This window comes from Arvicola amphibius, chromosome 1 (genome assembly GCF_903992535.2).
Source record: "Arvicola amphibius chromosome 1, mArvAmp1.2, whole genome shotgun sequence".
Lineage (NCBI taxonomy): Eukaryota > Metazoa > Chordata > Mammalia > Rodentia > Cricetidae > Arvicola > Arvicola amphibius.
The window spans coordinates 145,648,815-145,720,477 of record NC_052047.1 but is presented as its reverse complement, the minus strand read 5'-3'; the positions used below and the strand labels follow the sequence as shown (position 1 = coordinate 145,720,477).

The following is a 71,663-nucleotide window of genomic DNA, read 5'->3' as shown; positions in this document are numbered from 1 at the left end:
TGCTTGTTCCTTGTGTAGGAGTCTGATGTAAACAAACAGCTAGAGTTACCTCATCCTTCTAGAGAACTTTGGCACATGGTCCAGCCAGTTGTACAACTGCATTTAGCTCATTTACCTTAACGTAAGTTTTCCCCATGTAACTTTGTCTCTCAATGTTCTCCACAAAGGTGTACAGTCCTCCTGGCTGGTGTTCCGGGTCGTGGACAACTGCTAAGTTTTATCATGGCCTTGGGTGGGCTCTCTTCTGAGGTGCTCTGTTGTTCTCGTCAACCATATGTCAGTTCAAAGCAGAAACAGAGAGATCGGCACCCTCAAACCCTTAAAAACAGTTTGGGTGACCTCAGAAAGGGGACTAATCAGCCATAGGCCATCCAACTCGTTCGTCTTCTTGTCACTCTAGACATTGTTTTGGGGACTCAGAACTGAAGCAGCCAGACCAAAACCTCCGTTGCATCAATTAACCTCTCTTTCTCACCAGCTCAGATCAGCTTAGACATCCTTCAGGACCAGCTCCTTGCCTGCTGCAGCACTCCACAATTAAAAAGGACCAGGTCTCACCTCTGCTGAGGATTGGATCCAATGCTGCTTTTGGGCCAACAAATCCTACTGATTTGAAATGGGGCTCAAAGATTCAGGGACCAGGAAAATTCCTCCTGGTTCCCTCCCACTCTGGTTCCTCTCCAAGATCACTCCTTTCCTCCTTATTATCCTTGTACCCACGTTCTCACCCTGTCTTTTAAATGTTTTACTTACTGAATTTCCCTTATACCCAAATAAAATGTTCAGCAAATTTGCCCAATGGTTTTCGCCCTACAACAGCTCCATTTATTACCAATACAACTACAAAAAGACCTTTTAGATGCTGCGAGAAACTGACTAAAAGAGACCTTCATCCCTTTCACCCCAGGCCAGCTACAGTTCTTTACAGCACTCCTCTATTTTCCCCCATTCCCTTCCTTTGATGCTTTGCACCTCCCTGCTGCTTCTGCTCACTCATTTTGGTACAACAGTCCTGGCAACAGGACCAGACACTGTCACACTGAAGCAGCGGGACAGACACTGTCACCCTGAGCCAACAGAACAGACACTGTCACCCTGAATCAGAAGGATAGACACTGTCACCCTGAGTCAGCAGGACAGACTGTCACCCTGAATCAACAGGACCAGTCACTGTCACCCTCAGTCAACAGAACAGACACTGTCACCCTGAATCAACAGGACCAGTCACTGTCACCTGGAGTCAATTCTATGCCCACTTTCTCTCACTAGCCTACTTTGTTTCTCCAGCCTTTGCTCCTCCCCATTCCTCAACATTCCCCCGAAAATGGTTTTACTCTGTAACCAAATCTTCCACGTGTAGCCCTCTAATAATTATTTCCCATGTCTCTTCAGGAATATTGCATGGCAAATGCCTGATCGATCACAGCCAATCAAGTTAAGACTACATGACCAAAAGACCCCCTCTTCAGTGGAGCCAGGACTAACCCCTCCAACAAAGACCTTTCTCAGCAGGAAACAACTATAAGACCCTTGCTCTGCATTTCTTCTATCCTCTCAGAGTTAGGAATGATAGCTTCCCACTGAAAGACTATACTTCCCTGCTTCCCTTATGGGAAGGGGCCTCAGCCCATCTTCCCCTGTAGGTATTTTAGCCAAACCCAAACATGGGCAACACAGATGCCCCCTTGTCATGAGCAAATATGGTCCTGTCTAAGGTTAGACCACGCCTCTCATTCTGCCTTCTGTCTCTACAGCTACTCTTTGAGAATCTGACAAGGCTCAAATGAAAACCTAACTAAATTAGTTCCATAAAAATCATTAAATTAATTTTGACCCATGATTGAATTAGAACTTCCAACAATTTCTGAAAATATTTCTGCCATTTTTAAAACTATGAATTTATTTGGAGTCTGGCAAGCATAAAAATCAAAATATAGATCAACCCTTAAATAATGTTGAAGACTCTGTGTCCAGCAGTCTCAAACCTTCAGCGAGGTTTAATTCTTTATGTAAATGTAAACAAGTCCATTTATCTCATTAGTGTGCAAATTTCCTTTTATTTTAACAAATGTTAAATATAAGGAGTCCTGTAAAAATTATTGGGCAAAATAAGTCATGAATGGAAGCCCTGTCCTCTGTGGTGCAAGATGCTAATATCTGTCTCTTGCTTGAAGACTGATCTAGACAAGATGTCTGGCTGTGTTCATACAGCAGTCAGTGTGATAGCTCTGGGGAAATGGTTACAGCCACACAGGAAGGTGCAGGACATCTTGTCCCCGCTAGGAGACTGAAGTGTGGATGTCACAAGGAATATGAGCCCTGCTGTAAGAACCAATCTTTCTGTCTGACCTGAGAATGTCATTTACTCTCTCTGCTTCTGTTTTCCCACCCCCACCCCATCGCACCCCCACAGAGATTCCACTGTCCTCTAGTGACAACACATGGTGAGCAGGGCTGCATGGAATGCTCGGTACTCTCCTGAACCAATACCTGGGGCTTGTGCCTACTAAGAATCAGAGTTAACGCTGGACCAGTGAGATCACATGACCAGGACATCCAAGTGGCCCTCACTAGGTTGTACAGGGGATCTTGGTGAGGTGAGTTAGGGCATCTTGCTATTATTTATATTGATGATTTCTGGGATGTCTTTGGCCCCAGTACCTCCCAGGGAGTAGCTTCCCTCTTTCTCAGCTGCAGAGCTCTGGAAGAAATCACAAGTCTAATGTGCAAACTCACCACAGAGACAGGGCTGGCGGCAAAGCAGGGACCTGGAGGTGACTGGATTTTAATTGGCTTTCGTGCAAGCACAGCACAGATTGGATGTATCTGATATGGGTGACTTCTGTGCAATTAAGCAATCGATGCTGGAGACGATGCATTTGCCTCTGAGTTTAATTTGCTCTTTTGTGCAATGTGTGTAGCTCCACCAGCCTGCAAGGGATAGCTCCAAGCAGGAAAAGGCAGCCACCAGCAGCTCGTGTGTCTCTTTTTCTTCCTCTTCCCTAGCCTTCTCCTCTGACACACACAGCTGGACACTCAGAGTCCCAACATCAGGCTGGAGGTCCAAGTCTCACCTGAGGGAAGATATCCATCTTCAGTCTCCCTATACAGTCTCTCTTGGTGACAGGACCACCCAAACTCACTGCGTCAGTTCTTTTTGTCAGCTTGACAAACTAAAGACACTTGGGAAGAGGGAACATCGGCTGAGCAACTGCCTCCATCAGATTAGCCTATCTGTAGGATGTTTTCTTGATTGCTTACTGATGGAGGATTGTCTACTCCATGATGGGTGATGCCACCCCAGGCAGGTGGTTCTGGGTTGTATATCTAGGCAGAGCAAGGCATGAGGAGCAAGTCAACTAGCAGCATTCCTCCATGGTTTCTGTTTCAGTTCCCACCTCCAGGGTCCTGCTTGAATTCCAGCCCTGACTTCCCTCCGTGACAGAATGTGGCCTGAGAGTTGTGAAAACAAACCCTATCCTTCCCAAGTTGCTGTTGGTCAACGTTTATTATAGTAACAGATGCAAAACATCTTTCCAAATTCCAAAAATTACATGTGAACTTGAACTATCCTATTGAATGCTTTGCGTCTTTGTCCTGAATATGGCTTAGTCTGTCAGACCCTGAACAGGTACAAGAGCAGAAATCATTTGTGTCTGGGTGGTTGGTTTCTGTTTGTTTTCATTTTGGGTAAAACAAGGTCTTGCTATGAAGCCCAGGCTGGTCTCCAACTCACTACGTAGTCTAGCTGTCCTCACACTCAGGACAATCCTGGCTCAGTCTCCCAAGTGCTGGGATTACAGGTAAGAGCCACTATACCCTGTGTGTTTTTCTCTGTTTTGACCTGCACTTTTGTCATGTTCAGCAGGTCTGAGTTATAGCCCAGAAAGGGCTATGGGACAGCAGGTGTTTGTGGCCACTGAGATCTTGTCCCATTCACTAGCTCCCTGGCTGTTCCCTTATTGAAGTCTAGAGATGCTGTAGGAAGAGATAGGAGTTCTCTTTACATTAGAAGGCCCAGAATGGAAAATTTAAGCCCTCTGCATCCTCTACCTGGTCACCTCTTAACCCCCAACCTCTGCCTTTGCAGCCACACTCTGAATGTTCTCCCACCTCTTCTAATCTCCTCTCTAAGCATCTTCCCATGGGTACCAGTGACTTCTGACTCTGCCCTCCCCCAGGGATGCAGAGACTTGGGTTTTCTGAGTTGAGAGATAGATGCTGATTATAGACAGATACCATTAGCTCAGCCAAGTGTATACGTCACATAGCATCAGGAAATGTGTGAGCAGACATTGTACCAGTTGCCCAATGTCAACCTGCTGTGGTTTAGATGGGAAAGTTGTCCACAGGCTCCTGTATGCTAACATTTGATCCTTGATGGTGGCATTGTTTGGGAAGGTTGTGGAGTCTTTGGAACATTGTCCTAACCTGGTGGGTCCTTTGAGGCAGATCTTGGAAGGTTATACACATTTCTGGTTCCAGCCTGACCTCTGCTTCCTGATGGGCCATCACAGTGTCACAATGGGACTCTACCATACATTTGGGCCACTGCTACCCTAGAGCCTATGGTGATTGGTTTTAATTGCCTACCTGACACAGTCTAGAATCACCTGGGGAAAGAAGTCTCAGTGAGGAATTGGTTAGATCAGGTTGACCATTGGGCATATCTGTGGGGGATTGTCTTGATCGTTGACATGAGAAGACTCAGCCCATGGTGGGCTGCATCATTCCCTGGGCAGAGAGGATCATGGAACTATATGAATGGAGAAAGTGAGCTGGGCGTGCATGCCCTTATTCTTTCTCTGCGCTTGACTGTAGATGTAACTAGCTGCTTCAAGTTCCTGCCTCAATTTCCCCTCAGAGATGGATTTTTAACCTGGAATTATGAACTGAAAAAAAATCCACTATTGTTTTTTTTCGGGCTCACAGCAGTAGGAATGAAACAAGGACAGTGCTACTTATTTTTTTTTTGACAATGCCACTTCTAGGTGCCTTCCCTGCCACATTAGACCGGAAACTCCTGAAGCCATGAGCTGAAATCAACCCTCTCCACTTACATGATTTCTGTCAGGTATTTTATCACACAGGGAAAAGAAACTACCATGCTCCCAGTCCTTATGTCAGGGTCAGTACCAGTGCTCCGGCAAAGGTTCCCCTGCTCTCTCTTATACTTATCATAAGGAAGGCTACCACTGCACACAACCGGAGCTCAGTCTTAAGAGGTGAGAACTGGGATGCCAGAGCCAAGACCAGAGGCTAGAGAGCCAGGGTGAGGCCAATTCCAAGAGAGCAGAGGAGCCGTGTGAAGAGACTGCAACTCAGGGCTCAGTTCAGTTCCCAGGCATGAGGTCTAGGGCTTAGGGATATATATCAGGGACTGTCGAGAGAACCTGAGTTGGCACAGGACACACCAAGACCAAGTTCTCAGCACAAAGGAGATTTATTTGCCCCAGAGGGACAAAGGGCAGGGGATAAGAGACAAAGGCAGGAGACAGAAGATGAGGGAGAAGGGGAAGGGGGCAAGGGAGAAGGGGAAGGGGTTTTTGCCCCAGAGGAATAAACCATTGCCTCTGGATAGAGAGGAAACAGAAGTGGCCCATGTGCAAATGGTAAAGAGAAACCCTGCATTAGATGAAGTGTTTAATTCTGATTGGGGATGTTAATTAGGGCAATCACAAGGGGTCTTTTGACTGTGGACTTCAATACTTTGATAGCTGGACCTTAGTGGTCAACCTCAGGAGGAGGAAGTGTCCGGATAAGGGACTAGACCTTGGTGGCTCGCTTTAGGAATGTAAGCTAATGGTTTTTAGCAGGGGGAAAAGGAAAAGGTGAAGGACAAACCTATCAGTGTCCTGTTTGTGGTGTTCAGGTCTGAGTCCATCAGCTGTGATTCGCTGTGGCTCAAATGTGCCCCCCCAAAGTTCATATGTCATAAAATTCATCTTCAAGGTCATATGCTGATAGCATTTGGAGATGTAGGGTTGCGGGGGGGGGGAACCTGTGACCATGGGGCCTCCTTCCCATGAGCCCACTTGCACTTCATACACACTTGGCTTCATAATGATGTATTTTTAAGCCCTGGGAACACTTGTGAGAAATCTAAGTTCAAAACAGCCACAAATGGCCAAAGGAACATTGCATCTATAAATACCATGACATTTGTGACAGAGGCAGATACATTTATAGACTGAACACGCATTGCGGAGGGACGTGTTTCTCAGGAAACTTCAAGCTCTAGGTGTTTTGTTGAAGCTGTGATGAGTGGGGCACCCAGAATTCAGTGAGCATCTGAAACTTTCCCTGGGTGCTCACTTCTCTCCCCTCATGAGGAAGGTGCTCTCCCTCCCTATTACCTAGAGCCCAGGCTCCTGATGGGTGGCAGGTGGGATTCTCACCTGGGTTGGGAGCTGCATGGTGAGATGTGGACTGAGAACCACACCGGGACCTCCATCTGCCCGTCTCTCTTCCCAGTGCTTCATATTCCTGGTCCCAGCACCTTTGTCCCAGGTGGGGTCAGAACTGCAGGGAGAAGACATCCTGGCTGGGAGGCCCATGAGCTCTTAACCCCTTTGAGCTAATTCTCCATCCAGGCAGCTGACAGTTCATGGGTGACTTCCCACCTAATGTCTATCCTAATATTAATTTCTGTTCATTTGGTCTGATTCCCCTCAACTTCATAACCCTAAATAGCTCAAGCCACTGACTGGGTTCTAGAATAGGTGGTCCCAGAACAGCCTGCAGATGTCAGAATCCAGATGTGCTTCAGTCTTTTGTGTAAGATGGCCTGATATTGGCATAGGCACAGCCTCCTGTGTGCCTTCAATCCTCCCTGGGGTAGTTACAATGTGAACAGTCTGGTCTGTTCGGAACTGTGGTCATGAAGGGTCTGTAGTGCTTGGAACTGTTACTTTTCGTCTGTGATTGCCTATATGTGAACACAGAGGACCTAGAGGAACAGGGGACCAGGCAGCTGTTTTGTCTCTTAGGTAGGATGCAATAAACAGTGCCAAAGGTGGAGAAACTGAAGCCTGGAATTGCCAGGAACTGGCCCAGGGCCTACAGGCAGGCTGCATTTGACCAGACTCCGAAGGGCAAAGTGAAAGATGAGCTAATGCCCTGTTGGAATGTGGACAGAGTGTGTGGACTCCCGCAGCTCTGACCAGGGCCACCGGTCACATCATTGACTCAGAACAGTCAGTTCTACCATATAGCACCTGATACTCTGCAGCAGGAATCTCTCAGAAACCTCATTGACAGGAAGGGTTGTGTTCTAAGCCCCCACTGCTGCCCTACAGGCTTCCGGATCCACCATCCAAGGCCTCCCCAGAGCCACCTTAGAATATCCCGGGGGGGTGGGGGGAGGAAGAGGAAGAGGGAGAAGGAGGAGGAGTGGAAGAGGAAGAAGAAGGAAGAAGAAGGAGGAAGAGGAAGAGGAGGAGGAGGAGGAGGAAGAGGAGGAGGAGGAAGAGGAGGAGGAGGAAGAGGAGGAGGAGGAGGAGGAAGAGGAGGAGGAGGAGGAGGAAGAGGAGGAGGAGGAGGAAGAGGAGGAGGAGGAAGAGGAGGAGGAGGAAGAGGAGGAGGAAGAGGGGAAGAGGAAAAAGAAGGAAGAAGAAGAAGAGGAGGAGGAAGAGGAAGAGGAAAAAGAAGAAAGAGGAGGAAGAGGAAGAGGAGGAGGAAGGGAAGTGATGAGGGAGGAGCCCTTAGTAACCTTTGGAGACTTGAAGCCACCGAAAGGGTGCTTATCTAAGGCTGCCATGTCACAGCAAAGTCTGCCTTGAGGGTCCCTGAACTCACTTTTGGTGTGGTGTTTGAATAAACGTTCCCCACAGACTCATGAACTTAACTACTTGGTCCCCAGTTCATGGCCTTGTTTGGGAAGGTTATGGAGCCTTTGGGAGGTGGAGTCTTTTTGGAGGAGGTCTGTTACTGTGGGAGGGGTGACTGGAGGGTTTATAGCCTCACACACACCCCTCCCCTTATCCCTCCTCCCTGCATCTGGATGATAATGTAAACCAGCCAGCTCCCTGCTTCTGCCTTCTAGAACCAGAAGTCAAAATAACCTTTTTTTTTCTATCTAGAGTGGCTTTTGGTCCTGGTGTCTTGCCTAAGTAACAGTAAAGTAACACTTGGGGACATCTTAGCTTCTGAGAGTCTCAGAGGAAGTAAATCTTCCTCAGCACCTCTCCTAGGCCCCATGTGCAGGCCTATATTAAAATAGCTTTAATCAAGTCAGCTTTGTTTCCTAATGGCCTTTCATGAAATATTTTTCAGTCTAAGCCATAAATCCTGCTTTGGCCTGAGTTGAGGTCATTCAAAGCTTAAAGAATTCCTCAGGCTGCTGAGGGTGACCACATGGGACTGTGTTTCTGTCCCCTCACTGTTGACAGAGTACTTTGGAAACTTGGTGTCAGGGCCTGGAGTCTGACCCGGCATGCTGGTTCACCTCTGTCACCACAACCCTGTCTAGTCCAGACTTGAGAACTGGGGTGACGGCAGATCTTAGCAATCCAGGGGGCTTGGTTAGGACTCTGGGGTGATTCTCAGACAGAGTCAGGGCACAGCCACCTCCTGATCCTTCTGATCCTTCTGTCTTGATGTAAGGGACTAAGGCAACAAAGTGGAACTCAGTTCACGGAGTGCTAGCCTGCACAAAGCATGGGGATCCATACCCACAACCACATAAGCCAGGGATGGTGGTGTACACCTGTAATCCTAACGGAGATGGAAGCAGGGGATGGCTACATAGAGTTAGAAGCTAGTCTGGGATACATGAGAGCCACCTTAAAAGACAAAATAAAATAAAGGCCACAAGGCATATGGCTTCTAACCCAATGACTGGCTCCCGTAAGTACTGAGTATAACGGGCCATGCTTCCAATGGGCCCTGGGTATAGGGGGGCAGGCATGGTGGCACTGGACATAGAGTTGGGAGTGATGTCAGATCTGGGACTGGGCCCTATGTCCTGAAGGAGTCACCTCAACTTCCCTTCATTTGTGAAATAGCCCTCCCCTGAGGTCTGCTGAAAGCCTTCCTGGCAGGATGGATCCGGACTCCTGGGGGAGGGCAGGGCCAGCAGAGAGGGATGGTGCCACCTGCTGAGCCCAGGGAAGACCCAGGCACCACAGGGGTCCTCTTCTGTTCCCTGCACCTCCTTCCCATTAGCCAGCCTTCTGCAGCATTGCACCCTCCCACCGCTACCCCTTCCTGTGACCTACTTCATCTGGGCTTCTGCAGGGAGAGGCATCAGTCAGGGACAGGAGCCTGGAAGTCTCTCAAAAAGTGACACAAGCAGGGAGCACAAGCCCCCCCCCCATCCCACCCTTCTAGCCCCCGCTACGGGGACCCACTGCTTCCTTTCCAAGACAGCCCAACTAATGGCCAATGTAAATCAAAGTTACCAGAAAAAAGAAAAGTCGCAGGTGAGTTTAAGATTCTAGAGACCCAATGATCAAAGCTCACATTAAAATGTTGCAGACCAGAGCCAGGCTACCTTGAGCTATTTTTAGTCCCTTCGAAGCCATCCACCGCCCACCGTGTCCACCCTAACAACCTTGTGATTATTGAAACCTCTGAAATGTCTCCTCAGCAGACCACTGACTTCCACTGACCCCAAAGCTAAGGATGCTGTCAAATAGCATCCGAGGCCTGTAGCAGAGAGCGCCCCACTTTGCTGTAACCGACTGATGCTAACTAAAATCGCTTCTTGGGGGAGACATAGGCAACAGCTACCACTTTCTCTAAGGTCCTAACAACTAACCTCATTTACAGGGGTGTGGGTGCTCCCCCACCAATGAGCTGCATCTGGAAAGCCTTTACCCCCAGCAGGGGCGTTGGCTTCCCTGCAACTGCCGAGAGGGAGTGCCAGCCCCTAGTCTACTTCAGCCTGTATCTCTGGTAATTAGGGCAGATGTGCATACTGTAGGTGGTAGGAGCAGTTGCTACATGGGTGAGGGCCCCTTGTCCCTCTCCGCACTCTATGGGGAGCAAATGGTCAACCTCTCAGCTGGGATGATCAGCCTTGGCTCTGGGTTCCCTCCAGAGTGAGAGCTTTTTGGGTACTGCCACCAGTCTGGAAGCTAAGGTCGGGACAGGAAGGGGTGGTCCCTGGGGCCACCCCGATCACTTCACCCAGGGACTATAACAGTATCCGTCAGCCCTTGTGGGTGGCCACAACAGAACTGCAGGCTGTGTAGGCCTGTGGCCTCCCTCTGGCTGCGCCTAGACACAGCCACGTGTCCGCTCCTCAGACACTGACTATCTTCTAGGGTCTGGTACTAGGGGAAAAAATGTTGGGGTTGTAAGTCCAGACTCCAGCTGGGTTCTCACCTCCTGTTCTTGTCAATGCAGCCTAAGGTGGGGCAGTCCTGGCCTGGGGCTTCTGGTCCAGAGCCTAAAATCCACTATCTATAGACACAGAACAGGCAGCTAGCATTGTGGACAGGTGTTGGGAAACTCTGCTGGGCATTAGCTTCAGCCAGTTGTCCTCTGGGGGCAAAGCTATTCTGCCACCCTGAAAGTCCTGAGCCAAGGCCTCGGCCTTGGAAGGCCTGGCTGTCCTATGTGACCTAGGCACAGCTTTAACTGAGCCAGTGCTCTGGCCTGGTAGAGAGCAGGGACCTGAGGCAGGAAGCAGAAAAACCACTTTGCAGCTGCCCCCTGAGAATGGCACAGTGAGCCAAGTGACTGGATCACCCTCGAAGTAGCCACCTAGGCCTCAGGAAGGGAGGTTGACTTTAACCAAGACAAGAAGGCAATCGCAACAGAGCCTGGAGTTTGGATGACTGTCCCAGAAACCTCTGGGCTCCAATGTGGCTATCTTCACACCATACACAGCCGAAGAAGGTCAGCCCCAGGATGATAATGAGATTGGCCATTCTAACGACCTACTAGGCTTGATCAGAAAGCAAAGTTGTGCGGGGAACCCCACTGAACAGTTTCCCCAACCCAGGCAGAGTTCCAGAAGACTGGTAGGGGGTGGGATTATCTAGGATGGTTCTCAAGATCATCTGTAAAGGAAGCAACTGGATTCATAAATGAGAGAGAACATTCTAGACAAGGCATTGTCCAGGTGCACGGTGCAGAAATAGCCCCACCCGACAAAAACCTCTTTCAGCCTGGCCATCTTCTCCTCCTCTGTGGCGCAGTCATTTTTCCCATGTTTTTGGAAGCAAGGGTGAACCTGTCAATAATTACAGCTGAGTGTCGGGCTTCTCCTGTCCGGCATGTGTGGGACCCTGGGTTCTGTCCCATAGCACTGCAACATAAATAAATAAAAGGACACCCAAGCAACAGGTGTAAGGCAGGATAGTCCTAGCAGATGGGGACATATGGCTGCTGGCTTATCTGTGTAATCAACAAAGTCCTGGGAGACTCTTATTTGAGAAAGATCCCTGTTACCTGGAGCAGTCTATGCCAGATCCCAGGGAGACTCTTATATGAGAAAGGTCCTGTTGCCTGGAACAGTCTGTGCCAGACTCCAGGGAGACTCTTATGTGAGAAAGGTCCTGTTGCCTGTAGCAGGCCATGCCAGACTCCAGAATTTGCCATCACAGATGTCGATGCTGCCATCTGTAACTGATTCTCCCCACAGTGTCACCTGACCATGAGCCCTGCCATTGAGCTCTGCCCCCATCACACACACAGAGGAAGGAACTGCCCCACAATCAACCATGGAGCTAGTTTGCAGAAAGGGGTATCTGGGGAGGGAAGGATGGAGCTTTAGGCTGGTGCCCCATTTGGGATTTTATTGATAAAGTGTCTCACACAATAGCCTGGACATGTCTGGAACACACTATGATGCCCAGCTGTCCTGAACTTTCAGCAGTCCTCCTGCTTAAGCCTCCTGAGTGCTAGTTTGCAGCTGTGAGTCACCATGTGTGGTTGTAAGGTAGGAAAATCTAAAATGTTTCTGTTTTGCTCACATGGACTCTGTTTTTCTTTTGCCTCAGATTAATGAAATCTGAATAATGGGCTGCATGGGTTGGGTGATTCCTGCCATGCCCAGGACCTACCATGGTCTTCTTTGAACAATATAAGGATCCTCATCTGTCCAATTCTCTACTGAGGACTTAGGAGCAAACTTCAAAGGGCAGGTACCTATGGAAGCTCTGTGGGAACAGGCAGACGACAGCAGCATGTTGAAGTGCTTGCTGCTGTTAATCTCCTTTCTGTCAAGAGGGAAGGTGTGGCTAGGGAGATGGGCTAGTGGGTTAAAAACTTGCCATGCAAACATGAGGGTCACAGTTCGATCCCCAGAACCCAAATTAAAAAAAAATCCAGGCCAGGCAGTGGTAGGGCATACCTTTAATCCTAGCACTTGGGAGGCAGAAACAGGCAGATCTCAGTGAGTTCCAAGCCAGCCTGGTCTAAAACGTGAGTTTCAAGACAGTTCCTGTCTCAAAAAACCAAAGCCAAAGCAAGCAAACAAGCAAACAAAACCTCAACAACAACAAAATCCAATCACAATGGCTGCAACTTATGATCCCAACCCTGGGGAGGCAAAGGCAGGCAGGGCCAGTGTACAGCCTGCTCAAAAACCAAGGTGGATGACATCTAAAAATACCTAAATTTGAGTTAGCCCCCAACACACACACACACACACACACACACACACACACAGAGAGAGAGAGAGAGAGAGAGAGAGAGAGAGAGAGAGATGTTCAGAGAGCAGAACACACCACTGCTTATTTAAGATTTTTGCAGAAGGGGCCAGAGAGATGGTTCAGCAGTTTAGAAATCTTGCTGCTATTGCAAAAGACCTGGGTGCCATTACCAGTGCCTACATTCAACAACTCACAGCTGCCCACCATCCCAGGCCCCCTACACTCTCACATGGCTCTCTCTCTCTCTCTCTCTCTCTCTCTCTCTCTCTCTCTCTCTCTCTCACACACACACACACACACACACACACACAATACAAGCACATAATATAAATTTTTAAAAGATTTTACAAAAGCTAGCTAGAGGTGGTACAACAAACCTACAATCCCAGTATTCTGAAGCTAAAGCAAGGACAACAAAAACAGATTTTGCATAAAAGGTTTTGCTATGGGAAGGGCTGCCAGTTAAAACACAGCAGGAACAGTTGTGTGGGCCTCTCAGATAAGTAACAGGTTCTTCTTTTTAAGCCTGAGTTTGTCCTGTGCAGTACGGGGACATGCTCAGACTAGGGAGCGTTGGGCTCCTGTCATTGTTCACTGGCCTCATGTGGCCACCAGGCCCCAGGTCTGCTCTGGGCAACTGTGATACGGTTGTTCCTGAGGATATGTGAACAAATGTCTATTGGCCCAGATGAGGGTGCATGACAGACCAAAGAAAGGATCTCACCCATGTCTTATTTGCTGAGCTGGCTTACCCGGGCTTATTCACAGACTTAAGATGCCTTGACTTAAAGGCATCCCTGAACACTCCCCCCCCCCCCCGGGTGACAACTGGAGTTCTTTGTACAACTTGCAGGCAGTTCCACCAGAGAGTGTCCACTCCCCAGCACTCTTTGTTGCCCTTAAAATCTGTGCAGAGCCTTGTGAATCTCAAGCATTTCTTGTGCCATGAGCCTCACTCCCTCCTGTCCAGAGGAGAAAGCTTCTACCTAAAGTAAGTAGCTACACCACAGCATCTGCTTCCTGAATGGGTTTGATTCTCTCTGGGAGCTCTGCTGGCCCTGAGTGGGTCTTTTGCAGGCATCTATGAGAGCGGGTTTCATCTGCTCCAGAGATGCAGTGGATGGACCATTTCTGCAGCGGATGGACCATTTCTATAGCTGTCAAAAGCACTCACACAGCCATGTTCCAGAATGCCCAGTGTCTCAATAACCAAATCAAAAGCGTCCTCACGCACTCAATCACCCAGATCCTGGCAGCAGGAAAGGCGAACACCTACCTGGATCATTATGGGTCATTTTCCTGTTCTGAAGAGCAGGTTCACTGTCCCTGCTGTAGCTCAAACCACCAGCTCAGCCCATTATGTGCTTTGCTGCAGTCAAATCATTTTCCAAGAGGAAAGGCATTCGCTTGACAAGTTTACCAACCCCTCCCACACTCAGAAAATACCAGAGTTTCTTATCAGTTCTGAGTGGAAGGAGAAAGCTTCCCAAATCCTGTCATTCAGAACCCCTTGACCCAGGAAGTGGGAGGAGGGTGAGGCCAGCAAGCACAGGGGATAGTTTAGGAACCTGAGACTCCACTTGGCTTGCACAGTGCTTACATCCCTCTCCTAACAATGTGCTTGGCAACCTGCTAGCAGCCTCCTCTCCCACCTGCATCTTGCTGTGTGTAAACTCCCCATAGCAACACCTGGAGGCTTGCTTTCTCCTGTGTGTGTACCACCAAGAACCTGGGAATGCCTGGCCCAGACCTCAACCAGAAGAGGGCAGCTGCCATGAGGAATTTTCATAGCTATGAGGAAAAGCAGGGCCCCAGTGCCTGTGATCAAACTTCTGCCCCCCTGGGCCACCTCCCAGGCTGGTGACTGGCAGAGACTCTGACCATGACTTTCCCATCAACGAGCTTCTAGACCCAAACTCTGTTTCCCATGCTCCTCGGGAGCCTCACAGTAGCTCTCTGAGCTTCCTTAAATGAAAAGCCTAGCTGGATAGTTGTCCCCCAGGGTGTTATGTTAATTGTGGTCATTGTTCATGCCCTCTGTCCCAAATGGTTGTTTTATTTAGGATTTCATAAAATATGTAGATGTTTGTTCCAAAAATGGCTTCCTGCTAAGACCGATCAGATTGTCCAGGGACCAGGTTGTAGAGAAGGCCATGAGCTGTCTGCTGCTGCCTGCACTAGAATGTTCTTCTGAGGCCGTGGTCCCCACTCTTCAGCCAGTCTATTCAAGAGGTTTGCAGGTACAGCCAGATGCTGGGCTCCAGCTGTGTGCCTTCCAGGAGCCCTTGTCAGAATAGCCAAGGTCTTTTATAAGGAATTCTGCAGGGTTGGTGGGAAATCTGACCAGAGAGCTACTTTACAGGGGTCTTGAAGAACCCCAGCCTCACCTGGCCACTCACAGATGTACAGAGAGATTCACATCCCGTCCCACAGCTGCTGTCCTAATCTTTCCACCTCAACTGGCTCCAGCCTGTTCGTGGGCCCTTCATCAGCTCCTATCACCCACACCAGCAGGCACAGAAAGCACTCTCCAGGCAGGTTGTTCCCTTACATGGCATCCCTGAACCCCTTTCCATGAGTTGCCAGGATCCAGAACCTCCACACCTGGAGGAACCAGCCAGGAAGCTGGGATGAGCTGTCCTATTCACCTGGTAAACATGCGCCAACCCTTCTTCACTGGGCACATCTGCGCAGTGAGTACTTGGAGGCTGTGAGGTGAGGGAGGAACAAGTAACCTGCTAATCACTGAGAAATGAGTTCCAGAAATATCTGTGAGTCACTAGCTCTAGGGACAGAGACTGTGTGGTGGGAAGGGTCCCCCCCCCCAGGGGCTAAGGCCCCAAGTTTCTTGGGGTAGGAAGTTCTCAGTCTGGGAAGGAAGGACTGGGGTGTGGGGAAAGAGTGCTGAGGGTCGGGGTGGGGGAAGACTGAGAATGTTGGGGGAAAGGACTCAGATCTGGTGAGGGAAGACTAGGGTGTGGGGGGAAGGCTAGAGATGTGGAGGGGGATGATTGGAGGTCTGGGTTTGTACAGGTCTCTTAGTGAGTCCGCTCACATTCAGATCTGGAGTGTGTTCATTCAGAAAGCAGGTCCGGGAACTGTAGGGGATGGTACAGCAGAGGCTCAGGATATGATCCCCACACTCATATGTTAGAAATAACCCCAGGTGTACAGTGGGAAGGACAGGAGGACAACAGAGGTCACAGGATCATTGGTCACAGGAGAAGGCTACCTGTCACCAGAGAGGGCCTCCTCATGCAACTCCACCCCTGCTTCTTCCTTTGCCCCTCTCTCAGCCAGTCACAGTCTGCTATTTATTTGGGGGCGGGGTTGTTTGCTTTTGTATTGCTTTGAGATGGAGTCTAATGTAGCCCAGGCTGGCCTCAAACTCACTATTTTGCTATTGTGGGTCACTATACATGGAGGTCCCTGGGGCTTTCCAAGAGTACCCCTCAGGCTACCCCCCAGCTATTTCCTGAGGGTTGGTCACTCTAGAGTGCACATGCCTTCTAGGCAGGAGGAAGGCAGGCAGGCTGGCTCAGACTACCCTTTACAGCCACTTCCCCAGAAGCTCCTCCCAGTAGCATCCCCTAGTCTAGGGCTATCTCCCTGCTCATAGCAGTGCAGAGGCAGCTGCTAAGTATTACAGACTTTTAGTTGATCTTTATCATGGATGAGAGAGAGAAAGAGAGAGACAGAGAGAGAAAGAGAAAGAGAGAGAGAATACTTATGTATACTTATATATTGTATTATTATATGTATGTATTTTCCCTGAACCCAGGAGACAGTGACCACCCCCAAACAGCTGCAGAAATGAATATTCCTATGCCTCCATCTCCCAGCTCCCACGCCATGCCATGCTGCCCTGTCCATGCCTTCTGGGAGCTTACTTGCTCAGTGCTGGCCACTGAGGCTGACAGCTATTAAAAGGCACAGCAGGACTCTCCACAGTCAGAGCTTCCAAGTCCAGGCTCTTGAGCTGCCACTGTCACAGGGGTGAGGTGGGGGGACAGCAGCAGGCACTGCCCTGTTCCCCACCGAGCTTGAGTTTCATGAAGTGTGACTTTTGTCTGGACACTCACCTTCGGGAATAAATTATTGCATCCAGAACTTCCTCAGAGAGGATGGAGAAAGCTGAGAGAAAAATGTGTGAAGAAGAACAAGTGAGAACATGGAAGGCATGGGAGGGCTCACTCAGGGTCTAGAACTTTCCATGCTGACATCTCAGCCCTCTCCACAGCACACACAGGGAATGGGCTCCATGCCCATTGCACAGAAAGAGTAGAGGCCAGGGGTGTGTAGGATTGCTGAGCTCAGAGTTAGACCTTTCCTGATTCTGCCACACCAAACTAACAGGAAGTTGCAGCTCCCAGGACCACAGTGGGTGCACCAGAAATATGAACCCATAGACACCTGGCCAGAAGATCACGTATCTGAGATCTCGGCCGCATACCAGAAGTCACGGTCATAAACATTCTCTGTATCAGCATCTTCCCCGGTCCAGGAGAAACAGATCATTGCCTTTGTTATTGAGGAGTTGAGGCTGAAGATGTAGCTCAATCCATAGAGTACTTGCCTAGGACTCCATAAACAGTCCATGGGGCCACACGTCCTCTGTAAGCCCAACACTCAGAAAGCTGAGGCAGGAGGATTGAGTTTAAGGTTATTTCTGGTTACACAGCAAGCCTGGGGATACTTGAAATTCTGTCTTAACAAACAAGAGCTGGTGTGTGTGTGTGTGTGTGTGTGTGTGTGTGTGTGTATCACGCGTGCGTGTGCATGTGTGTCTTAATCTACCCATAGTTATGCCTTCCCTCACGTCCCACAGTTTCAGCACATTGGACAGGTTTCCCCAGAGCCAGACCCATCAAGTTCACACTAGCCATTTTTCTTGTATCCTTTCTTCTGGGATTCCCCTTCCCCACACCTCCACCCACCCACACCCACATCTACTTGCTTCCATCTGGTTCTTTCTAAGTCTGAGGACCTGGCTGTATACTGGGTGGAGGAGCAAGACCCTGACATGGGGTGGTCCCCATGTCTCAGTATGCAGCTCCTTTGGCCACCGTGAGAGCATCACCTCACCCCTGCCACAACCTTTCCCCTTTGCACCGTTTGTTCCCAGAGCTCAGCTCTGGCGCAAACAAACACATTTCTGAATCTCTTCAAATAATATCAAGTTTCATTCAGCCATGGTTTCCCATTTCCTTCAGCCTTGCTGCATACACTTGCCCCCTTCTCTCTCTGCCACCTGCCTGTGTGCACCCCACTCCACCCCTGCCCGCTACTTTCCCTGTTGCCCTTACTGCGGAGGCGACTCTGATGCTTCCCTGGGTCTCACCTGGTGCCTCCCTTTGGAGTGGCTCCTCCCACCCACCCCACCACCTCACCCCTAGGGTGGTTTTCCTATTACTGCACACCCTAGTATGGTTTTAAATTCCTCCCCCTCTGTCAGAATAAGACAGAGTAAGACCTGTCACAGTCCAAGTAGCTCCCTCTTGATTTTCCATCCAAGCCAGCATTTGATAAATACGTCATGAAGGAAGATGGGCGTCCTCCTGGGGTGTCTCTGTGCTTAAACTAGAGAACCAACCTCCATTCTCGTGGGTTTTTATTGGCCAATGTCAACTCTGTAAGCATACCCAAAAAAAGCCAGGTCTCTCAGGGAATGCCCATGGCAAGGAGAAACAGTCACTCTGAGTGACAGACCTGAGGACCTCCCAATTTTCAGACATTTATTGCTTGTCTTTAGCAAAAGACTGTACCTTACTCTGAGGTGTTATTGACCAAGCATTCATAAGGAGTTTCACTTGTTTCTACCAGAATTTCTCCCAAACAGCGTCTTGTTTTATGTGTCAAACCAGGACACAACCCTCCCTCTTCAGCTAAGTGAGAGCTATACTTGCAAACAGGGTCATTCTTCAGGTCAGCCCCAGCATCCCGCCCTGAGGCTGCTGACACTACTCCTCTGTCTTTAAAGACAATTTAGCCAGTTCTTTTTCTGCTCAATGAGTTTGAAGCACTTAAGAGAAGATCCCAGGCTGGGAGTTACTGTCTTAGCTCATGACTTCAAGGGTTTCAAACTGCAATATCAGGGACTTTTCTATTTTTATGGCCCACTTCTCAAAATAAGTGGGAGCTGAGTCCCCAGCCCACATCACTCACCCACAACTAGGGCCTCAGGTCAGAGGCAGCACCAGATTCTGCATGCAGTATGTGTGACTTGACCCCAGACATTTTGCTTGTGAAGGATCAAGACAATTCAGCAATCACTGGGTCCACAGGGCCAGACTCGGGTAAAGAACACAAGCAGGGACTTAGAAGAACGGCACTGAGTCAGCTTTTATGAAAAAAATCTTTGAATAAGGACTGGAAAGATGGCTTTGTGATCACCACCACTGGCTGCACTTGCAGAGGAGCCAGGCTTAGTTCCCAATACCCACTCAGTGGCTTGCAGCCATCAGGGACTCCATTTCCAGAGACCTGATGCCCCCTTCAGGGATTCATGGGTACTGGGCATGCACATGATACACATACATACAAGCAGATAAAACACTTGTACACAGAAAATAAAAGTGAATCTTTTTCAGGAAGAAAGGAAGGAAGGAAGGGATGAGGGTGGGAGGGAGGAAGGAAGGTAGGTTGTTGAATAAAATACAAAATACAGAATTGTATTAGGAACTAACAGGCATGTTGTAAGAACATGGAGCCCCTTATGCCCTGGTGTCAACATGATGTTTCTCTCTTGACTCCAGAATGCCTCATTTCTGTCATCTGAGGCTTCCAAGTAATTCCCCCAAGATGTCATCTCAGAATCAAAGAGCAGCTTGATGCTGTAGGCAACCAAGTGGTGCTTAGATAGTCACTGGAGATGTGACAGGGGACTCCCAGTTTGGCTAAGGGCTCAGACTGGTTGGCCTGTGTGAGGCCTGTGTGAGGTTTCTCTAAAGAGCAGAACTGGTAGAATGCACGTATATTATAAAGGGATTGATTAGATAAAAGTTTATATGATATGTTCTGGGGAGTCTAACCATGGCCATCTGCATGTTGGGGTGCTGAGAGCATGATAGCTGCCCAGTCCATGAGGCTGGATTCCTCAAGAGTCCCATTCTGGTGCTGAAGACCCCCATCCTCAACAGAACTGCTGCACTGGGTCCATGCTGGAAGGCTGAGGAAGTCGGAAGTCGGAGGCTATGCTGCCAAAGAAGGCATCAGGATTGAAAGACATTCTCTCTCAGGAATGATAGTAGCTACTATCTGGACTACCCACTGAAAGGTGTTCACTCTGAGAGTCAGCAAGTCTTCTCCCTCCATTAGTCCTGTCTAAAAACATTTTCTTGGATCCACCCAGAGGTGTGTCTCCTAGGTGACTCCAGAAACCCACCCCCATGTTGACAGTCAAGATTCACTATTGCGGTCCACCAAGGGTGTATCTAACCCTGGAGGTCCTGGATGCACTGAGGACACAAGGGAGCTTGAGCAATGGAATGATCAATCCAGCCACTGCCTACCACATGCCTGGGCGTCTGGATCCCACAACAGGCCATCACAGGTGGACACTGTGTCCTGACACCCCACTCCATGTGACCAGAGCCTGGGGACCAACAGTTCTGACCATGGCAGTCAGGGTAGCAGAAGAAGCAGAATGAGCAGGGTAACTCAAAACCACCTGTAATTCTAGTTCCAGGAGGCCTGATGCCTTCTTCTGGCCCATGTGGGCACTACACACATGTGGTACCTAAACATACATGCAGGTAAACACCCATGTACATAAAATAAAACAATTTTTGATTATTAAGGAAAATAAGGCAAGCCACAGACTACAATAAAATAATCGTGAAATATATACCCAACAAGAGATTTCTGTCATCTCCTGTGAAGATTTTCATGACTTTGTACTAAAAAGAAGACCCATGCTGGGGTTAATCTTAACTTTTGATTGGTCAGGATCTGAGATGGACTAAAGACACATCTCTGGGCGAGTCTGGGAGGGTAGGCCTTGGAAGAATTAACTGAGGCAAGAAACTTCTTCCCCAGAATGGGCAGCAGCTTCCTGCTGTGTTCCAGAAAGCTTAGAGGTCCCAGAGAAATTAGGTCTCACTTGCTGGCCTTGTACCTCTGCACTGAGTGTGTTTGACATGCTGCTGGTGCTACTGTCCTCTTTGGCTTCAGATTCCATCATGGATTAAAGGCCACCAGCTCTCTAGGAATCCTCCAGGCCTTCAGCACCAGACTGGGGTTGCAGAGGTGTCCAGCCTCATGACTGAGCGGACACCAGGTTCTCAGCTTCTTCAGCTTGCAGTAGCCCCTGTTGTGTGAGCCAGCTTAGGGAGTCCCCCTTTATAGCATATATTCATTGTACCTGCTCCATTTCTCTGGAAACTCCTGATATAGGACCCAAGTAATGATAGCAGGGCCCCAAGGAAACACAAACATCCATGGACAGCAGGTTGACCCTTGTTGCTTCTCTGAGCATCCTTTGATTCCAATTGGCACCTGTCTTGCTTAATCAACCACCTTGCCCCCACTCATCCTCTGTCCACAGAGTCCATGGGTTCTCTCTGTTTTCTGTACCCTGAGGGCCATCAAGAGCTCTGCCTTCCACCAACAGTGAGACCATCATGTTCCTGTAACACAAACAGTTCAACTGGAAAAAGACCCAGCCAGAGTCAGACAAGGATAATTAATTGCCTTCCTTGAGAACAGGAATGAGATACCAACTTTTACCTGACTGGACATGATCTGAGTGGTCAGAGTCCCTGAGTGAATAGTGAGAAGCTTGCCGTGCCCCAGAGTGAGCCTGCTGAGAATGAATGAGACAAAGAGAGAACCAAAGTCACGAGGGCAGCTAGACAACTCCCTAAGGTGTAACTGAGTACCTAGATCAGCCTAGCCTGAAGCCTGGTGCTGGGCTGCAGAAAAGAGCCACACATTCTTGCCTTCTCTTTGTTCATGTGCCATGTGCCATTTTTAGAGCCACTCCAGGTAGAAAGGGCACCAACAGACTAAAGAAAGGGTCCCATCTAAGTCTAGATACATGAGTCAAAGAGTTTTACTGGGGTTAAACTCAGGAGCAATGGCAAATCAAAGCAGCTACATCAACGAGGAGTCCTGGTGGGTGGCTTATGGGTATCTATCTCACAAAGAAGTACTACCTGCACCCATTAGTGACTTAACTCAGGTAATCTCAAGGTGGAAGGGACCTTGTGAGGCTGTCATAGGGCTCCGGATACTTGTGAGCACCCTGCACCCACATCCATGAAGGTAATGTAAACGTCACCAATCTCATGACGGTCTAGTGTGGAGCATCACAGCTACTGAGACGCGAGGTGGCTGGAGTCACATCCAACTAGAAGAACAGCATTTTGTGTATGCATCTTTGCAACGTGGCTTCACAGAACTCCCTACTGAGGGACCAAGTCTGTTTCTTATGTACATTAACCTATCATTTATCTTTCATCTGCCTGTCATTTTCTATCCACACATCATCTGCATGTCCATCCAGCTATCCACACATTATCTATGGGATCTGTCTTGCTATGCATCCTTAAATTAACTTAAATTAGCTTACTCAAGGCAAGCATCCCCAGGAACATAACAAGCAAGCAAAAATGTCTTAGCTTTGCCTTGGGTGCCATCTCTCATGGTGCCTGACCTTTTGTCTTCTGCCACTGACTCAGACTTGCTTCCCAGTACCTTCTGGAAGCTTCTTCCCATTGACTGATGACACATGCAGACTCAGAAGAGTTATGTGCCTGCTCTGGACCAGGGCCTCCCAGAGTGACCCACTTCCTCTCCAATTCTGGAACAAGTCGTATTCACCAATTAATCTTGGTGCTTGCTGGTACCTCATCCTCTCCTGGCCCCACGGAGGAGGGCAGCGTGGGAATCTTCCAGTCTTGCAATCTGCAGCTCTTGCAGAGTGGTGAGGGTAGGGTCAGCCTCCAGGCTGAGACATCATGGCAGAAAATGGGCCTGGGGTGCTTGAGGTCAGGCATCTACTTCCCTCTCAGAGGCACCCCCCTGAACTGGGACAGAGGGTTCTTCCCAAGACCCACAGTATCTAGGAATCAAAAGAAGGACTCCCTCAGGAACTGCAAGGCCTTCCAGCAGCCATCTCCTTTGAATCTGGATGATGAGGAGAGGCAGGAGGTAGCTGACAGGATTGGGACTGGGCTGTTCAGAGATACCCACCCAAGAAGGCAGGGTCTAGGAGCAAATAACTGGAGGCTCCCAGGGTCACCATGACCACCACCTGTCTCCTGTACCTCCTCTAGGTCCCCGCCTTTCAGGGTCAGAACATCCCTTTGGGTCTGGTCTCCAGTGATGTTTATAGCAATATCTCAGGACCAGGGGCCTGTGTGGTGGGCCAGGCAGAAAATGACCCCTGGCTACCAGGAGAACACAGGGGCTGCAGGCAGCTTTCAGTGTGAGACTCCAGAAATGGCTGGCAGTTGGACTCACCAAGAAGGCTTCCTTCAGGCACCCAAAATTCAGCCACGCATAGAATCACATTCTACTCTTGTGGGTCAGAATCACATTCCTTAGGAGAGCTGGGAACAAATGATTGGTTCCGGGGCTCATCCTGCCCCACTCTCCTTCAGAGCCCAGTTGCCCTGCAGTCTCTCTCCATGCTCTCACCTGGGACTTGCGACTGCTCTCCTCCAGTCCACAGGACTGTCTGCTCTGAGGTGCCACAACACTTAGTTGGGAACATTTATCTCCAAGTTGGTACTCAGCCCTTAGCCATAGAGTAGAAGGAGCCCTCTCTCAGAGTCCTGGATAGGAGCTGAAAGGGAGAGCTGGAACCACAACCCACAGTCCTTGATCTGTTGGAAGGAAAATCCCCATGCCAAACCCAGAGGCTTGCACCCTGACCATTTGGGAGGGGCAGCCAGCCCAATAGTGAACAGACAGCCCTGATTTTTACAGGGGACCTTCCCTGGAGCTGAAAATCCTATATTACCCTCAGGATGTCATGGTAACGTGTGATCAGCGGACAAGGGGGAAGACTTAGGACCTGCAGGTACAAATTCCCCTTGGGGAGCCTGCTCCCCCATTTCTGCCTGCAGTAATAATGACTATGACCCTTTGGTATGTGGTGGGATGGGATGGACCAGTGGGCACAGCATGTTTTGCCTGTTGTCTCACTACGGTGACACAGTTGGCAAGCAGGATTTGACACCACTGATGTTACCTCCACCAGTATCACCATCTTTACAGCTCTCATAACTCACCCAAGAGAAGAGGCTGTCACTGCAAACCCTATAAAATGTCCAGAGCATGTGGCTCCTTTTGCTCCTGACCCAGAATTTGGATGGATAGCTGGGGTGTATAAGAAAGCAGACTGAGCAAGCCTTGAGGAGCAAGCCAGTAAGCAGCACTCCTCCACGGTCTCTGCTTCAGTTTCTGCCTCCAGGTTCCTGTCCTGACTTTCCTCAATGACAGACTGTTATGGGGATGTGTAAGCTAAATAAACCCTTTCCTCCCCAACTTGTTTTTGGTCATGGTCTTTATAACAGCATTAGAAAGCAAACTAGGACAGCATCTCTTTATTTATCCACCTATATATGCATTCATCCCTCCATCTACTCATTCATTCACGCATCAATTAGGTCTACTCATCTGTGCATCCACTCATCTGACTAAACACGCATCCACCTATCCATCCATTCATCCATCCATCTACCCATCCATTCATCCACCTACCACTCATCTGTCTATCTACCAGTCTATCCAATCTGTTGGTTCTCAGTTCTAACTCTATTGAACCCTATGCCTGTCAATCATCCACCACTTATGCTTGCCCTCAGCTCCTCCAAGTTCTAAGATGCTCTTGAAAAGTCGTGCCCCGTTACAGACCCCCTACGGATAGCCTGGCCTCTACCACAGGCTCAGCAGCAGTGCCTGCCCTTCCTTCTGGACAAAGGCGCTGACCCATGCAAACACACTGCTGCAGACACTCTGTCATGTAACTTGAGTCCTAAGTCCTGGAACCAGATCCTCACTGCTCCCCAGCTGACTTCAGGGGCCTCTCCCACATTCTGTTCTAGACAATAGTCCCGCTCCTAGGTTTTCTGTGGAAAATAGACCGGCTTCCATCAGCCCCAGGGGCCCATAGATCCAAGGGAGATGCTGGCCAGTCTGCGACTGGACTGCCACTGGCATTTTCCAGAAAAGGCTTCTGTGGTAGTGGAGACAGATCACCCTTTTGTTATCAGGTTCAGGAGTGATGGCAATCAGCAAAAGGCACTTTGACGTCCTGCTCTCTGGAACCCAGGCTTGCACAGCCGCCTGCACCTTTCCAGTCTCCCTTCCTGTGGGGATGTCTGCGGCCAGCTTTCCTTGTCAGAGGCAGGCTGGTGGGAATCAGTGCTAAGGTGAGGTTGGCCCGAGATTCAGAGGCAAAAACACCAGGTGCTCAGTTCTGAGGGCTAAGCTGGTGGGCATCAAGCATAAAGGTTGGGGGTGCCTTGCTGTGGGCATGTGGGGTGCCGTGCATTGAGAATACTGAGGTAAGGACTCAGACATTGGAGGGTAAAAGACAGAAGAAAACAGTGTCTTCAGAAGCAGCTATTTTTATTATGTTCTTCAAAAGTCCTGACGTGGGCATGGGGCACACAGTTTGAATCCACCACTCCATGGCAAAGGCAAGCAGAACGCTGATTTCAGGGCCAGCCTCTACTACACAGCAAAGTCAAACCAGTTTGGGCTACACAAGTCCCTGACTCAAAAAACTAAAACCAGCAACAAAGTCAAAAGATGAAAGCAGGAGGACCCCCCAGATTCTGAGTGGCCTGGGTTGGTGTCATGGTGAAAACCTAGACCCTATATCTGTGTGGTCTCAGGTGAGTTGCTTGATGTCTCTGGGCCTTGGTAGAAATAAGGCATTTGCATAATATATTACAAAAATATTGACATAGATTTTAAAAGATGATACATGAGTCCTCAGAACAGTGCCTGGCACAAAACGGGCTATTAGGGAACGCGGGCTGCTGCTTCACATAAGTTTTGACTTCGTAAGTAATAATTACATCGCTGCCTCAAGCCATGCAAGATTTTACTTCTCTCTCATGAAAAGTAATTCAGCATAGAGGCATTCAGGATGAGACTGGTGTCGCCCTGTCTCCTGAACCCAAGTCTATCTCCTTCTCCTTGGTCCTGGCATCCGTTTCCACCTTGATACTTGAAGTTCCCAAAACACCCGCCATGGCATCTGTATTCTAGGTCAGAGGGGAAAGAAGGGGGAGTGGATGAGAAGGGTGCGCCTTTCAGATGAGGCCCTCGGCTTTTTAAACACAAGTTGCTGGGGGTGAAACTGTCATCAAACAAGACGCAGGCCTGTGTGGCCGTCACCGCAATCTGTTCTCTTCCCCACCCCACCCCCACTCTGTCTGCACTCAGCAAGCTCTCCTCTGATATCTAACTCTGTACTCTACAAATCCTTCTGCTGGTGCCCTCAGTCATCACTGCCCCCCTCTCTTACTGCCCTTGGTGCCCCTGCTCCCTTGTGGCCTAGGGCCTCACCCTATCCTTTGGCCGGCAGCTTCCTGGGCAGAAGCTGGTCAAGCGTTTGCATCTTGCAGCAAGGATATCTAGGAGATATTTTTTCTCAGCTGAGTCCATTGCCACCCCAGCATTCGCCAGGTGTCCTCACTGAAGATATCAGGTGAGTGGAGGGCGGGGGAGGCAGATCTCTGCCCCACGCGGATTTGGGGTGCATTCAAGTCCCTTCCACACCCTGCCCTAAGAAGTCTTTGTTTTCCCTACACTTAGGCTTCCCAGCCTATTCCCCAGCTCCTGGACAGGGGATGAGACTGACATCAGGGGCTAGCCTGCCCTGTAACCCATCCTGTGGGAGCAGACCTTCCTATAGTGGAGCTCTGAAGTATACATGGTTGGTTGTGACCCTGGTGATCTTACCCCACAAGATGCCAGACCCACTCCCTCCCTCCCCTAGTCATGACAAGTAAGATTGTCTGAAGACACTGCCCACTAACCCCTGGGCAGGGGCAAGGTCACCCCTGAGGGAGCAGTTGCTAGGAAGCTGGCTCAGGCTGCACCCTGCACTCATACACACCTGAGACTTCCTTCCTGACACAGGGTGCTCACATCCCTCTGTCCACAGGAGAAAAGAGAAAAAGCTTCCAGCCAAGTGGCTTCCTGGAAACTACTTACCAGGACCAGTAGTTGGAACAATGCCAGAACAACACAGGGGTCAAAAGTTGGCGAGATGGCTAAGAGACCTGGGACGGGGAAGAAAGGCCTTTCTACAGCCCAGAAAGGGGCCACCAGGGGGCGCCATGGCTCCAGGGACTAACTGGGTGGCTAGAGTGGCATGGGGCATAGGATGACAGATTCGGGAAAGAGTAGAGAGATCCCTTCCCAGCCTGGCACAGCCCCAGGACTCCTGGGCATGTCCTAGCACATATCCTGAGTGTTTGTCATCCAGATGCAACCAGGGGTCCCCAAGACCCCTGCCCTGCCTTTGAGTACTAACCAGGCTTCTGGAGGGGTTTGAATTGGCAGCCACCCCTCCCCCTTGATCCTACCAATCGGCTTGCCCTACTGCCTGAAGGAGGAGCCTCCTGGGCCTGAGCTAAGCCCCTTCCATGCGGTAAGATGTGTGTTTTCTTAGGGCCACAGGGGCAGTGGCACCCTGCCCCGGTCCCTCTTCAGCCATCATTCGGTCTGCCGCACTCAGAAGCGTGGCTCTGCCAATGGAGGCAGGCTGGAGAGAGACGGATGTGTATTCCCTTTCTCCATAATCAGCTTGTTTTTCTTCTAAAGCAAAGAACAGTCAGAGGCCTGCAGGTCCCCTGGAGGCCCCCTCACAGCTGTGGAAGCCAGCTTTACAGACTCAGGCTGGACTGTCCCCTGAGAGGGGAACAGCTGGACATTCTGGTCTAGCTGGCAACTCTGAAGCTTCCCCATAGACAGAGGGGGACAGATGGTGGCCCTCCACTCATCCCTCTCCTGGCTCCCACAGGCCCTTAGCTGTGCAGAGGTGCGTGGCTGCAGATGGCCATGGCAGGAGGCGCTCTGTCTGCCTCCTCCAAAGCCTGAGTGGCTCTGCACCGTCCTGGAGACCCTGGGCCCAGACTCACGGAGGGGTGTGGTCTGGAGATCTGAAAGGCTTAGTCCCTAGCTCCAGCATTGCCGACCCTTGGGCCGAGTTCTATTGAGTTCTGACCCAAGTAAGAGTGGGCAGGGGGTTGAGGGAATGGATTCTAACCCATGTGCTTCAGGATGAGCTGAGTCACAGGTGGGGGGAGCAAGCAGTCATGTCATCAAGCCTCTATGCCTGTGACTACTCTAACAGCAGTAACAGCTGGGAACAAGTCACAGCACAATTCTGGTGTGGCCCTCAGTCTCAGTGGGGCAGCCTCACCATCCCCCACTCACTAGTGAGGCCAAAAGATGGAGGCTAAAGGATGAGCCATCATGGCCTGGCTCCAATAGAGCAATCTACCCTGGGAACCCTGGGTAAAGTGCCTGGACTCTTACCTATAAGCCTTCTGCAGAGGGGATGCTCAGGGTGGAGAGCATAGAAGAAGCTGTTACATGGGACCTCAGGGGTCTGTGTCTGCTTGCCTTGGAACTGTGATCAGCTGCATCCCCAATGGGTCCTTGTCCTAGTTTGGCTTCTGTTGTTGTTACTAAACACTATGATCAAAAGCAACTTTGAGAAGAAAGGCTCTATTTGGCTTATGGGTTGTGGTACATGGTAGAAGGAGACCAAGGCAGGAGTCCGGAGGTAGGAACTGAAGCAGAGGCCATGGAGGAATGCTGCTTACTGGTTTGATTCAAGGCTCACACTGAGCTAACTTTCACATTAGTCCAGACCCAGCTGGCCAGATATGACACCATCCACAGTAGGCCAGGCTCTTCTATATTAATCAACAACAACAACAACAACAAAGCTCCATGATGATGTGGAATTTCCCTCAGTATGCCGTAAATATGTTTTATTACCACTGGTTAATAAAACTGCTTCAGCCTATGGCAGGGCAGAATAAAACCAGGCGGGAAATCCGAACAGAGAGAGAGAGAGAGAGAGAGAGAGAGAGAGGAGAGAGAGAGAGAGAGAGAGAGAGAGAGAGAGAGAGAGAGAGAGAGAGAAGACACGTGTGCACAAAGGGACAGTGAGAAGAGAGAGAGGGAAGAAAAAGAATTCAGGATGACTCCGAGAATCTCGGAGAATCTCCGAGAGAGAATGTGGAGTCAAGGAGATGCCATGTAGCTGCCAAAGGAGACACCCCGGAACCTTACTGGTAAGCCACAGCCTCGTGGTAATACACAGATTAATATAAAAAGGGTTAATTTAAGATGTAAGAGTTACTTAATAAGACGCCTGATAGGCTACTTAATAAGAGCTAATAGGCTAAACAGTATCATAATTAATATAGTTTCTGTGTGATTATTTGGGTCTGGGCAGCTGGGAACAAATGAGCAGCCTCTGTTTACATCACAGACATAGCCACAAGCCAATCTGATGGAGGTAATTCCTCAACTGAAGTCCCCTCTTCTCAGTGTGTCAGGCTGACAACCACGCTTAGCTACCACAGTCCCCACCCTCAGATCTGCACTCAGAAATTCTTGTTTAAGGGAAGGGGCTCTAGGCTGCTCCCCCTACTGTGGTGGAGCAAAGTTCTTTCACAAAAACCCACACTTGCACTGTGAAAGTGGTATTAACCCATCTCCGACCATCCTTTCCCAAACCAAACACAACAGATGACATCTAGGCCTAGTTGTTGGTGGCTAAAGGTCACAGGGACATCATTGACAGCAGGACACAGGCTTAGAAGACAAGCCTATCATCCTCACTTGTACAGAGAGGCCCAGGAGTCAGCAAGGCTGATGTCCATTCAGGTCCCTGAAGCCACTGCTTCTCATTAATGTCATCTGTACTTTTTAAAGTCTTTGTGTGCATGTATGTGTGTGTGCGTGCATGTGTGGGTATGTGTATCTGTATGTCTGTCTTCATGAGTGTGTGTGTGTCTTCATGAGTATGTGTATCTATAATCTGCTCTGGGGGGGTGTCTTAGTTTGTGCCTGTTGCTGTGAAGATTCACCATGACCACAGCAGCTCTTCCAAAGGAAAGCATTTCATCGGGGCTGACTTCCAGTTCAGAGGTTTAGCCCATTGTCATGATGCCAGGAAACATGCAGGCAGAGGCAGATATGGTTCTGGAGAGATAGCTGAGAGTTCTACATCTTGCTCCACAGTCAGCAGGAGACTGTGTACTACACTGGGTGTAGCTTGAGCATGTTTGAGACCTCAAAGCCCACCTCCACAGTGACACACCTACTCCACCAAGGACACACCTCCTAATAGAGCCACTCCCGAAGGGCCAAGCATTCAAACATATGAGTCAATGGGAGCCATTCCTATACAAACCACCATCGGAGGCAGAGACCGGAAGACCCCTAGAACTTTTATGTCAGTCTGGACAGCCGTCTTAGAAAATAAGAGAGGCTGAGGAAGGCACCTGACACCAACCTCTAGCCTACAGACATGCACATTTATCTACCTGTGCATGTACACACTTGCATGCACACACAAAAAACACTTCAAGATAAGAGGCTGGGGAGAGGGTTCAGCGGTTAACACGAGCTGCTCTTCCAGAGGAGCCAGGTTTAGTTCCCAGCATGGTGGCTCACAGCATCCATAACCCCAGTTCCAGGGGATCCTCACATTCTTTTCTGGTCTCAGTGGGCACTGCATGCACATGGGGCATAGATACATAAACAAATCCAGGCAAAAACTCATATGCAGAAAAATAAAAATAAATATTTGAGAAGGAATTTCTGGATGAGTCACAGTGAAGTCAAGCTAATGAATTTATTGAGTGTCTAGACAGAAAAAAGATAGTGCACACACCAACATGGGTGCAGGCTTCTTGAAAGAACCCTGATTAGTGTGGTTACAAAGGCTATTGTATGTGTTCCTGTTTTCCTGTGTCTTATCCCTGTAAGGATGCAATCTACAAGGTTTAAAGATTAAGACAAGCTTAATATTTAAGTAAAATTTTAATATTAAGTAAAAACATATGCACTGGTCTTCTTATTTTTCCTAAGGATTCATAAATGGGATTGCAAGCATCAAACTAAAGGTTAGGAGTATCCTGGCTGGAGGCAAGCATCTGCTGTTTTGACCACCCTTGTCTGAGTTGGTTTTAGGAAAACACACATTATTCTGCAGGCAGTTCTGCCCTATCAGCTGAGTTCTTGTGTCATGACTCTCAGTCAGCAGGAAAGGCAGGCTGGTCCTGGGACAAAGGGTTCCTCCCTTCCCGTGTCTCCTCCACTTCTATCCTGCCTCAGGTCCAGGAAAGCAGCTAGCTACCCAGACACCAGCATGGCAGGCGGTGGGATCCACTGCAGGGTTAAAGACAAGGACAGATAGGAATTCTCATCGGTAAGGGTCCCTAAAGTCACAGTTGTCCTGTGACCTGTCACCAAGCATGCAGTTAGTTCATGGACCCTTGCTGAGACAAGCTGTTGTCTTCTGCTGACTTCAGAGGAAGGCCAAGGCATGGAGTGCGAGGGTTGTGAAGTTGCTGAATCGAACTGTGCTCTTAGAATGTTCTCCTGTCCTAAAAAGTGTGATGAAAGCACCAGATGGCCCAGGCATCACCCTGCTGGCACTAGGCTTGTAGGTCATGCCTGTCTTTCTGCTTTGCCTTCTTGTCTCCCACCCTCCAGCTTGCCCCAACCCACTTCCAAACTGTCTGTGGAATGAAGGGTCTCAAAAATACAGAGTGTGGTTGTTAATATTGTCAACTGGAAAAGATCTAGAACCCATGAAGACAAACCTCTGGACATATCCCTGGGAAATTTTCTAGATTAGGTTAACTGAGGACTTAGGTGAGAAGACCCATATGGAATGTGAGTAGTACCATCCTTTGGGCTGATGAATAGAAAGGAGAAAATTGGGGGTAAAGTGATGGCTCAACAGGTAAGAATACTAGCTGCACTTCCAGAGGACCCTGGTTCAATTCCCAGTAGTCAAATGATGGATTACAACTGTTTACTCCAGTTCCATGGGATCCAATGCCCTCTTCTGACCTCCTCAGGTACCGTATGCAGACATGGTGTATAACATGAAGAAAAACACCTGTGCAGATAAAGGATGGTTTGTCTTGTCTATGTTGTGTTAGTTATGTGGGGTAAACAGATATGTTTATGCTCACATCTCCCAAGAGCTACATACTAGAAGACCAGACCAATAAATGTCTGAGCAGCACCTAGAGAAGAGAGAAGAAGCCAGAGCCCGTGCCATGACCATGCTAGCGGTGGCTGAAGAGTTGGGTTCTCAAAGTCCCAAGAGTTCACCTTGCAACTCTTAGGAGGACAGCAAGAGTCACTGCCTTCTCATAGCCACACCTCCCCACATGGTCACTAAAGTTCCAAACAGCTTCCTGATAAGATCTAAACTCAGGAGAGGGCTGGGATCTCCAGCTCCAGCATGATCAGAATGTTTTACACTTAGGGGGTGTGCAGGGACGTTCATAGTGTAAGGGAGCATACCACCCCAGCACCACCCCAGCAGATGCCACTGACCGAGGGGCAAGGCCTTAGGTTCTGCAGAGAACCCCAACCTATCTAGCATACCCCAGTGTAATGGAGCTGTCTCTGCCTGAGGACACCTAGTATGATAATTGGTTCTGATTGTCACCTTATCAGTTTTACCTGGAAAGATGATCTCAGTGAGGGGTTGTCATGATCAGGCTGAACTGTGGACCTGTCCTGTGGGAAACTGTCTTTGTTGTGTTAACTGACATGGGAAGCCCCAGCCCAGAAGTAGGGGACACTATCCTCTGGGTTTGGGTCCTGAACTATGTAAGAGTGAGGATGGTAACTGAGACTCACGGCAGTTCTGTTCCCTCTCTTGGTGGATGTCATGTGACCAGCTGCTTTTAGTGCCAGCCTCCTCAACTTCCCTTCATTGATACATTGTAACCCAGAACTGAAAGTCAAACAAACCCTTCTCAATGTTGCTTTTTATCAGGGTACTTTATCGCTGTAGCCTAGACCACCAAGGGCCCCACGACAGTGTTAGGGTGCAAGCTTGGGCTTGGGATGGAATGGGATGGGATAGGATGGAGGCTCAGGTCCAGTCCCCAGCTTCCAGCATATCTTCCTTCATGTCCTTGAGTCTCTGACCTTGGACATTTGTCAAGGACAGGCTCTTTCCTAGGCCCATCCCTCTTTAAATGCCAAACATGAGCCTTTCCCTCCTTATCTCCCTCCGCCCCTCCTTCAAGGCAGGCTTACCACCCAGGGGCATGGATTGGCAAGCTGAGAGGTGATCCCTGCCATGCCCACCAAGATGCTTCTGAGACCTTCATCAGCCTTGCCCTCAGGGCAGAGAGGGACCTGGCAACTAGTGTTAGGGTGACATCTACTGGTCAGCTCTAGAATTGAGGGGTGCCAGCCCAAACTGGCAACGAGGATTTATAATCTAGGTTTCTCAAGGTGCAGAGGCTCTGGGAACTAAATTCTTGGGTCTTGGTTCCTCCCCAGAAGCACCAAATCGGGCCAAGGCATTTCTAACAAGTCCCATGGGAGATCCGATGCTGCAAGTCTGAGAGCCCCAATGGCACAGAGCCCATCTCTGCAGAGATGTAAATATTTATAGGGAGAACCAGGCATGGTCAGAACACCCAGAGTGTGGCAAGGGAGCACATGGACAGGGTCCTGCTTCTGGGACTTGGGGTTCAGTAGGAAGGTCTGCTGGTATGTGATGCCTCTGGGACACGGGGTTCAGTAAGAAGGTCTGCTGGTGTGTTGCTAGTGACGTTCCCCTAACGTGACGTCACAGTTCTGTCAGACAGTTCCCACCTGAGGTTTGGCAGTGCTGGTCCTGAGCTCCACAGAAAGAGTAAGTTTAGGGCCCAGTCATTGACATTTGTACTCTGTGGACTGTACCCATCCACCCAGAACCAGGCAGAACCACTGTGGAGTGTGAACTCTCAAGGTAGTGCTGTAGTCCCCTCATGGCTTTCCGAAATGGCTTATGAAGGAGCAAGCAATAAGTGGCTCCCTAACACAATCAAGATTCAAGGGGCCTCTGTGTCAGCCAAAAGGATGTGTGTTTGTCTAGGTTATGGGATGTCTGACTGTTGTCAAGGTTACAGGCATCTGATGAGCAGGTGTTATTAGTAGGTAGCTGCTTTGTTTACTGAAGACCCAGGAAGGCAGGTGTCCCTTTGATAACACAGACAGACAGAACAGTGGCCATCACCTCTTCAAATCTCTAAGCTGTCAGACTGGCTGGCATCTACCAACAAGTCTGCCTTAGAAGCCCCTGCAGTCTCAAGTGGAATCACCACTGTGCAGGAGCTGCAATGGGGACAAGCTTCCCATGGCCTCATGATACAGCATGAGAGCCTCAGGCATACTCAGCCATGCTCTGGGCAGCCACTCTGTTGGCCCCTGTCTTAGAGATGCTTCTGTGTCCTGGTGACCACCTTGTGGTCCCTGCTCTCAGATCTCACGGTGGATCACTTCACAGTAAGAAACTCAAGGACTCAGAGGGAAAGTGGAGCAGTTTATTTTTTATTTTTTTCTAACTTTCTCTTTATTCTTTGTGTCTTTTACATCATGTATCGCCATCCATTCGTTTTCTGCCCCTTCATATCCACCCTCTGCTCTTACAACCTCTCCCTGCAAAATAAAATTTAAGAGAAAAAAGAAAAATTAGTATCATGGAAGCTGTATGCGTGTGACACAATGAGTCACACAGTAAAGTCTTGGTCTGAAGCTCTGGTTTCTGCTACACTCTTGATGCTGGACCCTCACTGGAACTCCTCTTGGTTATGCTGCTGTTGTCCTGTGTCATGGAGGTCCTGCAGTTTTGGGTCTGCAGGACCGGTCCCTTCCCGTGCTCCAGAAGACCAAAGATGGGGTGGATGTTGGGGTGGACTAACTCATAACTCTGGTTTTGTAGACCTAAGTAGTTGCAGGGTTGGTCAGCCCACCAGCTTTCCCTTGTCCTCACCACCAGGGTGCACTCTCCTGCATTGCCCTAGCTAGTTCACCCTGGTATCATGAGCAAGGTACAGGGCAAGCTCTTCTGCTTTCAATTTCTCAGGGTCAGCTCTCTCCCACACTTACAGCTTTAGGGACAGCTCTATTGTGACTGTGCTGCTCAGGCATGGTGTAGGGGCTGCTCTCCTGAGTGCTGCAGCTGGTGAGGGGCAGGGACAGCTCTCTTGCTCTTATGACCTCAGGGTCAGCTCTCCCACCTGCCTCAGGGAGTTGATGGACAGGGGGTTGGGGTGGGGGAGGGCATCTCTCCCACCCATGCCACCACATGACAGATGAGTAATGGGGACAGCTCTCGCAGGCTCATTAACTTCAGTGCTAGCTCACCCACACCTCCACTAACGGAAATGGCTTTATTGTGCTGCCCAAGAGAGCTGCAGGGTCCACTTTCCTGAGTGCTGCAGTTGGTAAGGGGGAGAGTCAGCTCCTTCACTCACCACAGGTGGCAGGGTCAAGCAGGGGCAGAATCTTTCCCTCACCCTCATCACCCATGGCAGACGAGGGGCGGGAGGGATGTGGCCAGCTATCCCACTCTGACACCCTCAGGGCAACCTCACCCACTCCTCTGCCAGCAGAGTCAGCTCTACTGTCAGCCCAGGGACAGGGTTTGCTTTCCTGAGAGCTGCAGTTGGTAAGCAGGAGGGATAGCTCCTTATCTGTGGTAGGTGGTGGGGGGGTAAGAAGTCTCCCCCTGACCCACATAAGAAACAAGATACAGCGTAGAGCATCATATTTTTCATTTTTTTAGCCTTGCAGAGTTGGGCATCAGCGTAAAGGTGGAAAAAGCTGGTGCATGCTGCTGTTAGCACAAAACGGTTTTAAATTCCTAATCGCACTTTTCTGCGCCCAAATTCCTCACTGGCTGAGTTCTCCAGGGAGCCACAGTCTCCATCCTGTTGGTTCAGGACACAGAGTTCTTAGCTAATTTAAGTCCTGGGACTCAAGATTCTCCCCCTTTTTATCCGTGGACCCAGTCACATAGTAGACTGCTTGTGACTTCAATCTTAGCATGAATTGAGAGCCTAGACAAGCAGGTGACAGCTGCCAGCTAGGAAGGACAGGGGCCTAGTGCCCCCTGCTTATCTGTGTCTGTGGTGAGCTATAAATACATCTTACACTGGAACTGGACCAAAATGATTTGTGTCTTACAGCCTGGGGTTGCCTTCCTTTATGTATCTTATGTATTCTGTTTTCAGTTCCCAGTGCTCCCACTCACTCATTCCAAGACATCATGCTGACCTTTATGTTGACTTGTACAGCCTGATCTAGTCAACCTTGGCTGCAGTTCCTGCCTCTAACGTGAGACCCGATGAAATGGAACTCACAGCAATCCCATGAAGACCACATCACCGGAAGGACTGGGGCTCCTTGTGCAGTGTGCACTGTCCCTCCCAGCCTCTGTGCCACCTAACTCCTCTCCTTCCTGTCCTCTTGGGGCTGGTGTGGGGCTTCATGTGACTTGTGTCTATTAATATACACCCCTACATCCTCTGTTGCCAGTGAGACCCAGAAGACAACTCCTAAGTTCAGCCACTAGTATTTGGATGTCCCAAATCTATATGTTAATGGTATTTGGAGGCTTTGCAAGGTGACTGGGGTTAAATGAAGTCATAATAGGAACTCTTGATGGCATTAATGGCTTTGATAAGAGGAAGAGATGCAAACTTGTATGTTGCTATCTCCACCCACAATGTTCTGCACTGTGTTTTAATGAGGCACAAGACCCTCATAGAGGCTGATGTTATGTTCTTGAACCTGTGAGCTAAATAAACCCCTGTTTATAAATTACCAGGTATCTATTTTTTTGTTAGAGCAATGGAAAATGTAGAAAAACTCACAATGAGTGACAAGCTAAAGATGGTATCTGCTTTACCAGAAGGTCCCAAGTGAGGGGGATGACCCCTACTTTAGGACGCAAGCAGCAGGGTGATAAACTACACTTTGTGGCATTGGGAGCTGGGGATGATTGTTATGCAGCATCACTGAGTTATCCTGACCAAAACACAGGAAGAACCAGCACATGCTCCTATGATGCCCCAATTCCAAAACCTGAATTACCACCATGAGACCAACACCAATGCAAAAACAAAGAGCCTTGATTCATAAGTTGATTTGGGTCCCTCTATCCATCAGAAGGCAGCAGCAGCAACGACAGCAGCAGCAACGACAGCAGCAGCAACGACATCAGCAGCAATGACGACCATAGCAGGAACCAGGCAGGAGAGACCCAGAGCAGAGGGAAACAGGGGTTTATATAGGTGCAGAGGCTCGAGGAACGCCAAGCCTCAGGGCTTGTCATTGGCTGACCCCTAGTGGCGTGATGGGGAATTCCAGACTTCCAGGTTTGAGATTGGCTGCCCTGCAATGAAGTAAGGGGGCTTTCTAGGCCTGAGGGGAATTCCCAACTGCCAGTAGCTGCCTGAGGCTGTGATTGGACTGTTTTCCCTGCTCAGGGATTGGCTGGCTTCGAGTCAAGGGCAGGAATGGCTCTGTTTCTGGGACCAAACTGTGTTTCTTTTTCTGGTTCTTTCCATCTTTTTAACTCTAACTTTGGGGCCAAGGCAAATATCTTTGGAATGTCCCGAATCTAGGGACTTCGTATGTTCTTTTGGTCCTAGTTTCAGGGTCCGGGGGCTTTCCTCTGGCTCTAGGTTTGGGGACAAAATGTTTCTTCCCCTGGCTCTGGTCCTGTTTTCAGGTTGTTTCTTTCCCTGGGTCAAAGCTTGGAGCCCAGCCATTCAGGGACTGTGTGGGGGCTGCTGATCAGAGGTTTTTCTGGGGCTTGGGTCTCTCACTGTGGTGGGAGCCACCCAGACACCAGGCAAAGTCAGCCCTGTTGCATGCTTTTATTGTCTTCAGGAGAAAGGGGGCATTGCTGTAAGCTTGTTCTAACTGTGGTCTGCTCAGTAAGGCTCAGCCTGGGCATGGTGATGTTGGTTCAGATGATGCAACCTGAAAGCCACTGGTCAAAGGTTTCTTCTACACATGACGGAAGAGCCAATTTCCCTATACTCATGACTTGTGACCCACATTTCCTTGAACAAAGGGAGAGAGCACAAGATGGAGGCACCTACCCAGGCACCGTACTTGGCATATGGAGAGGAGGCCACCTAGAGGAAGGAGAAGGAAATTCACATCAAAACACCACTCTGGACTGATCAGAACGCTATTCAGTAAACACACCTGCCCTAATACTGATGATTTTAGTTCAGTCCCTAGGACCTGCATGGTAGAAAATGGACTCCGTCAAGGGTCCTCTGACCTCCACAAATGTGCTGTAGCATGTGTGCACACATATATGCACACATGCGCACACACACATAATAAATAAGGATAAAAAACTATTCTTGGGGCTGGTGGGTGGTTCAGTGTATAAAGACTCACCTCACCAAGTCTGTACCTTGGTTCAAATCCTGGGACCCATATACTAGGAGAAAAAAATGACTTCCACCGGTGTCCTCTGACCTCAACAGCACTCTGTGATATATGCACACACAGACACAAGAGGACAACAAGTGCAATTTAAACTTTTTGTTTAGAAAATATTCCCTTGGAGGCTAGAACAAGGGCTGAGTGGTTAAAAGCACCTGCCGCTTTTCCAAAGGACCCTATTAGGTTCCCAGCACCCACATGGCAACTTACAACCATCTCTAACTCCAGTTCCAGGGATCCGACACCCTTTTCTGGCCTCATAAATACAGTGCACATACATACATGAAGGCAGACACTCCCACACATAAAATAAAAACAAACCTTTTAAAAAGATATTCATTGAAAAAAGTAACTGCTCTGATTGGGACCCACAATGTCCACACCTGGAAGAACTTTGTGGCAGTCATCTCTCCCCAGTGGAAAAGACAACTTTTTAATTGGGAGGGTGCTGAAGGTTTGGTGGCACACCTTGTGATCCCGGCACTCAGGTGGCAGAGGCAGGAGGATCTAGAACAGGCTGGTCTACACAGCAAGTTCCAGGCCAGCCGGGACTGCATAGTGAGATCTGTTCCAGAAGAAAGACTGGGGGGATGGACTCAGGCATGAGAATCTGAGTTCAGATCTTCAGAACTCATGTATAGAGTGGACAAGGCCTCTGTGTCCTCATGCATACACACATGAATTCATATAAAACACAAAAGGAACCTACATGCTCTTCCTGGCTTCCTGTGCCCCACCATCCCCTCTGGAGTATCCACTCTGATGCCACCTTCTGAGAGATGACCTGTGTTCAGCACCCCAATCCTGTCACTCTCCACCCTACAGACTGCAGCCCCTCCCCATCTGTCCCTCCTGCTGTACTAGCTCAGCTTGTTGCCAGTGCCCCCCCCCCACAACAAGGATGCAAATGCTAGGTTTTGCTATTGGTGCATCCTCAAATGGAGAGAACAGAACCTGGGGACTCTAGAACTGCGCGTGGGTTAATCCCTGAGGCTGCTGGTGAGGTTCGGGCCAGTACCTTCACACAGAGGTCTGGAGAGACCAGCTTTGATATCTCTCTCTGCAGCCGGAGTCTTAGACCTGAGAAGGCACCAGTGCCACCAGACAGAATGATATGACCAAAAAGAGTCCTCCAGTGGGAGTGGTCGCAGGACGTGATGCTCTGCTGGGCCTGCATGTGGATGCCTGGGTTGCTTCTCCCTGGGGAACATTGCACAAGAGGGCTTTGGGATCAAAGGTTCCCATTTTTAGTATTGTGGGGAGGGATACCTCCCAGGTTCTGGATGGCTCCAAGTGCCACTGAGCACCTTGAGGACTTCAAGAAGGTCACAAGCCTGGCCTGCCAGCATCATCATTGACAAGAGTTGACATCCCATGCCTCAGATGAGGTTGGCATCACCTGTTTTGTGGGTGTCTGTAGGGCAGTGTCCCAACTCAGTCAGCCTTGGAAAGTGTCACCAAGTAACTGCTTTCACTTGTCATTTGTTGCATAAGCAAGCAACCAACAGCAGCCTTGAATGATGGGTGTGGAGAACTATCACAATGGAGTGTCTTTGGTGTGCCTGGAAGAGGGCTCTGCTGCCGTCAGGAGCCTGAGGCTGCATTCCGCCCTGGGACTGCAGAGCCTGGCCTCTGTGGAGTACTTTAATGACTTCCCCACACTGGCATGTACTATGCCTTTCAGACTGTGTGCTCTACCATGCCTACAATCCCACACCTTGAGAAACCGAGGCAGGAGGGTTGCCACAAGTTTCAGACAAGCCTGGGCTACATAATGAGTTTCAGACTAGCCTGGACTACAGAGCAAACATCTGTCTCAAAAAGCGAAAGCAGAGAAAGGCTGCTTGTGTGAACTGTATGGTGGGGAAGACAGAGCTAAGCCCTGCCAGCCATGGCGTATGTCCTGTGGGGAAGGGGCAGATGACCTTAAGCCTTTTATCTTAGGAAGTGTTGACTTTCCATGTCATCCCTGAACTCTCATTTTCCCTTTCCATGGATATTTCATAGTTCATCATTTTTTTTGTTTGTTGAAACAGTGACTCACTGTATAGCCCATGCTGACTATGAACTCATGGTCATCCTCCTGCTTCTGCATCCCAGTGCTAGGTGACAGGTGTGCACCACGAGAGATAAGGTGATTCTGAGAGTTAATACTGAAGGACCTAGAACCTCCATGGAGACAGGCATCTGGGTGTGCCTGAGTGAGTATCTAGATTTGTTTAACTGAGGTGGGAAGACCCACTCTGAATGTGGGTGGCACCATCCCATAGGCTGGGGTCCTGTGTGATATAAAGAAGGAAGAGAGCTGAGCACCAGCGTTCTCTAAGTGGAGACTGCACGCTTGTTTCCAGACACCCTGACCTGAATAATCACACAAAAACCTATAATTACAACACTGTTTGGCCAATGGCTTAGGCATATTCCAAGCTAGCTCTAACATCTTAAATTAATCCATTTCTATTAATCCACGTGTCACCACACGCTGTGGCCTACAGGTAAGTTTCCAGTGTCTTTCTCCTTTGGCAGCTACATGGTGTCTCTTTGATTCCATCTACATTCTCTCTATATCTCTGTTCAGATTTCCCATCTGGCTTTATTCTGCCCTGCCAAAGGCCAAAGAAGCTTCTTTATTAACCAATGGTAATGGCATACAGAGAGGAATCCCACATCAATGTTCCTCTTTCTACATCCTGCCTGTAGATGTAGTGCGACCAGCTGCCTCACGCTCCTGTTAGATGGTAACTTTGAACTGGATGCGTATAAATTCTTTTCTTAAGCTGCTTTTGCCAGGAATATTTTTCATAGCAGCAAGAAAACCAACTAACACAGTAGTCAACCCAACACTTATTAAAAACCCTCTGGAGCCAGGTGGTGGTGGGACACACTTTTAATCCCAGCACTCGGGAGGCAGAGGCAGGTGGATCTCTGTGAATTCCAGGCCATCCTGGTCTACAGTGTGAGTCTCAGAACAGCGAGGGCTACACAGTGAAACCCTGTGTCTAATGATAATAATAATAATAATAATAATAATCCCTCTGGCATTTAGATGATTAAAGCTCTCACAAACTTTGGTTGCTTCTGCCTCTGCCTCCACCGCCTTCACTGTTCCGTTCCAAAGTTATAAGTAGCACTCTGCTGAAGAGAGTGGTTCTCTGTTGTTGCTCTCAGTCTCATCTGTGATTGGGCTAGGACCTCTGGGTGTAGTTGAAGGGTCAGCACAGTGACAGAAGCATAGAGGGCATCTGAGTGAGTGGCAGCCAGGACCAGGGAAACTTTCAAGCAGGAAACCTTGCTCCTGAAGCAGAGTGTCCTGCCACCACCCTCCCCTCACCTTTCTTCCCTCGGCATTCTGTGTGAGTGTCCACTGGCCCGCTGCCCCCGATTCTGAACTCACCAATGAGGCTGGTATTGAAGAGCGCCTCTGAGCACATCATTGCCTCCTGCTCCAGGTTGACTTCCCTGCCGTCGGGCAACTGGATTGTCTTCTGTTGGGAGGGCACTGCTTTTTTTGATATTTCCAAGTCATAGTCCAGTGCCACATAGCAGTGTTTCTCTTTCAGGTCTCGGATGCACTCGCGGTCGGCTGCAGGGTAAGGAGGACCAAAACCCAGGGACATAGAGAGCACTACTCATGAGAGTGGGCATGGGAAGGTGGACCCACTCTTAGATAGCCACTTTGTCCATGCAACCCTGTGAGCGGGGTCTTGGCCAGACTGTGGGCCAGGCTTTAAAAGGGCAGAGCATGATAAAGTCACCTTCCCTTCACAGGAGGCACAGAGCTGGGTCTCTTCAGCATCGCCAAAGATGCAGCCCTACCGAAATGTATGGTGTTTGTGGGGCCTAGAAAATCCAATTCACAGTTATTACCTGGGCATTCTGGACACCACCACCCCCACGCCTGCTGGGCATCTGGAGGGCTGGCGATGACCGGTGAAGCCCCTTGCCTGGAAAACCTGGCAGTGGATTCTCCTTTCCTTCCTAGGCTTCTGACAACAGGTTTGAAGCCCAGATATGCCTTTTGATTAGGCTTTTACGTGTTATCTGCCATTGTCCTTGAGCTTTGACTAAAAGGGATTTCCCTGCACTGCGTACCCAGAGACCTCACCTGGTCGTCTGCCTTCAGACTGCCTGCCGCTGCTTCCACCGGAATCACCCTCCACCATCTCCTCCTCCAATTCTTCCTCCATCTCCTCCTTCAACTCCCCAATCTCCCCCATCTTCCTTCCTCTAGCTCCCCTTCCTCTTCCAACCCTCCTCCATCTTCTCCAAGTCTTCCAGCTCCTCCCTCTCTCCCTCCAGCTCCTCCATGTTCTCCTCCTCTAACTCCTGCTCCAACTCTTCCTCCCCTCCTGATTTCATTCCTCCTTATTCCTTCTTCTCCTCCCTCCTCTTCCTCTTGCTCTTCTTCCCCTCCCCCTTTCTCCCTCTTCCTTTTATTCCAATTGTCCACTCCTCTTCTCCACCTCCTCCTTCTTCCTCTTCTTCTGAAACAGAGTCTCATGTAGCCTAGGCTGTCCTCTAACATACTTATAGCCGAAAATGTCCTTAAACTCCTAATCCTCCTGTCTCTACCTTACAGCACTATGATTCCACATGTGTGCTGCCACTCCTGGCCTAACCCAGCCTCCTTGCCCATGTCTCCTCCACCCTCCTTCCAGAGCCTGTTCCTCCCCTCCAGCAAATGGTGCTATCTGCTGCTCCCATCTCTGTCCCTGGCTTCTGGGACTCTGCTGCATCCCAATGTTTCCCTCCTTTGCCTGATCTGGGTTTGGGTGAGACAACTGAGACAATTCTGGATCACATCCTACCTCTGTCATTTACTTGACTAGCTAATTAATTATTACTTTTTTCTTTTCTTTTTTTTTCTTTTGTTGTCCTTTGTAAACTTCCACTTCCTTCATCTGCAAGGATGAATATAATCCACGTGGGAGTATGCTGGGAGGATGGATGGATGGTGTACACAAGTATCTTGCTAAGAGTGGGAAGCAGAAACATGGAAGGATTCCAGCCTGACCAGCTTAGCCACCCTTCTAACTCATGCTATTCTTTAGGGCGCCAGGGTTCATCCTTCTACTCCTTGTCTAAGATCAGAAAGACCAATTGGAAACGGGTGTCATGCACACTGTATAAGCTAAAGTTCTAGCCCAGGAAGAGGGCACAAAGGGGATCAAGCATTGACCTATCTAAGCCCCTTAATCAAAGACCCAAGGCCCTTGCTGCTTACGGGGTACTGGTCAACTCTCATCTGCAATACAATATTGCACCCTCACACGAGACCATGTTTCAAAAGAGGTGGATGGCATTCATAAGGCTGCACCATGAGGCTGTCCCTCAGCTTCTGCGTGTGTGTGTGCATGCACACACACACACACACACACACACACTCACAATGAAGAACCTTATAAACATAGCACTGGCTTATGCACCTGAGAGGAGTTGTTTCCTACCTGTGCTCACTAACAAGTTCCCACTGTCTGAGAGCAACTTCAGGAGATACATGGTCAGGTCTTGACCAGCTATGTCCAGCTTGGTAGTTGACAGTTGCAAAGGATAGCCATTGATGACAGGCACGAAGTATGTCATCCCTTCTCCAGTTTCAATAGTTGTTCCTACTCAAGAGAACATTCTGTCATCAGGTGGGGTACACAGCACCCCTTGTCAATTGTTAGTTCTGTAGGAAGGGATGGTTAGAAGGAGAAATAACAGAAGGGAAGGGGCCAAGGAGCCGGCATCTTCCTAAAGGATATGAACTAGAATAAGGCTGATCAGCAGGTTTGAATGTAAGCCTGTAGGGTTACTTGTTAAATGAAGCATGTAGTTTTACCAATAGCTGCCAAAAAAAGGAAGTGTTGTCTGGGCCTGGGCGGGCACTAGGACTCTCTGGGAGGTGCCCTGTATTGGGAAAGCCTGAATACCATGCCAGAGGTGTGTGCTTTAGTTAGCAAGGTCTCCAAGTGTGCTAGTTCAGAGAGGGTGTGCCATAGTAAGGCCTACTGCACGTGACACAGTGGCTTTTGGGGCAGACTGGGCTCTAGGAATTCTTGGTTCTCTCCTTTTCCTTGTTGAGCCTGGGGACCAACAACGGGACATTTCAATTAAGCAGAGTTGTGTCCAGGGGACTTTCCCTTCCAGCTGTGACAGGGAACAGAGTTGGTCCTCTCTCGCCTACAGCAGCTGAAAATGACAGAATCTCTTCCCAAGACATCGACCATCATGCACCCACACACCAGCCCTGGGAGATGGGGAGGAGAACATAGTAGGTCATTGTTGCTCATGACCACAGACACAAGACTCCAAAGTGAAATTTTTGCAAACCACATGGGTTTTAAAAGAATTAAATGGCCTTTGTTCCACAGCTCAGAATCAATCTTAATCCATATGATTGCACCAATAGGTACCTGTTCCAGCTTCATTTCTGTTGCTTTGATAAAAACACCCTGACAGAAACAGCTTAGGAGAAAAGGGGTTCATAATTCAACTCATAATTCTAGGTAATAAGCCACCATATGAGGAAGTTAAGGCAGCATATCCACGGTCAAAAACAGGGAAGCCAATGCTTGCATGCTGACTTCCTTGCTTGCTTGTGCTCAGTCCATTTCCCCTCTCATACTGCTCAGGACACCCTGCTTAGGGAATGGTTCCACCTGCAGTGGGCTGGGTCTTCCCACATCAATGAACTTAGTTAAGATAACCCCCACAGAGGTGGCCACGGGCAAAGCCAATGCAGACAATCCCTCTCTGGGACTCTCTTCCCTGGCAATTCTAGGTCACAGTAAGTTATCAGCTCTAACATCACTATGCACAAATTGCATTTTGACAAAATCCAGTATCGAGTCCTTATTAAAAGAAGAAATTCTCAGTGAATAAGATACAAGAGAACTTACTTAAAGTAGTGAAGAAAATATAAACGCCACGGTTGATGCAGTTTAACACTAAGGCTAATGATCTCACTCTAACTGGGGGAAAGACAATTTGTGTCCTCACCACCTCCCCTCAGAACATGAGGCCTAGGCAGGCAGTAGAAAAGAATGAAACAAATTGAAAAGCAAACAAAAAAACCCATCTGCCTTGGAAATAATAAAATAAATGTTTTTTGTCAAAAACATATTTGCTAGGGGCTGGCCAGATGGCTTAGACAGGTTGAGGTACTTGCTACCAAGCCTCTACAAAATCTATAAAAAAAATGAGCTTAATAGAGTATCAAGGTACAATATCAGTGTATAAAAATCAACTGTTATCTGTGCAATAGCAATGAGAAATCACAAATGAAGAGATGACCTAGTTGGTCAGTGCCTGCAGCACATACATGAGGACCTGAGTTCAAATCCCCAGCATCCACATAAAGGTTGGGGACGGTGGCACATGGCTATAACCCTAGCTCTGGTAACTGGGGTTGGGGGGGTTGAGACAAGTTGGTCCCTGGAGTGCAATGGCCAGCCAGCCTTGCCAATGGGTGGCTCTAGTCTAGGTTCAGTGAGCCAAGACGCTGTCTTCAAAAAAAAAAATAATAAAACAGACAGTTCTAATGAAGGCTTTTGATATCAACCTCTATCCTCCACATGCACATGGACAAGAACACAGACACACACTTGCATGTATGCACACAGAGCACACAGAAACATGCATGCACACACATTCACTGTGTTAGTCTTTTCATTGACAATGACTGGAGAGAAGCCATTTAAAAAGAGGAAGGATTTTTGGCTCATGATCTATGCAATTGGCCCCAGTGTTGAGAGACTGAGCATCGTGGCAGGAGCATGGGCCAGAGGCAGATGTACTCAAGAATGGCAGACAGGAAACAGAGAAAATAAAGATGGGGGACAGGCAGACACTGTAAGGGCCTGCTGCCACGCCTACTCTCACCAACCAGACCCTGTTCTCAGTTCCCATTGCCTCCCAACCACTGAGGAATTGTGACCCCATCAAAAGCAGAGCTCCTTGGGATCAGTCACTGCCCAAAACCCACGAGCAACAGCCCCACAATAACTCAAGCCTGAGGCGACATTTCACCCTCAAACCACAGCAAATAAATCTACTTTCAACAGCATCAGAACCAGTGCGATGAAGGGCGGGCACAGCCTGGACACAGTGAGTCCTTTCGCAGTGCCAAGAGGGACCAGAGACCTCTCACACAGGCCCTTGGTTTCTAAATGCCTCTAAGACTCCGACTCTTTCAAAATCCATCCATGCTTTCAACACAGCCCCAAACAAAACCCAAGGACATGTGGTGCTGTGGGTTTTTGTTTGGTTGGTTTTAGGTTTCGCTTGTTTTCAGAACTGACAACCTGATTCTAAAATCCTTGCAGGAATGCAGAAGACCTAGCAGAGACCACATCGCAAACTTAAGCCATTCATACAAACCACCTCATTTCAAGACTCAGTATGAGCCACAGTCATCAAGACCATGTGGTATTGACCTAAAATAAGGAAAATTTTTAAAAAAGATGGGTGGAATAGGGCCATGAACTAAAAAGTCAGCTGGGGTGTACATAGGAAAGTCATCTTCAAACACACAAGTGTTTCAAGGAAGGAAAAGGAATCTTGTCTCTTTTTTAGTTTATAAAATGAGATTTTTATTACTATTTTCTTAGGGTTTAATAATGGCACAAAACGACAAGTTTCACTGGAACAGCTTCATACTTGCTAGTTTGGTCACGTGGTCCATCATCTACTTCCTTGTGTCACCATCCTGGTCCCAAATAGGCCCCTTCTCCTTCCTTTCTCTTTAAAAAAAAAATCTCTTTTTATGTTATATGTTATATGTTGATGTTTTTGCCTCTCTCTCTCTCTTTGTGCGTGTGTGTGTGTGTGTGGTGTGTGTGTGGTGTGTGTGTGTGGTGTGTGTATGTGTGTGGTGTGTGTGGTGTGTGTGTGGTGTGTGTGTGGTATGTGTGGTGTGTGTGTGGTGTGTGTGTGGTGTGTGTGTGTGGTGTGTGTGTGGTGTGTGTGTGGTGTGTGTGTGGTGTGTGTGTGTGGTGTGTGTGTGTGGTGTGTGTGTGGTGTGTGTGTGGTGTGTGTGTGTGTGTGGTGTGCGTGTGTGTGTGGTGTGTGTGTGTGGTGTGTGTGTGTGGTGTGTGTGTGGTGTGTGTGTGTGTGTGGTGTGTGTATGTGTGTGGTGTGCGTGTGTGTGGTGTGCATGTGTATGGTGTGTGTGTTGACACCCCAAAGGAGAATGACCCTCCCTGCCTCACTGCTCATCCATTGTCCACAGCTAAGAGGAATCTTTTTAACAAACCCCACAGGAGTAATAACACAATGTGTTTCATTCCTATCTTACACGATACATTAAAAATCCATTCAAAATGGACCATAGAACAGAACGTTAAACTAAAATCTATTAATGTCTAGCAGAAAGCCTTTGGGTCCAGGAAATGATTTTGGGTGTGACACCAAACATGAAAACACTGATAAATGGGACTCTCTTGAAAAGGGAAGGGAAGTGAAACCTAAGTGGGAGAGCACCTCTCCGCAACACACATCTGATAAAAGACCCACTAGCAGGACTGGAAAGAGAGCAGCCGAAATACACAGATGAACTCATGAGAATCTAGAAAAGCACCTGAGAGTCACTCCGCCACTGAAGTAGACGTGGATAGTCCACAAACACAGGAGGGAAGCTCAGGGCCACTGCCACTGAAGTGGGAACACAAGAGGGTATGCTTAGAGCCACTCTGTCACTGAAGCAGACACAGATAGTCGACAAACATGGGAGAGTATGCTCAGGGTCCTTGGCTCTGAGGGGAGCATATATTAAAATCAGGAGGGGACACCACAGCACTTCTATGAGAATGTGCACAATAAGAAGACTGGTCATTCCAAGAGTGGGCAGGAAGGATGGTTAGTATCGCCAACTTGATAGGATCTGGAATCACCAAGAACACAAGCCTCTGGGCACATCTGTTGTGGAGATTCCAGGTTGTATTAACTGAAGAGGGAGGACCCACCTTGAATGCTGGTGGCACCATGGGCTGGGGCCTGGGGAGGAATACAAAGAGCACTGGCGTTTTCTCTGTCTGTTCCTTGACAGTGGCTGCAATATGGCCAGCTGCCTCATGCTCCTGACGCCACGCCTTCCCTGCCATGGCAGACTGTGTCCTCAAACTGTGAGACAAACCATCCCTTCCTTACTTTAGCTGCTCTGTCAAGAGCTTTGTCACTGCCGTGAGAAGGGCAACTCAGCAGAGCCAGGGGAGAACATGAGAGCCACTACTGCTCCACACGCTGCAGGAAGATCCACTCAAAGCCGTGCAAATGTTCAGAGGAGCTTCATCAGAACCCCCAAACCGGAAACACCCCAAACTTCGCTCCACAGATAAGTAGACAAAAGCTTGGCACAGTCCCGATGTGGCACCACACTATTGTGGCTCGGCAAGAAGAGGAAGTGAACTACTGAGGCCAGCGAGAGCATGAAAGAAACTCCACATAGCGAATGGAGAGAAACCACAACTGGGCCACATGCTGGCTGCACAATGCCATTCACAAAACCCAGAAAATGCAGGCGTTGTCTCAACAGGTGGAAGGGGCAGAATGGCACAATGGGATCCTTGGGTGTGGTTGCCGTGGTTTGCGAGCACACACGTGTGTCAGAGTTCCTTAATGCTGTTAATTTTATTTAGTAACATCTTAGCAAATGGGTTAAGAAAAAATAAGTCAGTATTCTGGAGGTGTTCTGGGGCACGAGGAGAAAGAAGGGAATGGTGAGAACAAAAGCTAGGTGTGTGTAAGAAATAATTCATGACGGTCCATTTTCAGAATACGGTGTGTTCAGAGCTCACCAGAGGACCACGGGTAAGGATGCATCCGGTCCCTGTTCTCCCCAGCTAGCAGCTGGCAACTGCTCTTTCTTTTTCTTAAGTTGAAAAGTAATAGTCTGCCAGGTGACTGAACTGAGTATCTGGAAGGGGGAGGGGATCTGGAGTCCCAGGAGGACAGGGATTTGGAGGAGAGGACTAGGATGGACAAGAGGAAAATTTAATTCCCTGGAGAACCAGCTTTTGGGAAACACAGAGCAGGGGTGTTTTTGCAATCAGGGACCATAGAACCACTGTTTGGGGACTAGAGCTAGGATCCATCAGGTGATCCACTACTGCCTCTAACTCCAGCTCCAAGGGCTATGCTTCCAGTTTCTGGGGGTACGGTACACATACACGTACACACACACACACACACACACTTAAAAAGTAATTCTGAAGAAATAAAAACAAAGACCAGTTTTGCACCAAATCATACCTGCCATTTTGCATTCGCTCCAGGCTGATACCCAACTGTACAAGCTCAGAAAATGAACTGCCTCGCTGCTCACTACTCTGAGTCTCTGGTGCTCTTATTAAGAAGAGAGGGTCATTGTGAGCCATGAAGAATGTCTTTTGCTTTTTTTATGAGCACTGTGTGTGCACGTGCACACACACGTGTGTGTGTTTCCTCACATGCATGCACTTATATGGGGGTCAGAGGACAATCCTCAGAAGTTGGTTCTCTCCTTCCAACATGTGGGTCCTGGGGATTGAACTTGTGTCATTAGACTTGGCATCTTCACCTACTGACCCATCTTGCCAGCCCCCCCCCCATCCTTTTATTTGTCAGGGAGAGGCTGCATGCTGTGGTGAGTATCCCCAGCCTCAAGAACTAGACAGTGTGTCTGGGAAGGATGGGGATCCCACAGGGTCACTCACCAGAGGTTCTGCCAGCAGCGTACATGGAGAGGACCCCTTGATTAGCCATGTACAGGGCGGGGACGTTGAAGGTTTCAAATAGGATCTGGGGAGGAAGATTGGCATGCTGGCTGGCCAGGTGGCACACACTGCCCGGGTGCTCGTGAGTGCCTCTTGCAGCAAGCTGTGAATCCAGGAAGGCTAACCCCGGGGTGGCCAACACCTATCTCCAGCTAACTCTGCTGTGAAGTGGCTGTTCTAGTTTCATTCTGCCGTTCTGATAAAACACTCTGGCCTAAAGCAACTTAGGGGAGGAAGGGGCTTATTTGGTGAATACTTGCTGGTCATGGATCATCACTGAGGGAAGTCAATGACGCATCAGGGCAGGAACACAGGGCAGGAACCATGGAGGAACAATGCTTGCTGGCTCACTCAAGGCTTACACTCAAGCTAGCTTTCATATACAGCTCAGGACCACCTGCAGGAACGATGCTGCCCGTAGTGGGCTGGGCTCTCCTGCATCAGTTAACAATCAAGACAATCTCCCACACACATGCACAAAGGCTAATCTGATAATGACAATTAACTGAGACTGTATTTCAGGTGGCTCTGGGCTGTGTCAAGTTGGCAGTTTTAGACACTTTTTATAATGTATAAGTGAGGAGACTGGTTGGATCAGGACATAATGGTGAGACCCACGAGGGGTCCCACCTGGCCATTGGACAGGTGCCAGCATTGTAAAATGGTTAGTGTTAAGATGAGGTCTGAGTTCAGAGTGTAAGCCTGCTTTGTGGTATATCTTCCTGTCACTGGGCACTGCAGTCTGGCTCCCTAATGAGCGGCTCTTGGACATGCTCTTCCTGCTTGTGCCTGACTGCCAGTCAAATGTCTAGTCTGACCAAGCCCTTGCCTTGTACCAGCATCTGTACACTCCAGACACCTTGCAATAACTGTACAGAAGGTCACCGCTGATCACCTTCATGCCAGAAGGTGTGGTCCCAGAAAGGGCTGCTTGAAACTGGTTAAAGGAGCCACTTCGCTGTGAATACACCTGCAAGTATCTGTCTAGACAAGTGCTATTGAGTCAGGGGCTGAGTAGGGCAGGTGGTTTCTCCAAGGTGGAGGAGAACACAGGAGGGAATAGCCCCAGCCATGACAGCCAATCATCTGTATTTCTCATCAGACTAGACTTGAATGTTCATCTCTGTGTGTCTTTGTCTGTTGGGCTCTGAAGGGAGCACACCCACAGCTCCAGGCAGTAGAGACTAAGTAGAGACTCAGCCCTGCCTTGGCAGTTCTCATCGGCCTCTTGGTGCGCACACACTCTCACTCCAAGGTCTGCTATAGCTGAGGAGTGGATAGGCAGTTGGGTTGGGCCAGTCTCATCCTTCTCTTGTCCCACTCTAGCTTGCTGAAACCCTCATGACCTCTGGATGCTTTTGGGGGGAAGCCAACTACACTCAGTCCTCAGGGGAGTCAGCTGTGGCCATTTCCATGATCTGACTGTCCACACTTGGGTGGGGGTCAGTGACCAGTGTGGGGCTTGTTTGATGTGCGCTCACACATGGGTGAACTGCTACTTCCAGGTCTAGGTGGCCTCTGAGATATGCACATCATGCCTTGGCCTTGGGCCTGCATATGGGGGCCTACTCACTGCAGGAGATCCCACTGAGCTCCAGGGATGCTAGCCAGATGCTTGGCCGTCTGTTTAATTAGGTTTCCTGTGTCCTCTACAGAAACTGAGCCTTAGGAGGAGAACTCTGGCAGCTGGGGAGGGGGACAATTTCCTGCCGCGACTGTACATAGCCCCACTGCAGCCTGAGGAGGACTCTGCGGTCCGTGCTTGGCTGGAGCACTCACAGACAGGGATCCACCCTTAAACTCCATCAGTCCACCACCAACTCCATCACAGCAGGAAGGACCAGAACGAGGCCAGAGGCAGGGAACTTTTAAGTCAGGACAGAACAGCAGCCTCCCTTCCTGCCTCACCTGGCCCCAGACCCCATTACCTGAGTCATTCTACATTTAACGTCTGTGCTGTTTAGCGGTGGTTCTGTTATCATTAAAGGGTGCTGCTCGGGGGCGACGTGGAGCACCTGGTAGAAGGAGTGATGCCAAATCTGCAGAGAGAGGACAGTAGGCGAGTTGTTTGCTGTCTGTCCAGAAACACGCTGGCTGTTATCTATCATTCATATATTGATCTATGTATCAGATAAATTTATTAGCATCTAAATCATCTTTCTGTCTTCTGTTTACCAACTAGTCTCTCTATAGATATCATCTACACCTATCTGTTCATCTCACTACCTGTTCATTGTCTATTATCTGTGTGTACCTTCTCTGTCTATTCTGTATCTGCCTGTGTCTGTGTCTGATGTGGGATTCCCCTCTGTTATGCTATGAATATGTTTTATTGCCACTGGTTAATAAAGAAGCTGCTTTCGGGCAATGACTTAGCACAATATAGCCAGGCTGGAAGAGAGATAGAGATAGAGAGAGAGAGAGAGAGAGAGAGAGAGAGAGAGAGTAGGCGGAGTCAGAGAGAAGTCATGTAGTCAGAAACAGACGCCAGACAGTGGATGGAACCTTACCAGTAGACCACAACCACATGGCAATACACAGATTAGTAGATATGGATCTGGGGGTCATGAGCAGCCTCTGACTACATGCGTCCATCATCGGTCTATCAATCTACCTTATCTGTCATCTGTCATCTGTCTACCTACCAATCATTTCTCTATCGAACACAGTGGTTCCCAACTTTCCTAATGCTGCAACCCTTTAATATAATACCTCATATTGCGGTGACCACGCAACCATAAAATTACTTTGTTGATACATTATAACTGTAATTCTGTTACTATTATGAATCCTAATGTAAATATATGATAGGCAGGATATCTGATATGCGACTCCAAAGGGGTCATGACCCACAGGTTGAGAACCACTGGCCTAACATCCATCTACCTCTGCCTATCGTTTATTACCTAGCTGCCACCTATCATCTCTATTATCTATTATATTCCTCCATCCTTCCGACAGATCAGTGCAGCCGAGATCCAGATCTGTAGATTTCAAATCTAGAGATTTAGTCAACTAAGAATCAAAAATGTTTGGGGAAAAACTGGGAGCATGGACTGTACCTCAGCTGGGAGAATGTTTCCCTAGCATTCATAAGGCCCTGGGTTCCATCCCCAGCACTACTTAAACCAGGTGTGGTGGTACACACCTGAAATCCCAGCACTGAATAGGTGGAGGCAGGAGAGTCAAAAGTTCAAGGCCATCTTCAACTATATAATAAGTTAGAGGCCATCCTGGGCTATATGAGACCCTATCTCAAAAAAAAAAGCTTTTTCTGCAGACTTACCTCCTTGCCACTGTTGTTATAGTTTTGGCTGTGAGCCGAGCCTTTAACAGCTGAGCCATCCCTCCAGCCCTTTGTCACTTGCTCTTTAAGCAATTCAGTGCCCGGCAATTTCTGTGGTGACACTGAGGTTTTGTAGCCCATCTGGAGATGACATGGAGCATATGAAAGGAAGGGCTGGTACCCTGCAAGTACTGCCACTGCACACAGAAATCCAAGGATCTGGGTGTCTAAAATGCCCCTGGACCAGACCCCATAATTCCAAAGGATGGTTGAATTGCAGACAGCACCATCAAAACAAGAAGCAGTGTGATCCAGCCTCCAATGACACACCAGGCCTAAAGTTATAGGATGGGGTTGGCAGGGGCTGGCAGGCCCAGCACTGTCTAAGGGTCTCTTGGGTCTGATGAGTGAGTGACAAAACTCAGGGATGAAGTGGAAACACAGGTGACTTGGCTGTCACAGAGCAAGCCCAGCAATGATGGAAGTTTGCTACATAATATGTAACTTGTAAGGGAGTGTGAGTGTTAACATCTCTGGCGTGGCAAAGATAACCTAACTTATTGGGAAGCCAGGCTACCTAGAGCTGCAATAGGACAGCTCTGGAGGCTGGAGTCCCAATAGGACAGCTTAGCCTTGGAGGGAAAGGTGTCCTGACTTGCCGGGAAGCCAGGCTACCTGAAGTTGGTATGCAGTGGGGGGATGGTCTCCCAGCAGGATATAGCACTCCTGCTTCTCTTTTTAGAGAGAATTCTGCTCTGTTCCCCTAAGGGAACGTCCTAGCAGAGCTATCCGCTTCTTCTTCTGCTGCCCAAGCTGTTACTTCTTCTGCTACACTCTGCTAAAGGCAAGCCCCTGCAGAAGTGTAGCAGTTTCCCCTGGCTACAGTGAAAAGTTTTTACTTTTTCTGCCCAGCCCTGCTCAGCCCCCCCTAAGGGAACATATCAGCAAGGTTTTTCTGCTCAGTTGGCTAAGGGCCATTCAAGCAATGTTCTTCTATTCTGCATTGGTGAATGAAGATCTTCCCTCAACACTCTTTTGAGAAAGAGATTTATTCAGGAAGGAGGAGTCCGAGAGAGCAACTGCCCCTGCCAGAGTGCTGAAGGACAGCCGCCAGCTGACCAGGCAGAGGGGCTTATATGGGGCTTCTTAGGGATGGAGTTTTCCCAGGGAAAAGTTTGTCTGTGCAGAGATTGGTCAGTTTTCCCTGCTCAGGGATTGGTCAGTTTAGTTGGTTAGGAGCAGAAATGGCTCTGATTTCAGGGTCAAACTGTGTTTTTTCACTGATCCCCTTTAGCCTGTTGGCTCTAATTCTAAGGCCAGGGCATATTTCTTTCACTGGCTTTGATTCTAGAGGAAAAGTGTGTTTCTTTGGCACTGGTTTCAGAGTTAGGGTGTGTTTCTTTGGTCCTGGGTTCAGGGATAACGTGTTCCTTTCCCTGGCTGAGGTCTGTTTCTTTCACTAGCTCTGGGTTCAGAGTCAGGGTTCTCAGGGATTGGTTGGTTTCCTGCTCAGGGACTGACTGGTTTTGTGTTTCAGTTGGTCAGGGGCAGAATTGGCTTAGGTTTCAGATCCTAGGTGTGTTTCTTTAACTGGCTCTGGGTTCAGAGCCAGAGTGGGTTTCTTTGGATGCCCCTTTTACCCTGCAGCATGTGCCTGCCCAGGACCATGAAGGTGACCTTAGTTAGCCTCCAGGGTCATCTTTAAAATGGAAGAGACTGCCCACCACCTCAGGGAGTATGGGCCTCAGATGACAGCATTGCCAGAGAGGCTGGCCATTCGTTCCTGTTGTAAGGTTCTGCCCTCTGAGTCAAACTGCTACCAGCTTCATTAGACTGGCTGTGCCTGCTTGTAAAAGTCTGTCAGGAGAATTTCAAATGACTAAAAGACACTTAAGGAAATGTTCAACTTCCTTAGTCATCAGAGAAATGCAAATCAAAACAACTCTGAGATTCTATCTTACACTTGTCAGAATGGCCAAGATCAAAAACAGTGATGACAGCTTATACTGGAGAGGATGTGGGGTAAGGGGAACACTCCTCCACAGCTGGTGGGAGTGCAAACTTGTACAGCTGCTTTGGAAATCAGTATGGTGATTTCTCATAAAATTAGGAAACAACTACCTCAAGACCCAGCAATACCACTTTGGATATATACCCAAAGGATGTTCAATCATACCACAAGGACATATGCTCAACTATGTTCATAGTAGCATTGTTCATAATAGCCAGAACTTAGAAACAACCTAGATGACCTTCAACTGAAGAACAGATAAAGAAAATGTGGTACATTTACATAATGGTGTACTACACAGCAGTAAAAAAATAATGACATCTTGAAATTTGCAAGCAAATTGATAGCTTTAGAAATAACCATATTGAGTGAGGTAACTTAGACCCAGAAAGACAAATATAATATGTACTCACTCATAAGAGGCTTTTAGACATAAAGCAAAAAAAAAAAAAAAAAAAAAAAAAAAAAAAAAAAACCAGCCTACAGATCACAACCCCAGAGAACCTAGACAACGAAGAGGACCCTAAGAAAGACGCATGGATCTACATAGAAAGGAGAAAAAGACAAGATCTCCTGAGTAAATTGGGAGTGTGGGGGATCACTGGAGGTGGTAGAAGGTCAGAGGGGAGGAAAAGAGGGGAGTGGGAAAAAATATAGTTCAATAAAAACAATAAAAATAAAGTCTGAGCTGGGCAGCTGTAGCGCATGCCTTTAAACCTGTCACTTGGGAGGCAGAGGCAGGTGGATCTCTGTGAGTTTGAGGCCAGTCTGGTCTACAAGAGCTAGCTCCAGGACAGGCTCCAAAGTTACAGAGTGGTGTGAGTTCCTTCTGTATGTTGTGTGTTGCTTTCATTGGTTAATGAATAAAAAAACTGCTTTGGCCTGATAGGGCAGAACTTAGGTAGGCGGAAAAGACAGAACTGAATTCTGGGAGGAAGAAAGCAGAGTCAGAGGAGAAGTCATGGATCCTCGGCCTGAGACGGACGCTGGTTAGAATCTTTCCCAGTAAGCCACTGCCACGTGGCAATATACAGATTAATAGAAATGGGTTAAAACAAGATGTGAGAGTTAGCCAATAAGAGGCTAGAGCAAAAGGGCCAAGCAGTGTTTTAATTAATACAATTTCTAGCCGGGCGGTGGTGGCGCACGCCTTTAATCCCAGCACTCGGGAGGCAGAGGCAGGCGGATCTCTGTGAGTTCAAGACCAGCCTGGACTACAAGAGCTAGTTCCAGGACAGGCTCCAAAGCCACAGAGAAACCCTGTCTCGAAAAACCAAAAAAAAAAAATTAATACAATTTCTGTGTGGTTATTTGGGGTGTAAGCTAGCCGGGCAGCCAGGACAAACAAGAGGGCCCTCTCCTTTACAACAGAGAAACCCCATCTCAGAAAAAAAAAAAAGTCCATCAGAACCAGCCTGTGCACTGTTGATGTTCCCTCCTAGGAGAGGATGGGAAAGGTCATTAGATTCTCACCCAGGTATCCAGCCACTCCTTCCACCCATTTACACAACATTCTGCCCTAATTGCCTGTGATCTTGGGGTTTCTGGAGAGGGTAGAGTATGTCGGCTAGGATGGATTAGGGGCTCCATCCACTCAGCCATGGGTGTAATGGTTATTCTTGGTTGTCAACTTGACTATATCTGAAATTAGCTAAAACCCCAAAATGGCTGGGCACAACTGTGAGGGATTTTTGCTTAGTTACAATTGAAGTAGGAAGATCTATTTCTGTTCCAGATCTTTTGAGGTGGGAAGACATAGCTCTAATCTGGGTCACACCTTCTGCTGGCAGCCTACATAAAGGACATGGAAGAAAGCAGCTTATAGTCAGACTTTCTTTGGACTACGAGCTCCCAAATAATGACATGGAGACTTTTTAATTAAAAATAAAATTTTGGCCTTAGCTTGAACTTGTTCCAAATTAGATCTTATAACTTAAATTAACCTGTTTATATTCACCTACATCCTACCATGTGACTAGTTACCTCTCCTCATTACTGTATGACCGGCTTCCTCTGTGTCCTGCTGACAAATTCTCCATTCCAGATTCTAACCCAAAGTCTCTATCTCTGCCTGAATGACCCACCTATTGTCTTCCTGTCTAGCTAACAGCCATTGAGCTCTTTATTAAATCAATCAGAAGGTGCCTAGGCAGGTGAAGTAAGACAGTGATACCTCTTCACAGTCTGATCAAATGTCCTGTGGCAGAAGCTTTTGCTCTTCCCTGCTTGATCATGCTCTCATGGGCAATCCATCCCTGCACTGGCATTAGAGCCTACTTCAGGATTCCAGCATCTACTGAAGACCAACTGAGATATCCAACCTCAGGGACTAAACAACTCCTGGATTCTTGGACCAGTCTGTTCATGGAAAACCATGTTAGATTATCTGGACCACAGCCTTTAAGTCATTCTAACAAATCCCCTTTCTATATATAGAGAGATTAATTCTCTAATTTTTGTTACTCTAGAGAACCCTGACTAATACAGTGGGGAAGTCATCATCCTTGACTGAAGACATTCAGTGTGGCTATTTTGGGTCCCCTATGCTCCTTTTAATACCCCCTCCCCTATGTTGTATAAGTCAGGCCAGTAAACTCATTGGTTCCCCAGGGTGAACTTTTGTTTGTTTTGGTGAACTTCGAGAAGGGCTGGGCATTCCCACCTAGGCTGCAGATCTGAGATGGCTGTGTCGCCACTGGCGGCTCTGGAGGCTTGTCTCTTTGGCTTGCTGATGTCATATTCTCCATCTTCTCACATGGTTATGCTCTATAGATCTGTGTTCTGATCTCTTCTTAGGCCACAGTCATATGAATTAGGATTCACTGTAGAGGCCTCATTTTTTAATTTGATTACCATTTTGTTTTTGTTTTGAGACAGGGCCTTGCTGTGGGATAATGCTCTTGTATGCTGCAAAGACTTGTTACTAGTATTGTTTTAATAAAATGCTGATTGGCCAGTAGCCAGGTAGGAAGTATAAGCAGGGCAACTAGACTAGGAGAATCCTGGGAAGAGGAAAGTCAGAGACAGTTGCAAGTCAGACGCAGAGGAAGCAAGATGAGAATGCCTTATGGAGAAAAGGTACCAAGCCACATGGCTAAACATATATATATATATATATGAATTATGGGTTAATTTAAGTTGTAAGAACTAGTCAATAATAAGTCTGAGCAATAGACCAAATAGTTTATAATTAATATAAGCCTCTGTGTGTTTATTTGGGACTGTATGGCTGCAGTATGGGGCAGGACAGAAACTTCTGTCTATAGGACCTAGTAGCCTAGGCTGGTCTTGAACTTCCAGTTCTCCTGCTTCTGCCACCCTGGATCTGGAATGGTAGATGAGTTCCTCCACACGTTCCAGCTTTAATGGCCTCTGTAAGACCCTGTCTTGTGCTGGATAACTCAGTGGGTAAGAGCACGTTTGCTCTTGGAGAGAACCTGGATTCAATTCCCAGTAGCTATGTGGTGGCTCACAACCATCTTTAACTCCATTTCCAGAGAATTTGATAACCTCTGTTGGCCTCCACAGCCATCAGGCATGCAGGTGGTTCATACACGGACATGCAAACAAAATAGTCATAAACAAAACAAATAAATGTTAAAAATTTTAAGTTAGTTCTTTGTCAACTTGACACAAGCTAGAGTCATTAGAAGAGAGAACCTCAATTGATTGATAATCAATTGAGAAAATGTCTGCATCTGTATAAGATCCAGCTATAGCTGGGCATTGGTGATGCAAGCTTTTAATCTCAGCTTTTAGGAGGCAGAGCTGGGTGGATCTCTTTGAATTCAAGGCCAGCCTGGTCTATAAAGCAGGTTCCAAAACAACTAGAACTGTTATGCAGAAAAGCCCTGTCTCAAAAAACGAACAAAAAAGGTCCAGTTGTAGGGCATTTTCTTAGTTGGAGATCAGTGTGGGAGGACATGGTCCATTGTGGGTGGTACCATGCCTGGACTGGGGATTCTGGGTTCTATAAGAAAGCAGGCTGAACAAGTCACAGGAAGCAAGCCAGAAAGCAACACCCCTCCAAGGTCTCAGCATCATCTGCATGTTCCTGCCCTGTGTGAGTTCTGACACTCACTGCTTTTGATAATGAACTGTTATATGGAACTAAGGGTGAAATAAACTTGCTTTTGGTCATGGTGTTTCATGACTGCAGTGGTAACCCTAAGAAAACCCTGTCTCCAAAGCATCCCTAGAATAGAGCTTGTGTTTCCAGTATAAAAACTTTGGGAACAGCCAGGCAGTGGTAGCACATACCTTTAATCCCAGCACTAAGGAGGCAGAGGCAGATAGATCTCTGTGAGTTCGAGGCCAGCTTAGTCAAGAAAGTGAGTTCCAGGACAGCCAAGGCTCACAGTAAAATCCTGTCTTGAACACCCCCCCCCCCAAAAAAAAGCCTTTGGGGACATATTATGGCACCTACTACAGTATTTAACGCATAATAGGTTCATAACAGACAACAGACAGTCCTAGTTGTCCTGTGAGAAGCTCCTGCCTCCCGTGTCAAGGGAAGGAAGCACAGCACTCTGGGAGAACAGCTAGGGACAGCTCCATAGTCAGAGGTGAGTGGAGGACCCAGGAAGCAGAATTGTGTCTGTGAAGCACAGAAGCCAGGCGGGCTTATTCTTTGATACCCAGCCACTAACAGCCTAGAACAGGAGACTGACATAAGGCACTGTGGGGGTGGGAGGATGAGTGAGGACCAAGATGGTGGATAGAGGGTGGTCCCTCAGAGATGTTGGCATGTAGGTGGATATTTCAAAGGACTCAGACCCTCATCTGGGCACTCACTTTGACAATTGTGCAGCCGTGACAAGCTGCAAAAAAACCCTACAGGATGTAGGCCCCTGACTCAGCAGGATGTGTTGTGCTCATGACCTTCCCCAACCTTGTCCTAAATTACTGAAAAAAAAAAGCACAAGATACCCCATATGGTAAAGAGTCAATCAGAGGCTAGGCTAGCAGGCTCTGGACACACTTTCTGATAAAGGTGGAATATAGTAACCACAGCAATGGCCCAAGAAATAGCAACCTCCCTGCGGCAGCTGTAAACTAACCAATTAACCAAAGACCGGTGCCCCCAGCTTGAAGGTACACCAATCCTAAGTCTGTTTCTATGTAGTCTATAGACCCCTAGGCCTCCCTTGCTTTACCCCCAATATATACCCTGCCCCACTGCTACTCGGGGTCTCTCTTACTCCACCACTGCATCAAATGCACAAGAGACCCAGGTTCAGTTAAAAAGCTCTTTGCCTTTGCATTGGATCTTGTCTCTTGGTGATCTTTGGGTGTCCAGACTCCAGGTATAACAGTTTGAAACCAACATCAAGAACCGTCCACCGTGCTGTGTGCGCCTCCTGGCCTGGTAGAGTCAGCCACCATGCAATGGCTTCATGCACCTTCAGCCAGCTCAGGAGATGTTGCACAAGGATTCCTTCTTGGACATGTCCTGCTGCTGATGGCATGGCCCTTTCTAGTGTGTGTTAGTTCTCAGGCCCTCCACATGTCTAGAAAGGAGTTCAAGCTGGATTACAGAAGGATTTCTAGCAGTTAGACTAAAACCCAGCATGCCTTAGGAACCTGTGAAACTATTCCTGCGTCATTTCCCTTGCCTCATGGCTCTCTAGTGACATGGACTTATGGCGGCATACCAAAGCCCCTGCTGGCCTCCAGGTTCCCTCAGTCCCTACTCAAAAATCCTTGTTGGACATTTCAAAGCCTCCAGGATAGCATCCTGGCCCTTCTTACCTCCCAACGCTTCTCTCCTCCCAGATACCTGTTCTCTACATAATGGTGAGGTTTTTTCCCCTTGCTTCCACTCCCTCTACTGTCTCTTGCTGTCTCGCTATCTCCACTATCTATTCACCTCTCTCTTGCGACAGCCCTGTTGTGGAATATTATTTTAAGATGTGTTACATTTGTTTATGCTGTGGAACATTTGTTTAGTAATACAAAGGTGTGTTGCATTGGTTTAACTCTGTGGAGCTGTGTTACTGCGCCTGTCTAAAACACCTGATGGCTCTAATAACGAGCTGAACGGTTAATAGTGAGGCAGGAGAAAGGACAGGTGGACTGGCAGGCAGAGAGAATAAACAGAAGGAGAAATCTGGGAAGAAAGATGAAGGAATGAGAAAAGAAGGGGCCAGCCACCCAGCCAGACACAGAATAAAAAAGAAAGAAAAGATATACAGAAATAAAGGTAAAAAACCCAGAGGCAATAGGTAGACAGGGTAACTTAAGAAAAGCTGACTAGAAATAAGCCGAGCTAAGGCTAAGCATTTATAAGAAAGAATAAACCTCCAGGTGTGATTTATTTGGGAGCTGGGTGGTGGACCCGCAAAAGAGTAAAAACAACCAACAACAGCCTTGGCCGTGTCCAGTGTCTCTTTCTGTCTGTTCTGGATTCTTCCAGATGCCTCTGCACAGTTTCATTTATTTACAAAAAAAGTCCTTCCCCATAACCATACCATGGAGCAGCCATTTTTGGCGGTTTCTTTACTACATCCCATCACAAACAGTGCCACCTGCTCCTTCAGGACCCAAGCTGTGCCTAGATTCCTGATCCACAGAAGTTGTGGTGGTGGAACGAGGCATCATTGTTTCAAACCTCTGGGCTTGGAACGAATGGTTATGCTGGGTTAGTGCATTGCTTTATCTGAATTAGGATCCCCCAAATCCCTGTGTGGAAGCCCCAAGACCTCTGAGTGTCACCATCTCTGGAATGTTCTGCAGTGGGTGTCACTGGAGACACTGAGAGGAGCTTATACTGGAATGGTGTGACCCTGGTCTAATTCAGGTACTGCATTAATAAAATGAGGAATTCTGAACCAAACACACACAGGAGGATGCCCTGCAGAGATGGGAGCAATGGCTGAGGTAACACTCTACCAGTGAAGGAGCCCCGGGACATTGTCAGTAAGCCTTCCAGAAACCACGGAGCAGCCTGGGGCGGGCTCTCCCTCACAGCCCTCAGCCCCAGTCCTGTACCAACACTTGGACCTTGATGGTTGTGAGATTTCATTACAGCTGCCTCAAGTGCTCAGATCGTAAGCAACACGCCCTCAAGTGCAGGTGTCGGGATAGTTGTTAGACCATTCACTGTGTGCTACTACTCTCTGAGGCTAAGGACTTCTTATCCATCATTCCCTACCAGCCATGATGGCATAGGAACAATCATATCATCTTATAGACAAGGAATCTGAGGGCCAAGAGGCCATACCACATGTCCTGGTGGCATGGGCAGTAAGCAGAGGAGGTAGGATTGGAACAGAAGTCTCCTGAGGCATGACTGTGGAGGGCTAAGGCAGTGGCTGGGGTGTGACAGCCCCTCCTCTAGAGGCTGTAGCTCACCTTCTCCACATTGTCCCAGTCGGTGATGGCTCCCCGGGTGATGGGGTAGTGCAGGTTCAGCTTTTCTAGATTATTCTGGGCCTCAGCTCCAATGAACCAGTCTTTCTCTTCCACCCCCACCAGTAGGTTCTGAAAAACACAGGTAGGGGACAGGACAGCCCTTGTGAGTGGCAGGCTGGGGCTGGACCCTCTGTACCAGGCTTTCATTTGCGGACATGAGCCAGCTAGAAACTGGCACCTATCACTAGTCCAGACCTCAAGGAGGCTCTTCACCCAGGCACGCTTTCCAAAGGGGGCCGTTTTCTGCAAGGTTCGGGGCTACTGAGGGCCACTGTGAGGACACTCACACTGCAGGTGTGGGAACTGAGCCCAGCAGAGAAAAACTGTTGGAGAGAGGCGTGAGGGAATATTCTGCACACTTGGTCTGGAAGGCCTGCGAGAAAAGGACCTACAGCACGGCTGCCCCCTGGGGTTCAGGAAGACCGCCTACTTTCAAGGTGGATTGAACTTCCCGTGCTATCAGAGGAGCCGGTGCATCTACCTCAGTCCACCAAGAAAACAGACATTAGTTAGGATTAGAGCCGTGAAGATTTAGCAAGGAACTTGCCTGGCTGAATGAGAAGGGGCAAGGTGAGCAAGGGCAAAGACTGACAAGCCATCAAGCTAGGCTCACATCTGAGCTGGGGCACAGGAAAGAAGAAAACAGGGAAGGTGGGTGTTTCAGTGTACCCGGATGGCTGGCTCAGCAAGGTCACGGAGGAATCCCCGAGCCACACTCACCATCAGAGGAGTCCACGGTCTCCAGGATAAGCTCATGCTTAAGCTAGATTGGAGCAATGTGCACAAGGCAGTAGTGCAACAGGGAAGAGGGACGAGTGGGTTGGAGGATATGGTACAAGTATGACAGGACAGTCATAAACCTGGGCAGTGTTGCAAGGCAGACATGCTTGCAATGCCACGTGGGTGCATGGTGTCATCTGCTATCATGTAGCTATGTGGTGATACGACCCTGCAGTGCTATAGTGGTGCATGACACATGATACAAGGGTACCTTGCTGCAGTGGAGCAGCAGAGATGCTATAGAGCTGCACGGGTGCACCGTGCCATGGTGTGTGGCCATACCATGCAGGTATATGTCTCACACGCTACATAGGTCTGAGTAAGAACGAGCATGAAGGTTCAGGACTCTCCAGAGTCCCAGGCATCCACTGGGGTTTTTAGAACACACGCACAAATGAGAGGCTCAACTGCACTGTGAATGTGCCTCCCCTCCCCCAGGGGCTGTGGGATGGCTTCAGGCACAACCCACATAAGACCTGCCACTGCAAAGGGACACTGAACTTCAGAGGACAGCTGGTGGCTATCAGAATGACAGAGAAGGAGGGATCCACTACCTGTGGGGAGGGGTGTTGCCAATCAAGCTCAGAGGAGGGGTTCCTAAAGTGGGAGGAAAAGGCTGGCAGGGGCCCCAGTTGGAACTAGAGATACTAGAGACAAAGAAAAGCTTCACCCTGAGGCAGCTGCTTATTAGGAAGGGTGTGGAAGAGTCTGCAACAGGAACAGAAGCTGCTTGTTCATGTCCTCTAATCTGTCCCTAAGGCCACCTTTTTGAGACACCTAACATAAAGCAGTGAGTATGGAAACCAGGGCATTGGGATCTATGACCGTCACCGTAACCAGAGCAGCACAAGGGGCTGGAGGATGAAGCCAGGTGTCACTCACGTTATGTTTCAGTTTCCCGAGGATGGTGGGAAAGACAACCAGAGGGGCCTGGGCTCCTGCAAAGCCCACCTTGCTGATGCCAGAACCATAGTCACAGATGAGGGGTGTGTGGTCCATCGTGCTGTGGTGACCTGGACACGCCTGCAGGGAGAGACCACATCATCCCTTGTCCCCACGGGTACTGTGCCAAGAGCAAGACATGGGCTTCATGTGCCTAGAACAAGGTTGGCCTGAGCAGGAGCCTCTCTGCAGGTGCTGTGGTAATTTAGGCACAGAGAGCTGTAACCAGCTGTGCACAGTCACCTGCAGACCAGCAGCCTGGAGCCAGCTTCGGATGCTCCCTCCAAACAAATGAAGCACTCACAGAAAACTGTGTTTGGAGTGCTTAGGGCACAAATCGGTCACAAGAAAACCCGGGCCTGTCTGAATGTGAACCTCTGGGTGGGTCCTGCCTGGTTTGTTCTAGTTTCGACACTAAAGAATCATATCTATAAAACCTCTACTGTGGACAAACTGGGACAGATCCTGTGGTCTGGACAAGGCCACGCCTCCCTAAGCAGGGCACAGTGCATGTGGGTGGGGATGGGGCAACTGGCTTCCTTCCAGCATGAAAGGATACCACAGGAGTTGCTGGGCTGCAAAGCCAGGCAGGCTCAGGGCTCTGAAGCTGTATATGGCAAATATTAACAGATTTTATGGCAAAAGCCCGGGCCCTGGAAGCCACAATAAGCTGGGCTCATCCACTTGTTTCCAGAACATCATTGTGAAAAGCAGAGAAAGATTTATTCAATGCGGCCATGTAGAGAAGAGAAACAAAGAGAAACAATTGCCCCCAAGTTCCTCTTCTGAGGCCCAGATACGAGGTTCAGGGTTAAGCAGAGGACAGGAGGTGTGCAGAGCTAAGCAGTCCTGGTCAGGGTGTGGTCCTGCCCGTCACTGACCCATCACTGTCAGCTCCAGGCTCTCCTGCAAGGGGGTCTGACAAGTTCTCAGAACTCTGGGAGATCTCTCTGGGAGACAGGCTCCCCTGTGGCTGGCATCAGGCTTCAGCCTTTCCCTTCCCCAGCATGAGACCCTTGTGGCAATTCCAGTGCCTTGGGGTCCATTGTTTCAGGAGTCTCACAGCACAACTGATTCTAAAATATCTCCTCCTGGGGCTGAAGAGATTTCTCAGCAATTAAAAGGTCCCAAGCACCTGCACTGACAGCTCACAACCACCTGTAACTCCATGGGTTCTGGTGCCCTCTTCTGGCCTCCACGGGTATCTGTGTGCATGTGTTACACATAAATTCATACAGATGCACATACACATAAATAAAAATAATCTTTAAAATAACTTCTCTCCTATCCTGAAGGCTACAACTGGGCAAGAAATGAAGCTGCATTCCCATGTATGTAATTCCCACCTCACCCTGAACCCCAGGAGCTGGAGGACCCACAGGAGCATCTTGGTCAGCACTGCTGGGCCTCACACAAAATCAAACCAACTCTGTTTGAGGCTGCTGCACACTGGGTCAGTGTCTCTGTCCCCACAATAGCTGCACAGCTCTTCTCTCAGACACCAGGCCACCCACTGAGACACTGAGGGTCTCTAGCTCAGATTCTCAGATGGGGGAGTAAAAGTTACATCAACAGGGGTCTGGAGGGATATCACGGCTACCCTTCGTCCTGCCTTCTATTTGGAAATCAGAGAACCTGCAGGCTCCCACTGTGAAAACTCCCTATTCCTCAGAGAGCTGTAATAAGAGCACTATCTGTAGATCCTGATCTATCTCTCTCTTTAGAGCATGCTGCTCTGTCTGCTCACATCCTTAACAACTCGTACAATAAATTCCTTACCCCTTCTGTCCGCTTCAGTGTCCCCTGTGAGCCCACATCTGAGACCATTCTTATTCCCCTTCTGGAGGCCCTGCCACGCTTCTGGGAGTAGCTTTTCATTTTTCACCTTCCGATAGTATTTGTGCTCCACCATGTAGATACAAGAACATCTCAAAGACATTAGGTTCCTCTCAAAGATATAACAGTAAATCAGAGAAAAGACAGTAATTGGCACTTTGCGGTTTTCCGGGGCTTTAGTGAACCTTCCTTTTTCATGGTGGGGCTCCTGCCTCTGGGATGACAGTGATAACTGAGCAGGCAGCATCTGCTGGAGGTTGGAGTGATGGCGGCAATTTCTCAAAAGTAAAGGCAGACCCCACGTTGCCCAGTTCTTCCTTCCATGAACAATCTCTCCCTAGTGTGTGGTGCCGTGTGATTGCTTCTTACCAACAGCAGAACACGGGCTCACTCTGTAGCCCAGACTAGACTCAAACCAAGAGCAATCCTGACTCTGCCTCCTCCTGAGTGCAGGTGTGAGCCACTATACCTGGCTAGAATCTCTTTGAAAATTCCCACGTACACCTGTGAAGCCACTGGTCTCAACAGTGTGTTGACAAGACTCAGCAGGGCATTCACAGGGCAACTGCCCCAGGCCGCATTCTCCTCTTACGAGCACAATCAGCATCATCTTCCAGGCATTGGAGATCTTCTGAGAGAAAGACTACAGTATCTGCTCCCACATAACTGCCACCAGCCGCATCTGCCCTCCCTGGAGACGTAGAGTGGACGTCAAAGCCAGACATGGCCTCCCTCTCCATGGTGAACTTAAGTTCCCCGGGGGGAGGGGGGAGGGGATGGGGGAAGAGAAAAACCAAAAAGACCACACTTGTGTTCAAGATTACACAACACTGACTGTGTTTCTCCACATTCCAAATGCTGTGACCCTTTAATACAGTTCCTCATGTGGTGACCCCCAACCATAAAATTATTTTCATGGCTACTTCATCACTATAATTTTGCTAATGTTATGAATCGTAACGTAAATATCTGCTATGTAGGCAATCCGATGTGTGGGCCCTGTGGGGTCATGACCTACAGGCTGAGAACCACTGGGGCAGATCTTCATGACTGTGGGAATCTGAAAGGCTGCAAACTCAGAGCCAAATTATACTGGGTTATTGCAAGTCCCATAAGTAGTCATTAATAGAACGGTCATTAAAGTTTGTCCTAACTTCCTCGTGACTACAGAGTGAAGAAAACCTTTTAAAATACACTAACTTAGCAGACTACCACTTCCACCAACCCCCAAATTAGAATGCAGTCAGGCAGCATCCAAAGCCTAGAGCGGAGTGTTCTCCACACTCTATGGCAGAACCCTTTGCCCAATTCCCCACTCCTGGCAGAATGAGCCCGTAAGACCCCATGACAGGAGTTAGGAGTTCCTGTCAGCCTGGGAGGAGGCTTGACTTGATTTTCAATCATTCACTCATTTCAAATAAACATTTGTGGCTAGGCATGGCAACTCATGCCTTTAACACCAGCACCAAGGAGGTAGAGGCAAAGAGATCTGAGTTCAAGCCCAGCCTGGGCTACATAGTGAGTTCCAGGTCATACATGCCTACATAGAGAGACCTATCCTAAGAACAAACAAATGAATAAATCCAAAAAACAAAACAAAACAAAACAAAAAACAACTCCTGTTTCTGGTCAGGAGTTTTGCATATGTCACAATCTGCTCAGGCCGGAGTCACAGAGCTTCCTGCTCTCCGACAATAAAAAAGTCACAGAGTTGATCTGGTTCCATTTCCACCTAGAAAGAAATCTTTCTTTCCCCAGAGCAGGGTGAGGCAAGTAGATAACACAAAACCTGTGACTTTCGCTCAGAAGACTCCAGAAACTCGTCAGACCTGGTTCAGGATTCTGGAAACAGTGGGCTGGAGGCTAGGGTCTCTTCAAGGTCTGCTTGTTCCCTGGGAATAGCCTGGGCATTTGTGGCCGATCCCCAGTGTGTTTATTCAGGATCGGCTGATCTTGCTTGGGAACATGTCCCTTTCCTAATAAAAAAGAAAAAAAGATTCCAAGATGCTTAAGAAGTAGAGACATCCAAGCCATACCTGAGAGCCTGACACATTGGCATAGCCATGAGGCACAACCTGCCCTCCATCGGAGAGAGGCTCCCCTCCCTTGAACCAAACCATGAATTTAGTAGAAAATGGAACTTACTGGGAGACCACAGACCTCCCCCCCTCCACCCTCCCTCCTGCAAGGACAAGATCCCTGGGTGTTGTAGGCCTTTCCTTGTTGCTGGGACATTTGGACATTGTGACCCAGCTGTGACCTCAGGGCCTCACCCAGGAGGGGACATCAGCCCCTGCTTGAAATGACCTTGCGAGAGAAGCTTTGCGGTTTTACACACCCATTCCCACTGTCCAAGTTCATTTTTGTTTTGGGGTTGTGTGGCCCTCTAGATGTCTGTCTTGCTATAGGGTCTCAGGATAAATAAACCAAGGTATCCATCTGTGATGACAAGGGATCCAAAAGTCAGAGAGAGACCTGAACTCCTGTAGAGGCGCTGCCCTCAGCCCTGGGCCCAGGTTGGTGATCCAGGGCATGATGGGAGATCAAAAGGGATACTCTGCTTACAGGGGTAAAGGCTTTGGACAGGTCCAAGGCAATGTCAGGGAAAGAACCTGGTACATTATCATGTGGGGGTGCATCCCAGTATCTCGTCTGGAACCACAGTACAGAGTCCATACTCCACACAGCATTGCCTAGCATGCTGAGGCCCTGGGTTCCACCACCAGCACCACATACCCCAGCATGGTGGTGAGTACCAGTACTTGGAAGGTGGAGGCAGGAGCTACACAGCAAGTTGGAGACCAGCCTGGGCTATGTGATGCCCTGTCTCACAAAATAACAAAGATGATGAGAACTGGGACTCGAAACTGAGCTTCCTCAGGGGCCCTTTGGTGTTGCTTTAACGAGTCAGGACATGGACACACGGGGCCACAATGGACTAGCTTTGGGGTTCAGAGATTTTATTCATGTTTAACTGGACCTAAGGTGGCTGGCTCAAGGCACTTTGGAAAACACCATTATTTCTTCTAGTCCCGTATGACAAAGCCTGCAGCGCATCCTGTCCACAGTTCCAGTTGAGAGAAGCCATAGACACACAGCCAGGATGTTTTGGCTGAGTAGACACCGTTGCTAAATAACCAGAAGCCAAAGCGTAGAAACAGATTGGGACAAATGGAAGGTTTTCCAACAGAACTTTCCAGACTCTGGTTCACGAGTCACAGAGCCATTGCTAGGACAGGTTATGTCTTACCTCCTTCTGCCTTTGAATCACCCTCCAGTGTAGCAGTCCAAACCCACCCATGATAACCTCACCGTGTATCAAATCATCTCTGAAGTGTGGGAGCTCAGAAACCCTGAGCTGGGTAGCCCCAGCCTGAGCTGCCTTGTGAGGTTATGGAAGGCGGCCCTTGGACGCTGCCATCTCATCTGAAAACTCAACGGGGCCAGGGAACCTGCCTCAAGGCAGTGTTTGGCACATTGGTGTGGCTGTGGGTAGGAGGCCTCTGCCCCATCTGCTGAGTGTCCTCGGGATATGGTGGTGGCTCCAAGGCCACAGGCTGAAGTACCATGACCTCTATGCAGATTTGAAAGATGAGCTTCTGTCTGGTGTTACTACGGTCTACTGATTACAGGGGTCAGTGCTATTCTGGGGGAGGGGGCTTCAGATCACAGGGTTACCTGCAGGTGGGTCTTGGGGTGCCATCTTGGAGGCTGCTGCAGAAGAGTCCAGAGCAAGGAGACTTGGGAAGGCCCACTGAGAGGAGAGGCTTGCTATCAGGACCGGAGTTCTAGGAACTGCAGTCTGGTTACCCTCCACTGCCTGAGAGAATAGGATGGAGATCAGGGCCTCCCACTTTCTCAGAGTTCCTTCCTGGCTGACTCCTGGCCTAGCAGGGCCCTGGGAGAGTTCTCAGCCAAGGTGCTGGAGCTAGGCAGCATGGTTGCAAAACAGAACTACGGCAAGAACAGCTGATGCGGGTGAGTTGGAAGGCATCAGAGACAGATGATCTCAGTGCCTTAGATGTGACATCTGTGACCTCTGGCTCACACATGTCTGTCTGCCAGCCTGCCAGGGAAGGCAGAGGTCTGGGCCTCTCAGAAAACAAAATTACTCAAGCCAAAGCCAGGAGCAAGACAGCTTTCCGATAATCAACACCTGTGGTTTGTGGAGGCTGAGGGGGAACTGGATGAAGCTGCCATCCCTGAGCCTCTAAGGGCAGGAACAATGGGCCTCTGTGTATGGCTTAAATCACCCTTTTTTCATGTGTGTGTGGAGGGGGCAACAACCTCAGGTATTGGTCCTCACCTTCATCTTGTTTGAGACAGGGTCCCCTACTGTCTGCCCATACTTCTGGCTCCCATGTTGACAAGAATGTAAGATTATAGATGCTCAGATCGGCTTTTTGTGGACGAGGATTCAGGTCCTCAAGTTTCCACCGCAAGCGGTTTGCCCGCTGAACCTGGAGTTCGCCAGTTCAGCGAGGCTGGCCAGGGAGCCCCAGGACCCGTGTCTCGTCTCCCCGGTGGATTCCCAGCTCGTATCACCACACTCGGCTTTTTTGGGGGGGAGGGGTTCTGAAAATCAAACTCAGTCCTCATGATTGCGTACCGAGCACTTTACCAACTGAGCCATCTCCCCAACCCTTAAATGCAATTCTTTTTAAAACATTTTAGACCAGGGGCTGAAGAAATAGCTCAGTGGTTAAGAGCACTGGTCCCTCTTTCAGAGGGCTGGAGTTCAGTTCCCAGCACCCATGTGGCAGCTCACAAGGGTCTCCAGTTACAGTGAATCTGGTTCCCTCTTCTGGCCTCTGGGCACCATCCACTCTGTGCTCTTACGTACTGTGGTAGTTTGAGTGTAATTGGCCCCCATAATCTCATAGGGAGTGGCACCATTAGGCAGTGTGGCTTTGGTGGAATAGGTATAATCTTGCTGGAGGAAGTGTGTCACTGTGGGAGCAGGCTTTGAGGTTTCCTGTGCTCAGGATACTGCCCAGTGTCTCAGTTGACTTCCCGTTTTCCACATGATGTTAGCACTCCTTAGCTCCAGTGCGTCTGCCTACACACCACCCTGCTCTCCAGCATAAGGGACTGAACCTCCGAAACTGTGAGTCACCCCAATGAAATGTTTTCTTTATAAGAGTTGCTGTGGCCATGGTGTCTCCTCACAGCAATAAAAATCCTAAGACACATATGTACTGGCAAAACACTCATACACATAAAATAAAAATAAACCTAAAAAAAAATTAAAAACACTTCTAATCCAGAAGCTAGGCAAGCATGAGAGTATACATCTGTGATTCCATGCACTCTGCCCCAGGTCTCGGAGCCCATCCCTTGCAGTGGGGCTGGAATGAAGACACCTACCGCTACACCTGGTCTCAGCTACATTTTCCAGGGCAAGCTGCTTTAATTCCCTTATCCTATCGACTCATTTGAGTAACCCAATGTTGTCACAGGTCTGTGTCACCAAGAGCTCTCCCGGGAACACGGGTGTGTTACTCTGCTGTGAAATTGTGTTCTGAGGGTCTGTTAGAAACAAGTCTGGAGGTGTCTTCACCCCATCACTG

General features: G+C 48.8%; 1 protein-coding gene across 1 annotated transcript; it reads right to left on the bottom strand.

The window, feature by feature from the left end:
• Positions 1 to 37,624: 37,624 nt before the first annotated feature.
• On the bottom strand, positions 37,625 to 64,314 carry LOC119801336 (actin-85C-like). The gene is made up of 8 exons (XM_038311917.1): positions 64,198 to 64,314; positions 62,476 to 62,604; positions 51,754 to 51,864; positions 49,766 to 49,850; positions 43,538 to 43,699; positions 41,485 to 41,673; positions 39,109 to 39,290; positions 37,625 to 37,768 (listed from the first exon to the last, which is right to left on the bottom strand). The coding sequence occupies exons 1-8, from the start codon at positions 64,312 to 64,314 to the stop codon at positions 37,625 to 37,627; spliced, it is 1,119 nt and encodes a 372-aa protein (XP_038167845.1).
• Between the last annotated feature and the right edge of the window lie 7,349 nt (positions 64,315 to 71,663).

Excerpts from the sequence above, each read along its gene's own strand:
- LOC119801336 (XM_038311917.1), bottom strand. The coding sequence starts at position 64,314 with ATGGACCACACACCCCTCATCTGTGACTATGGTTCTGGCATCAGCAAG. Across the intron at positions 62,605-64,197 it reads TCGGGAAACTGAAACATAAC|AACCTACTGGTGGGGGTGGA; the intron begins GTGAGTGACACC and ends TGTGTTTTTCAG. Across the intron at positions 51,865-62,475 it reads ACTGGGACAATGTGGAGAAG|ATTTGGCATCACTCCTTCTA; the intron begins GTGAGCTACAGC and ends CTCTCTCTGCAG.